Source organism: Pleurodeles waltl, chromosome 7 (assembly GCF_031143425.1).
Source record: "Pleurodeles waltl isolate 20211129_DDA chromosome 7, aPleWal1.hap1.20221129, whole genome shotgun sequence".
Lineage (NCBI taxonomy): Eukaryota > Metazoa > Chordata > Amphibia > Caudata > Salamandridae > Pleurodeles > Pleurodeles waltl.
This window is the reverse complement of record NC_090446.1, coordinates 380108977-380181065: the sequence shown is the minus strand read 5'-3', so window position 1 is coordinate 380181065 and position 72089 is coordinate 380108977.

Genomic DNA, 72089 nt, shown 5'->3' with positions numbered 1-72089 from the left:
CTCATCGAAAAGCGCTTCGACGCCTCGTCAGGGGTAGTAAGCGTTATATAAATACGATTACAATACAATACAATATAGAGCAGTGGACTATTTTGATATACATTCTATTTTGTCCTGTCATATCTGAGTCACACTGACTCATCACTCATGGATTGGATCTTGCTACTAGCTGCCAAGCTCATTCTTATTGTTAACAATGGAAAAGACGACAAAAGCCTCTCCAGTTCATACCTGATGAGGATGGACTTGATATATGCATGGTGCAGACACTACCACACTGAATCATTCTGACATTGCTAATAGTAAGAGCTCTCTTTAGAATATGCTGAGCGCAAACCTATAGAAGTTCGTCTTGTCTTTTGGTTTGCCATAGTTGAAGCATTAAGTTTCCATAGTGGTTACTAAGGATTCCTTAATGATTTCATATACAAGTAGATGCAATCTTATAGGCAACCAAATCTAGGACTTTAGGTCTCATTTGACTTCGTACACAACCAGATTCAGATTTTTAGTTCAATCAGAAGGCACTTGCATTTATTGAGTACTGACAGTATTCCCCCATCCCATGAGGCTCTCACGACCAGGTTTGAGGGGAAATTAGTGATGAAATGTCCATAAGAAACATGGAGCATGAATATTGCAAGCAGGTTCCCAAGAGTCATATTTAGAGCCATAACCTTTCCAGGACATTAAAAACCAAAGGTGCCCGTCTTTCATCTTGAAATCCAATATGCATTGGACTCTATTTTTCCAATGGTCTTCCACCCAGATTTGTGGTGGATGTTTGAATCGAGCCTTAAATCCAGGCTTTAGCAAAGCCGCGTAGAACACCAGATGGATTGTCAAGGTGGGAGGGAGTCATAGCTTTTAAGTACGAGGAGAAACCTCACAAAGAACCAGAAAAGAACCAAATAACTTTTGATTGTATATACTTTTGGCTCTGAAATGTATATTTTTTGTGGAATGGCACATCTTGCCTCCTGGAAGATCTGTAGGTCCTGGTTTGTGGTGAAGATCAGCAAATCGTTTGTACAACTTTTTCTGCTGATCCCAGGTGTTTGAAGAACTGTATGCCAATACTTTGGATTTGTTTGACATGTTTGTACACTCTTGGAATTTCATGCACATCGGTATGGGAATGGGCAAAACCCAAGGAATGGAATCCATAGGTGGTATAAAATTGATGAAGATTTTTCAGTAGATCTGTGAATCAAGGTATTGTGGTCTAGGTTGGCCTACCAAAGTAAGTTGACCCAAGATTCTGAAGCTTTGTTAGCATAACAACGAGGCTGTGCTTTAAGGTTTGGTTTAGTTACTCAGACTGTCCTTCTGATTGTAGATGATAACTGGTACACACACTGGACGAAATTTCAAAGGCTTGCCAGACTTTCCCTAATAGGGTCATAAACTGTGATCCTCTATCAGAAGGAAATGTGTTGGGTACAGCAGGTAGCTTGATCACATTAGTTAGGAGAACCTGTGGGAATTGACCAGAAGTTTGTAATTGTTTACAGTGAATGAAATGCCCTTACTTGGTTAAGCTATCAAAGACCACTAGAATTATTGTGCAACCTTGGTTCTTAGGGATTCCAGTAATAAAATCTAAAATGATGTTCCTAGGGAGTCATTGGATCTAGCAAAGGTTGTAACAGCCCTTTACTTCCAGAATGGTCAGATTTGACCCGTGAAGAATTGTCACACCTTTTGATCCATGCTTGGAAATATTTTCAAAATAAAAGCCACCAAGATTTTCGTTCAAGAAGTTCTATAGTTGTAGTGCATGATACCATTAATAAGCCTATTTTAATAATTCTCTTGAGGGTAAAAAAGGCTTGAACCATGAAAATGTAAACCTTTCCTCAAGGTTCAACAAGGGTCTAAGGAAATCCAGGCTTACACTTGGAAAGTTGAAAAGTAGTTCTAATAAATTCCATAAAACTCTTCCGCTTGATGATAAAGACTACCTTTGGAGGGTCAATGATTCCATGCATAGGCTTTTCCACCATCAGAATTGTGGAGTCTTGACAAGTTGAGGCATGAGCCTCTCGGCTATCATTCCCTGGTTTAAAAGTTATTTTGAAGTAAAAGTCAGCAAAGAATTGCATCCAAATTAAGTTCACGAGGAGAAATTTGTTGCACTGACTTCATAAATTAAAGATTTCTATGATCTGAATCCACAGTCACTGTGTACTTGGCCCAACCACTGTCTCTAATACTGTCTCTAATCTTCAAAGGATCCCTTGATTGACAAAAGTTCCTTTTCGGCAATAGTGTAGTAGTGTAGTTAACCTTTGCTTCCATCAATTTCCTAGACATAAAGGCTACAGGATTAAGTTAGCCATTTGTCATATCCAGCTGAGACAAAATGGCACCAATGGCCACATCAGAAACATCAGCTTCTATGATGATTGGTTCTTTTGTGTTAGGATGAGCAAGCACTGAAGTGAGAAAAAAGCTTGTTTCAGAAAAAGTAAATGCTCCTTCAGCATTCTTAGTCCATTTCAAGGCAAAAAAATTCTTAATAAGCAGTTAATTGGTGCTGTGACGTGAAAAAAATGGTCAATTACTGTTCTGTAATACTTTGGAAACCCTAAGAAACATTGTACATCTTGAACATTTCTAGGAGTTGGCCATTCCTGTACCAACTTTACTTTTCTTTCTGCCATTGTCAAGCCTGATGGGGTAGGATCACCCCTAGAAACTCAACTTCAGTAACATGGAATTCACACTTGCATAGTTTGCATGGTGTTTCATAGGAACATTAACACAGTGGAGACATTAATACAGTGGAGACCTTCTTAACATGCATAGTCTCAGAATAGATCAAAATGTCATCAAAATACACTACAGAGTGATTCAAGTACTCCTTCGAGACATAGTTTAGGCAACACTGAAACATAGTCCAAAAGCATAACAGTGTGCCTAACAGTGTATTTGAATAATCAAGTCAGCGTCTTGAAGGTAGTACCCCATTCACCTCCTTCCAGCATCCTAATCAGTTTCGTATGCCCCAAGCAGATCTTTCTTTGTATAAATCTGAGCCTTTTTTCTCTGATCCAGTAATACGGGAATGAGTGGCAGATATCTCTTTTTAACTGTGTTCTTGATGAAGACCATGTAATCTATGTAAGAATGTAGTTCACCATTGGTCTTTGGGATAAAAAAACAAAGGTGAGGCAGAAAGAGAACAGGTTGATCTGAGTCACCCTTTAGCAAAGTACTTATAAAGGTACTCTATCAAGTTTTCTTCTTGGGCAATACTTATTTTGTGCAACTAATGACAATGGTACCAGAGATGAGGTCTGTTTAACAATCGTAGGGCCTATGCAGTGAGAGTTCCTCTGCTTGCTTTTAACTGAAGATGTCACTAAAGTGTTTATACATTTCTGGAAGAGGAATTTCCTTCTCTGCATCTGTGGCTAACCATACTGTAATTGTCAAGGCTTTTTCATGTGTGGAGTAATGATGCTAGCGCTGTTCTCTGCATTGTGAGGATTACAATTGAATGCTTTTGTCTTTCCAGCCTATGAATGGATTATGTCAAATTAACCATGGCATTCTCAAAATGAAGCCTTACTGAGGGGCATATATAATGTTAAATTGGATTTTCTCTACATGACTTTGTTGTTCATGATTGAATTCTAGCTTCAAGGGAATAGTATGTTTGGTTATGGGCCCTGAGGACAATGTCTTCCTATCAGTGACTTGTACGGCCTTTGGTGTTGTCTTTTTGATCTTGGGAATTACTAACCTTTTGACCATACCATAATAAACAAGATTTCCAGTGACTCCTGACTTAAACCTGGCCTCGGATTGATGTTGGATCTTGTAAGCCTCTCAGATCATTCCAAGGTTCACATGATTAGAAACCTTATTCTTGAATCTGGAATGAACAGAGGGGACTAATCAAGAGCTCTGGCCTGTGCTTGATAGTTTTCTGTTACTTCATCAGAAATAAAAGCTACTTTCTAACAATACTAGTTGAAGATTTTCTTTTGGCTTTAGTGGACCATTCTTTCAGGAAATGTCCTTTCTTCCCCCACTAAAGTCATTTCTCTTTTTGTCGGCATACGTCTTTCTGTTTTTTGGAAAGAAGTGACCTAATTGGTTGTACTTCCATAGGTTTTATTTCTGAATGTAAATTTGAATTGCAAATTTTTGTTTTGTTGAAAGGAGGGTATGGTCTTTCACTTTTTATGTCATCAGTCCTTTCTGATAATTTGTTATCGAGACCTAAGGTTAAGTTTAGCAAATCAGTGCACATTTTGGGCTGTGTATTTATTTGGACCAGAATATCTTTTAAGTCATCTTTCAGATCTTGATAAAACAAGGTCACCATTTTCTGTTCTAACCATGAAATTTCAGTTTCCAATTTTCTAAATGTTTTAAAGTAAGGAGGAAAAAAAGAAAGAAACTAAGGGTCTGATTTAGATCTTGAAGGACAAGTAACTCTGCCACAACAGTGACAGATATCCTGTTTGCCTAAATATAAACCCCATAGGATATAATGGGTTTTATATTTAAGTGAACATGATATCCGTCACTATTGTGACGGGATAACTCATCTGCCAAGATTGAAATCAGGCCCTAAATCTTTTTTCTCCTGTTTTAATTCTAGTAGTTCCCTATCTGCAGAAAGGGGTGCAACACTTCTATCAAAGACCCACTCAAATAATTTCTAAACTCATCCCAGTCAGTTAGGATAGGCTATTGATTCTTCATCAATAGAACTGCCCAAGAAGCTGCATCACTAATTAGGTATGAGATGGTAATGGCCACACGAGCATGATCATTAGAAAAATATACATAATCTGAGTCAGAAAGATTTGAACCTTATTAGGGTCCCCTGAATAGAATTCTGGTGCAGCTAACGGAATGGGTGCTGGGAACATCACAAACATTTAAGGAGTAGCCCACTTGGGGTACCAGCTGTCTATGTTGGCCCTGTTGTGGAGCTTTCAGAAGGTACATCAAATGGGTTACCCTGCATTTTTCTACTGTCTCTTTAAGTGCAGCAATTTCTGCCGCGGATGCAGCCAACTCCTGCTGAACCAAGATTAAGGTTCCTAAAATGTCATCAAAAGAGGCCACCTTTAGCATGCACAGAGCTAAAATGTGTGGATGCACTATTATGTCAGCGTCTCCAGTCCTTGGGATCAGTGTGATGCCTAAAAGGTCCACCTCCCAGCAGAAGCAATTCTGCTTGTATTATTGACACAGAAGTTTGCATGCGGAACAGCAGGAAAGTAGATCTGCAATAAAAAGGAGAGATGGATCAGTACTTTGATTTATTGAGAACCTTGCTTGTAACATTTATTAACTTTTTAGAGGTTCCATAGTTATGCCTGAAAGAAAAAGATTTTGGGGGTCATTATGACCCTGGAGGAAGGCGGAGAAGCAGCGGTAAGACCGCCAACAGGCTGGCGGTCTTTTTTTTGGTATTATGACCATGGCGGTTACCGCCATGGTCATCAGCCGGTTCTCCGTTCCGCCCGCCAAGGCGGAGATAACCGCCAGGCTGGAGACCTGGGTCTCCAGCCCGGCGGCCGTCACTATACCGGCGGCGGTATTTTGACCCGGCTGACCGCCATGGATTTCATGCGGTTTGAAACCGCCATGAAATCCATGGAGGTAAGCACTATCAGTGCCAGGGAATTCCTTCCCTGGCACTGATAGGGGTCTCCCCCACGCCCGCCCCCACCCTGACTCCCTCCCCTACACCCCCCACCACCCCTGCCACCCCCCAAAGGTGGCAGGGCCCCCCTCCCCACCCCGACCCCCAACATCACATAACTCACACGACATGCATGCAGGCACCACCAACACACACATGCACACACACCGACATGCATGCCAACATCCACACACACAGACACGCACACCCACATACAAACATACACGCACACATCCATACAGACATACCCACAGACATACACGCACTCATTCCCAAAACACGCAACACCCCCGCAAGCAGACACGCACTCACACACGCCCTCTACATACACAGACGCACACTCCCATGCACCCACACAACACCCCTCCCTTAACGGACGATCGACTTACCTGTTCCGTCGATCCTCCAGGAGGGGACGGGAGCCATGGGGGCTGCTCTGCCGCCACCACACCGCCAACAGAACACCGCCACGCCGAATCACAGGACGTGATTCGGTGGGCAGTGTTCTGTTGGCGTGGCGGTGGAGGTGGAGCAACATCCACTTCCCCGCCGCCCGCCAGTATGGCTGTTGGCGGCTCTCCATCGGAAAAAGGACGGAGAGCAGCCAACAGTCATAATACGCCGAACGGCAAACCACCACTACTGGCGGTCTTCCGCACGGCAGTCCCTCAGCGGTCTCGTAAAAAGACCGCCGAGGTTGTTATGACCACCTTTGTCTTTTTTCTCACATCTACTACTTCTCTACCTCAGATGATTAATTGAGAATATTATGAGACTTTGTTTACATAGGAATCATGCCCACACTGTATCCATCATAACTTTAATTACAGCTTAAAATGCCAGAATTCTAAACAGTATTTTCTTTCTCTTTCCATCATGACTGTTTAACTTATTTAAATTCTTACGTCAGAGTCTTTGTTCAAAACAGAAAATTTACAAAGTTCAAAACTTACTTACTTCAGGAGTTTAGTAGCTCCTAGTGAAAGGTCTTTTTCCAATTTGAAAAAATGATCTTGCGTTGTGTGTAAACTGTAGTGCCCTGCTGGACACACATGTGGCCTTCTGCACACACTAGTTTGCCAGTCACTCCCAGAGGGCTGAATCTTAACTCCCACCCCACACCCATTCACCACAGGCTTAACCAGTCAGATGAACCTGCAAATAAAAGAACCGAAATGCATATGCTCACAGCTGGTTGAGTACAATTACCATCCGCATATGTGTCATTATCGTCCAGCATTTGGCCCAGGACCCATGACATAGCAGGAACAAGGGAGTGCCAACAATAAAGCTTCAAAAGTCTTATTACTGTGTTAAGTTCTGTTACCAAATACTACCACAACAATTCCTATAGTATTTATGCTGTTTATTTACAGTAAAGTTCACAGACCACCAACCCATACTGAATGCTCGATCAACTGATCAATTCCATCCTTCAATTGATGCCAGTAGGCAGTGCATTGTGATGTTATCATTGACATAGGCAAAGTTCTAGTTGTCTAGGTAATTAATGACCAGACTAGTTCCGAATGAAGAATGATGCATCAAACCAATGCATCAGTCTAAATGAGAACACATCTTTGCCCCATACAATATTTATAGAAATGGAAAATATGAGGATTCCATGGGAAATCATGATGGTTAAACTGGATACAAAATATATATTCAACCAACAAGACAATTGAAAGAATAACATATTAGAGAAATTAGATTAGTTATAAATAATGGAGGCCTAATTGACAACGTAATCATTGAAGCAGGCAGGTCTGATTCTTGCCCTCTTAACAGAATTATCATCAACTGGCTTTTCACAGGTATCATCAACAGGCTTCTTGCAGGCTCTTTCCTGTTCAACACTTGAGTCCTTCTTCTTAGAGTATTCACAATTCAATTTAGGCCTGTCAACCTCAATTTTTGTCAACCATGACATGTTCCATACATCCCCCAAATCCAACATTACCACATTCTTACATACTTCTGAAATAATGAAATGTCCCATAAATTTAGAACATCCTTTTCTCAGAATCACAGGTTTCCTCACCAGCACTCCAGTTTTGTTTAGATAATTGATGTTTGCTATCATTTGAGTTGTATACATTTCTTGGTGAGAAGTTCTATGAGAATTTAGATCTTCCTCAGATGGAGCTACTTCTTTCCACCCACCATTTAAATTCAACCATGCTGGGTTAAGTTTATTGCATGGTTTCCTATCTCTTACTGCAGAAAAGGGAGACACAGAAGTGACACTATTTGGTGTATTGCAATGAGCCCACCATGTTTCTCTGAAAACATTTGTCAGGGAATTTTTGTTAGTAAGACTCTTGGTGAATAACTGTTTACTATCTTGTTCATACTCTCTGCTAAACCACTGGGTTGCAGTGAGTACAAAGCTGTTTAAATATGTACTATAGACAATTCTTTGAGAAAAATTGTATCACATTGTCTATGATTATACACTTGGGAACACCTTCCCAAGAAAAGTCTTTAGTGAGAAATGCAATCACCATTCTTGTGTTGACAGAAGCTACACACTTAGGCCCTCATTCCAACCTTGGCTGTGGGTGATAAAGTGGCGGTAATACCACCAACAGGCTGTCAGTAAGTACCACCAAATTATGACCATGGTGGTGATATCTTCCATAGAGAGCCAATGTACCACACCGACCACCAGGGCGGAAACAACAGTCACCATGGCAGTAGCTGCCTACAGCAAGATGGGAGACAAAGTACCGCCTCCCATATTTTGACACCTTTTCCGTGGCGGTACCAACATCATCAAAAGCCTGGCGGAAACAGCGCACAAAGTCAAAGGACTCACCATTGGAGACACAGGGAAGAACCACACCGCCATGGAACCCGAACTGCAAGTCTTCCAGATGATCTTCTACGTTATGCTCCACCTGGAACACCAACGCTGGCGAAGAGGACAATGGTGAGTACAGCCGTCTGTGGAGCCTGGGGAGGCTCCTGGTCAGCCCTTGCACTCTGTGATGGCTGCACTGTGGTGGTGGTTAGGGGAGGCTCCTGGTGAGCCCCTGCACTCTCTGGTGGCTGTACTGTGGTGGTGTTTAGGGAGGCTCCTGGTCAGCCCTTGCACTCTGTGATGGCTGCACTGTGGTGGTTGGGTGAGGCTCCTGGTCAGCCCCTGCACTCTGTGATGGCTGCTCAACCATGGCTGGCGGTGGGGGCCCTGTGACAGCTGCTGGTGGTGGCAGTGTTTGGCTGACAGCTTTCACTGGCGTAGATTGCCTCCTCTCCTCCTGGTCATGGATTGGGGATCCCTTACCCTTCCTGGCAGGGGTGGATGGGCCCTTCCCCCCTCTGCCTGTTGGTGCAGGCTTCTCCCTCTTCTTTCCAGCTGGTGCAGGCTCCTTTCCCTTCTTTCCAGCTGATGCAGGCTCCTTCACCTTCTTTGCAGCTGGTGCAGGCTCCTTCCCTTTCTTCACAGCTGGTGCCGGATTCTTCCCTTTCATCCCAGGTTATGCTGCCTCCTTCCCCTTCAGTGTTGTTGGTCTGGTATCCCTACCACCATGAGCAGGTGGTGCTACCACTGTCCCGTGGACTGTTTGGCTGAGGTACTGGACTGGGTCCTTGCTACCCTGCCCATTCGTGCAGGACGGGGGTAGGGTTAGGGAAGAGGTCGGTTGTGGAATTGAAAAGCTTTTCAGGGACGTTTGGGCAGGAAGAGGGAGAAGTAATGGAAATTGAGGATGAGGGAGTGGTCGTCGGAAGTGTATGTCTGCTGGATTAGGGTGCAGGTGCATGGGCTGTACACTGTTGTGAGGTGGATGGCTGTTGGATGTCTGAGTGCTGGCGTTTGTGTCCTTTAGGAGGGGGGGACAGACACGGTGGGAGAGGACACAGGGGACTTGTGCATGGATGTTGTGGAGGTGTCTGCCAGCGAGGTGTGTGTTCTGCTTGCTGTGGTGATGATGTTGGTAGTAGATATTGATGTAGCGCATGTAGGTGTGAGTGCAGATGTACCTGGGTGAGAGGTGGAAGAGGAGGAGGAGGGGGAGACAGTGGAGACAGTGGATGTTGTCGTTTCTGCAACTGAATGATGTTTGTCTGAGTGCCTGTGGGATGAAGTGTGGTGCTTGTCTTTGCCTGTGCCACTCTTGGGTGTTGTCTTGTGTGCATGCTCGTCTGTATGTGTGTTTGGGATGGATTGGGGTTGAGGAGAATGGGACTGGGAAGTGGAAGTTGGAGGGGGATGGCTGAAACAGGGACAATGGCTGCCATCAGAGAGGAAACCAGAGCCTGAATCGATCTCTGTTGGACCGCCAATCCACTGTGAATGCCCTCCAGGAATGCATTGCATTGCTGCATCTGGGATGCAAGCCCCTGGATGGCATTCACAATGGTTGATTGCCCTACAGAGAGGGATCTCAGGAGGTCAATAGCTTCCTCACTCAGAGCAGCAGGGCTCACTGGGGCAGGACCTGAGGTGCCTGGGTCGAAGGAGATGCCCACTCTCCTGGGTGAGCGGGCACGGGCAACTCGCTGAGGGGCTACTGGGACGGCGGTGCTGCTATGGAGGTGGTGGCTTTACCTGCAGCTGGGATGGTCACAGAGGTGTCCGCCACCACCAGGGAGCTCCCATCGGAGGAGGTATCTGAGTCTGTGTTGTCCCCTCCAGTCTCCCCTGTGGTGCTCTCCTTGCCCTCCATCACACTGGTGCCCTTAGCGTCGGTGGACTCTGCCTCCAGTGTCCTGTGGAATGCAGCTCCCTCTGTCGCCGGCACCTCTGCTCCTCTGCCAGATGATGCTAATGCACATAAGAAGAGGATGATGAAAAAAGAAAGAGTGGGAGAGAGTGAAAGGATACACAGGGCCAGTGACTGCACCAACACCACTGTTAACGTACACAGCACCCTCACACACAGGGAACAGGTCTACGCACTATGTATGGCACTACATGTGAAATGTCTAGTCAGCAAGGAATGAGGAGAGAAACACACCGCCAATTGCAGCACAACTGGGACCCACGCAGCCCTGCCCAGAAGTGAATAGTAACAAGCTAGGTAAGCAGTATTCTACATTCAAACCCTTAGTCACAAGCGGACCTACGCTGCTATGTCTGCCCTGTCCAAAGGGGCACCCAAGGACACACAGCCACCAAAGGACACACAGCCACCACCCAGATACCAGTTGATCTGGAGGACATACAGCAGTCGGTACTGGGGTAGGACCCCATCCACCAGTTGCTCCAACTCCTCAGAAGTAAAGGCTGGAGCCCTTTCCCCAGTCACATGGGCCATGGTAGGTTCCGGACAAAGGTCACAGCAGCACATGCAGTGTAGGTCCTCTCCTATGAAAGGTCAGGAAACAAGTGAGGAATCAGATGGAAAATGGCAGTCACGTCCGTGGCAGTGCATACCGTCACTTCCGGCATAAATCCCCATTGTCCACTGTACCCCATAGGGCCCAATATTAACCAATGAGGAATTGCACAACGATTCACGACCGCCTACCGCCATTGCTCACAACGTCGGCAGCAGTGCCTCACTTCCACCTGTCCCTCCACACAGGACAGGCGGTCACCATTTCAGGGAGGGTGAACAGGCATATCGATAATTGCTGCATCACAGGATCAATAGGCACATACTTTATAAATTACACTGACCCGTAACATGTTTGCTCGATGTGGACTGCTGTTGTGGCTCCATTGTTCAGTTTGTGACAGCCTACTCACTCTTGTGTCTCTTAGATACCTACCACTGCGGATGAAAAGGAGATGGAGACATACCCCGTGTACAGACCCCTGGTGGACTTGGCTATGCTGGAGGACAGGCACATAATACTCACCTGTAGACTGGACAGGGCCACAATCACAGAGCTGTGGAAAATGACCTGATATCAGCTATCCGTCATCCCACTGGGATCCCCCTCTTGTGCAAGTTCGATCAGTACTCCATTTCCTGGCAACTGGTTCTTTTCAAGTGACAGTGGGCTTGGCAGCAGGAATATCACAGCCAATGTTCTCAATTGTGCAAGCAAGAGTCTTGTCTGCCCTGATAAAGCACATGTGCAGCTACATTGCTTTCCCCCAGGTTGAGGATTTGGCCACTGTGAAGGCTGTTTTTTTTTGCAATGGGACATATCCCCAATATAATCGGGGCAATTGATGAAACACATATTGCATTTGTACCCCCCTGTCAGAATGAACAGGTGTTCAGGAATCGTAAGAGTTTCCACTCCATGAATGTGCAGATGGTGTGCTTGGCGGACCATTACATCCTCCACGTCAATGCTAAGTATCATGGGATGGTGCATGATGCCTTTGTCCTAAGGAATAGCAGCATCCCAAATGTGATGTTCCAACTACAGAGGCACAGGGTGTGGCTAATAGGTGAGCCCTGATTCCCACCCAGTATATGTTGGTGTATGCCTATGGTGTTGGCTATATAGGATAGTGTGTGGCTAAATGTTGTCCCTCAATATTACCCAAACCTATCATGGCTGCTGACCCCTGTGAGGTGTTCCAGGACAAGGGCTGAAGAACGTTATAATGAGGCACAAGTGCAAACCAGAAGGATCATTGAAAGGACCTGTGGCCTCCTGAAGGCCAGGTTCAGTTACCTCCTTCTGACAGGTGGATCCCTGTGCTACTCACCCAAGAAGGTCTACCAGGTAGTAGTGGCATGCTGTATGTTGCAGAACCTGGCCCTCAAACACCATGCGCCTTTTCTGTAGGAGGCAGAGACTGGAAATGCCCCTGTGGCAGCAGTGTACTCTGAGGACAGTGAGGATGAAGAGGCAGAGGATGAGGATGTTGACAACAGAACATCAGTGATACGTCAGTACTTCTAATGACACACAGGTGAGATGGTGCAACTTCACATTTCTGTGAGTAGTGGTATATTCTATGTGGCATTGGCATTCTGGCATTGCCCACTTCTTTGCCCTACTCACTGTTACCTATGGATATTCATTTTGCAGATGTTGGTGATATGATAACATTCTCCTGGTGCAATCACAACAGCCAGCTACTGGTCATTAATTCTATGCTCATACTACTTACAGTTCATTTGCAATGGTTGTAGTTGTTTCAGCCAATCCAAATTTGCAATACATTAAATACTAGTAGTCAGAGTTAACCAAGGGTGTTTATTGTTGTGCTAAAATATAGAGAGGAAAGTACAATGGAATGGGGTGATGATGGAGGAAAGTCCAGGGTATTGTTCCAGTCTGTTTGTTGCACAGAGGCATTGTCCATGGAGACATAGGAAGGGGAGCAATGGCAATAAAAGGTGGACAAGGTGACTGAGTGGGACAGAGGGGGGACAATCAAGAGAGTCTCATTTCCTGGCGGTGGTCTTGGCAAGTGTCTCTGGCTTCTGTCTAGTTCACAGGGAATGTTTGCGGGGTGGTTCACCTTCTGCAGGGGAGGGGTGCCGGTGGCCTGTTGGTCCTGTGGCGGGGCCTTCTGGCCACTAGTGGAAGTGGAGGGCTGTTCAGATGACTGGCTAGTGGCAGGGGCTCGCTGGTGTGCTGTTGCCTCCCTCATGATGTTGGTCATGTCTGCCAGCACCCCTGCTATGGAGATCAGGGTGTTGTTAATGGCCTGCAAGTCCTCCCTGATCCCCTGATACAGTCCCTCCTGCAGCCGCCAGTTCTCCTGCATGTTGTCTAGGATCTGGCCCATTGTGTCCTGGGAATGTTAAAAGGTTCCCAGGATCGCGGAGAGTGCCTCCTGGAGAGTCGGTTCCCTGCTGCTGTCCTCCCCCTGGTGTACACCAGTCCTCCCAGTGTCTCGGTTGGCCTGTGCCTTTGTCCCCTAACCAGTGTGCTCACTGCCACCGACCCACCCCAGGTCCCTGATTGTCTTCTGTGCGAGGTGTGGCCTGGGGTCCCTGTACAGGTGGGCACACTACTGATTGACGTGTCCTGGGGACAGAGGTGTGGGTACGCAGGGTGGGTGCTATGGTATTGGATCCTGATGGGGGAGGCCCGGTGGTGGTCTGTTAGTGGGCTTGGGTGACCGGCTGTCCAGTGGTCCCTGATGGGCCAGGTAGATCATTCAGATCCTGAAGTCCAGAGTTACTGTCATCAATGTGGGCCTCTTCTGTTGGGGGACTGGATAGTGGTGGCACCTCCTCTCCAGTGACATTGGCTGGGGTACCTGTGGGGATGTAAATGATGCATTATGCTTCAGGTGTCTGACATTTGTACCTGTGTAGATTCCCCTCTATGGTTGTTGTTCCCCTGCCAGATTTTGCTTGTGTATGTTTGTGTATTGTGGTTATGTTAGTTTCCCTATGCTCTGCATGCTTTGGTGAGGAGTGTCCATGCAGGACTGGGAGGGGTGTCCATGCATTGGTACAGCATGCAGGGCTTGGCATTGGGATTAGTGAGATGTGATGGTGGAGTGTGTGGGATGTGGTGGAGTGATGGGAGTGAGGGTATGTGATGGCATGCAGGTATGGGGGGTGATAATTGTTAAAAGTAAACTTACCAGTGTCCAATCCTCCTCCAAATCCTGCGAGTCCCTCAGGATGCAGTAATGTCAAGACTTGCTCCTCCCATGCTGTGGGTTGTGGGGGAGGAGGTGGGTCTCCACCGCCAGTCCTCTGTATGACGAGCTGGTGTCTTGCTGCAATGGAACGTACCTTCCCTCGTAGGTCGTTCCACCTCTTGCTGATGTCGTCCCTTGTGCTTTGATGCTGTCCCACAGCGTTGACCCTGTCCATGATTCTCCGCCATAGCTCCATCTTCCTTTCTTTTGATATCTGCTGCACCTGTGCTCCAAAGAGCTGTGGCTCTAAACTGATGATTTCCTCCACCATGACGCTTAACTCCTCCTCAGTGAAACGGGTGTGCCTTTGTGGTGCCATGGTGTTGTGTGATGTGTGTTGGTGAGGGTCTGTTGGGTAATGTGGTTGGGTGTGTGATATGGAATGCGTGAGGCGTGTATGGGTGTGAGTGGTGTATGTGTCTAGTTGTCTCTGTGCTCTTCTCAGTCTCGTGGTGGCAATAATTGTTGATAAAGGGTTGTGGGTAATGTGGGTGGGTGCTTTATAGTGGTGTGGGTGTGTGGTGTGTGTATGGGTGTCACATGTTTGTTGTTTGAATTGGCCAATGTAGTGTTGTTTTGTATGTGGGTGTCCATTGTGAGCGCAGTGGTATGTACCGCGAATGGTTTACCGCCATTGAATGTCCGCCGTGGTGATTTGTGGGTCATAATGTGATGGGCGTTGTTCTGTTGGTGTAACGGTGTGGGTTTTGGGACCGCCACTTTATGACTGACCTTTGGTCTGGTGGATTTGTGTATGTGGCTGTATCCTGTCGGATTGGTGTGAGGGTGTCATAATATGGTGAAAGGATATTCACCAGCGTGGAGGTAAGTTGGTGGCCATCAGAACAGCGGTGAGTGGCATTTACCACCAATGTCATAATGAGGGCCTTAGTGAGTATCCCTTTAGAAGTGTGGTCAACTAACAACAAGAAATACCACTCATCACACACCAGCAATTCAAAAGGTCCTGCCATATCTATTCTTAGCTTGGTCCAGTGATGTCTACAGGAGATAAGGGAACTGTTTGGGTCTTCCTGCATTTGTCATTGTTTGCATACTGCCAACAATCCTTCACAACTTCCTCAACCTGGCGATCCATACCTGGCCACCAATACCACTATTGGAATCTAGCCTTAGTCAAATTCCTTCCCAGGTGTCCTACATGTGCTAAATTTATGAGTTGGTGGTAACACTCAGACATTTTTCCTCCAAAACGCAGAGCTCATCTTTCACATTTAAAAATCCCTTAAAACAACAGAAAATATCTTTATTCTATCGCCATCCATTGATTATGTGCCCCTTCATTATCACAAAATCATTATCTTTAGATTTGGCTTCAGCCCAATCTGGGTCATTAACAGCCGTCTCACATACCCAGCCAACCAAAGAACTGTCATAAAAACCTACTTCTTGATCCATCAGTAACCTTGACAAACAGTCTGCCACACTCTTCTTAGGTCCTGGAACATACTCTATATTGAAATTAAATGCTGATAACCCTTCCATTCATTGTCTGATCCTGGGGACAAATTCTCCACTTCTCTACATGTGAAAACCTGAGACAGAGGTCGGTGATCAGACTTGATTACAAAAGCTGTGTCCCGCAAATGATCTTAAAATGATGAATAGCCCAATACATGGCTAACACTTCCTGCTCGATCACCAAGTATTTCTCTTCAGCACCTCCTAATGATCGAGAAGCAAATGCCACCACCTTCAATTCACCATCCACCATTTGGGACAACACCATACCCAACCTACGAATGCTGGCTTTAGCTGATAAGACTGTTCTCTTATAAACATCAAAATGTCCCAGAGTAGGTAACTTTCCTATGCTGTTCTTAATTTCACAAAGTGTTGCTCCACATTCTTCCATCCACTCAAATCTGGAATTCTTCTTTAGCAACAATCTCAAAGGTTGGGCTAAGCTAGTAAAATTTGGACTTAATTTAGAAAAAAATTCTGCTAACCCCAGGAAAGAATGCACTTGATATTTGTTCTCTGAAGAAGGTGCCTGCACAATACTGTTGGCCAAATCTAGCTTTGGACTCACCTGAGATTGTGTGACCTAATAGGTTACTGAAGTCACACAAAACTTGCACTCCTCTTTCTTTATGATTAATCCTCCCATTTGCAAACAGCTTAATACTTGAGACAATTTCTCATATTGCTCTTGTTGATTTTTCCCATACACTAAAATATCATCTTGAAAAAACAATACTTTTTGAAGGCCTTCCAGAACTTTCTTGATTACCCTTTGGAAACATGCAGATGCCAGCCCAAAAGGCATGTGAATAAACCTACAGGGACCTAAAGGGGCTATGAAGGATGTTGAGAGTTTGGAATCAGGATGGAGTAAAACCTTGTAGTGAGCCAAGGATAAATCAATAAAACTAAAAACATTTGCATCTCTTATCAAGGCTAATCTTTCTTAAATATTAGCTAGAGGCTACCTGTCTACCCAATGTGCTTGTTTATACTGCATAAGTCCACACGCATTCTTATGTCTTTCCCACCATCCTTCGGGGCCAAAACCAATAGAGCCAACCATTCTGACCATTCTATCTCCTCAATCATGCCAAATCCTAACAGTTTTTTCAATTCTCATTCAAGTGAATGCATCATCACATGAGGAATATTTCTCACTCTGCCCACAAATGATACAACTTCTTTTTTTCAGAACAATTTAATGTCCAAAATTCTTCAACAAGCCTAAGTCACTACCAAAAACCTTAGGAAATTCAGAATATACATCATCAGATAATTCTTCCCTTGAGGGAAACAGTACTTTTTCTGGTGTATTAGGATTTAACATTTTTCACATGTTCCTTTGATGTCTTCACCCTAACAGATTGTCTCCTCTCTTGGCCACATATTCTTTTCCTACTGTTTCCAGATCAGCAAATTCAATTTTCATTACTACATAGCCCAAGGCATACATTTTCACTCCTCCATATCCCACCGGGTAATGTCAGGTGGAAGTAGTTTTTGTCCAAACCAAATATCATGCTCCAATGCTTGTCACCCACCATAGAATATTGTGACCCTGATTCAGCTAATAGTGACAACTTTTTCCACCAACTATAATCTCACATTCTGGCATTTCCAGTGGATTTCCATCCACTAATCCATTGTTCCTCACACTCAACAAAACTTTTCTCCCTCTTCTACACAATGTACCCCTTGAGCTTTAGCCCCTCAACACACATGAGCATGATGTCCTTATTTCCACATTTTATTTACATCTAGCAAATCTTGCAAAGCATCCTAGACTATTTGAAAGATGTCCTTCAATGTCAGACCTAAAGCATTTCATGCCACCATTCGTGCTGGAATTGGTGTTTTCACCATTGTTGAAATGTTTTTTAGGAAACTCACACACAGTAAAGGCAAGCGTTGTGATGTTTCTGTTGTATTCCATGCATTCCAAACACAGAACACTCAGAGCACTGCCTCTTTGCATTTCATTTTGTCATCAGTCTGCCTTAAACATCTCCACAACAACAACTCAGCACTCAAATAACAGCGGTCACCCGTCCCTTGGCAATAACGTTACCTCAATTGATCTTCATCATAATTATGCATACATGTACATTTTCCACAGTAGTTGTGCTCCTCAAGCAGTGTCAATAAATCTTGTCCTGCTGATAGTGCTCTTACGGCAAGCAGTAATTAAGCATAGAAATCCACACGGGTTGTCGGGAAGTTAGCGGTCACGTGCCTGTCCCCGCAAGCCCTCGTCACCAATTGTTAAGATCTGTGTCCAAATAATACCACAACAATTCCTATGGTATTTATACTGTTTATTTACAGTACATTTCACAGACCACCAAACTCTAATGGCAGCTAGATCAACTGATCAGTTCAAACCTTTACTTGATGCCAGTATGCAGTGCATTGTGATGTAGTCATTGACATAGGTAAAGTTCTAGTTGCCTAGGGATTCAATAACCCGGAGTTGTTCCAAATACAGAATGATGCATCAAACCAATGCATCAGTCTAAATTACAACATATTACTAGTTAACTTTGACATAAAACAAAAAAAGAACAAAAAAGAGCACAGCTGAATTCTTTACCTGGAGACCAACCTGGTCTCACTGTTCAACCGCTCGACTTTCTCCAAAAATGATTCTCCAGAGCAAATAAAGGAGATGCCCTGGGTCTTACTTCTCTTCAAAAAATCTACAGGATAACGCCCAGCTCAAGATGGGGCTCCTTTCTAAGTGAACCCTGCCCAGGTGGTCAAGTTTAGGATTCTGGGATATGTAGTCCATGAGTGATAGCAATATGTGTTGTGCAGTTTATTGTAGGTTGCGAACAATACAGTTCGAAAGCTAGTCCCATAATAAAGGCACACCTTGCATTTTGTCTTGTCTTTAGGTTTGCCATAGTTCAAGGTCTAGGCCTCCATAGTGGTTGACAAGCACTCCTAAATGATTTCATATACAACCATATGCAGTTTCATAGGCAACCAAATCCAGGATGGTAAGTCCAATTCTAATTCATACACAAGTAGATTCAGCTTTTTAATTCAACCTGAAGGTGCTAGCATTTAGTGAGTCCTGACAGCTATTGACTATAGTTGAATCTTTGTAAAGTGGTGAACATCAGTTCAATGCTACTACTGACCTCTAGAGAAAACAGCAAGGGACTTGAGAGCCAAAGAAACTGATAGAATTGAACAGGATGAGAAGTGTTCCCATATGTTCTGCATTCCTCATTCATTGCCTGTGGTTGCAGGTCTTCAAGAGTTGTTTTATGTTGAAGTAGTTGGACCTGGCACTCACGCTATGATTGGATTCATTCCAGAAACGGTGGCTCTGTTTGCCCAGTGATCTGCCTTCATGAATGTGCACTGCGGGAGCAGGTACACTTTGACAAACAAAGGCTGTTGGCAGGAGAGTAGTTGGAAGCTAGATCATACAAGTAGCAAGAGACACTGATGTATAAAGTACCATGTTTGCCAACATCTCTATGTCACTTCATGTCTTAGCATAGCAATGCCACGCCACTCCACCATATTAAAAACACATAACTAAATTTAATGCATATTACCCAACACCTGCCAGATAAGTCTGTCTGAAACCAAAACCATACCGAACCCTGTATTTCAAGGACATTCATGATCCTTTTGCAGTTGGAGTGCTTTATGATGTGGTCATTGTATAAATTACATAATACATTACATTCCAAAATAGTAGCAATCTGCAGGTTGCAAAGAGTTTTGAATTTGATCAGTGACTTCACTACGAGGCAGAGGATTTTTCTTCAAAACGTTGAAAGCAACCTTTTAAAAAATAACATTTCTCCATTGAATAAAAAAAAAAAAATGAAAACTAACTACTCCGTAAAATGTTTGCTGCCAAAATATATTGAAATTGGGACATTATGAAAGGGGTTAAGAGCTTGGGGATAAGGGTATATGATTATAGATTTGGTGATAGGGAATATCAATGTAGAGCATATAGTATGTGTTTGGGATATCAGGTTTAAGGTATAGGCAATAAGGGGTTAAATGTTAATTGTTCTGAACTAATCGTTAGGGGTATAGAGTTGAGGATTTGGAGAATTGAGGGTAAGGTTTGAGGAATAAGATTAAAGATTTGTGGTACACAGTTAAAGGTTTCTGGAATAGCACTGAGGATCTGGGGTACAGGTTTAATGTTTAAGGGTTTGGGGTAGAAGGATTAAGGTATATAGGGATACAGATATAGGTCTAAGTTTACTGAGAATAAGGGTGTGTGCTTTAGAGTGTAGGAAAAAGGGTTGTGGTATATGGATCAAAGCTTGGGGAGAGGGTTAAGGGTACAGGGGTTAAAAGTATGGAGTCAAGATTTAGGATATAGGGTAAATGGTTAGCAGTAAAGGATTAGGTTGTGGTTTATCACTAACATTTTGGGATACAAGATTAAGAGTAATATGTTTAAGTTATAAGGGTGATCAGTATTGGTAAAAGGTACAGTGGTTCAGGCCATTGGTTTTGCGGTATGAGGATAGGCGTTAAAGTTATATTGAACAGGAATAGGGCTTGAGGTGTGAGGTTAAGATTTAAGGATTTAAGATATAGTGGTTAAGGAAATATGAGTACAGAGTAAACTTGTATGTTTGCATTTTTAGTATATCCATATGAGAAAAAAAACATAATATTCCTTTTCATAGTTACACTTCACTTAGAGCCTGAATTAGATGTTGGTGGTTTTACCACTAAGCAGAGTTGGAGGTGGGCCTGAAAAGATTGTCACATCGGCTGTCTCCCGCCCACCACATTTAGATGTATTGCAACTAAGTGTACTCTGTCACGTCAGCTGCACCCTGCAGCCGAGGCGGCAGACTCCAATGCAGACGATTAGTACTTCATCACTGTCTCGATGGCAGCATACAGTCAAGCCTATTTAGATCACATAGTAGTGCTGGCGGTGTGTCAGCAGCGGGCCCATGACAGTGGGAGTCCGTGGTGGGACTCGCTCAGTATAGTACCATGGGGGAACCATTGGTTGAATGCTAGTAGCCCACATCTGTTGCAAATTGGACAATTGTGAACACCTGCAAAACACACTATAAAACTCACTCCATTTCAGACCATGAACGTTTGCCATTCCACTGCAGAAGATCAGAAAGCCAGCCAAATCTACAACAAAGGAGACAGTTTTTGTGACTCTGATTACCTCTCCGCCTGCGTCCTTTTTGTCAAATTTAATATTTGCTGTACCCTTCTTTTTTTAGCATAGTTGTATTTAAGAAAAATTTCACAATGTCAAGGAGAAGAAATCCCCATTTCACAGAGGAAAAATTGTCTGTCATGGTCAGTTAAATCATTAGAATAGAGCCACTATTGTTCGGAGCACAAGTCCAAAATACTACAGTTTCCCAGAAAAGGCAAATGTGGTCCAGAATATTTGACAGAGTGAATGCAGTAGCTAACAACGTGAGCACACAGGAGGAGATTAGGAATAGGTGAAATGACCAGCAGGAGAAGGTTCGTTCACTGGCCTCTAAGCGTGACCTGTAGAGGCAGAGGACTGGTGGTGGTTCTCCTCTCCCTCATTAAAGCTCTTTCCCTAGGAGGAGAAGGTCTAGCAAATCCTCCATCCTGAAGGCTTGACTGGAATCCCTGGTGGAGTGCAGACTGGTAAGTCAGACCGGTGTATGTCTTCTTAACCACTAATGGAGTCGTGCCTTTAAGGTAGACTGTTAGAATGCTGCAACAACCTTAGCAAAACAGATGTAGCTATTTGTGACTAAACAAAATATGTTTTGTCATACAAGTTGCCAGCAGCATGTGTGTGGTTCTCACCCTAACAGAATGCTAAATGACTAGCCAGATTGTGTGCAGTTCCCCATAGATCACCCCTTGCATGGGCTGTGCCCATTACTGACAATCAATGTAGGTTGTTGTCATACCCGGAACAAGGTCCAAAACTACAAGGAGAGTACGGTGTTCCAAAGTTGCATTGTCTCCCAGTCACATGACAGTCATATGTGTATAACATTTGCAAATGTGTTTTCATATCTAATGTAGTCATTGAAAGTGATATGTGGAAGATACTTTTTAAACAAGCATTGTCCATGGCGTCAACAGAAGATTACACCTACCACGGTGCTCTATTCCTGGATCTGACAATCAAAAGTATAATGTTACAACACTGTCAACTGCTTTAATAGACACACACATCTCAAAAACTGATGCATTTGTCAGTCACCATGTAATGCTTAGGAATTAAATATCACCTCTTGTGCATCTCAACCATGTAGATACTTGCTATAGCTACATTGAATTGTTGAAAATAGTTAGGTAATTAATTGTTTTCTGAATTCAAGACATATGAAGAATTGTAGTGGCATGCAGCACAAAGTTAGAAGCCACACACAAGTACAATTTCACTGTTTCTATGATGCTCAATTGCAGTATCATGTGCGTTATGAGCCATTGTGTATCCAATATTTTGTAGCCTGTTGGGCCTTGAAAGGGTTCAGGACTCCAATGTACCCACCACTGGTTGGCCCCAATGTCTGCCACATGTAAGCCACAAATCTGAACTTTCACTTTTACATTTGAGGACATTTCTATGAGGTCAGGACTGGAGTTTCCATCTGTGTAAATCAGGCTGCATGGGTTAAACAGTGAAAATCACACAAAGGCCTAATCAGTCAATCTCTCAGTTTTTAGGTTTTAGGTTGGTCCTCATGTAGATAAAGACACATGAAATATACAAACAACATTTAATTCACATATCCTCTGTATCATTCACAGGTCCAACCACCCGAACTAGAGTACTACCAGCTGGCAGCCGGGAGACCTCCACAGTAGCCCATGAGCAAGCCTTTAGTGATGACCCCAGTTCTGCAAGTCAAGATGAAGAGGAGCAAGGTGGCCCATCTAGTTTGTCTTTCTACACTGATCCAGTAAGTCAGACCCAGCCCACAGCAACATCTCCCACCACTGCTGCAAGAGCACCTCAGCAGGAGGACACCTCCACTACAAGTGCACCAAAACTCAGCACGTCCTGTGCCCCCCAGTCCTGGCTACTGTTGAGCCACCAAGAACTCTGGCAACATATCTGAAAGGAACCTGTCTCAATGGCACAAGCTAGTGCTGTTAGTGGTCATGGAAAGGAATCTGTGGGATAGCCAAGGAAGACTACTGGGGTTTTGGTGAGCCAGACCACCCTTGACTAAGTCCAACAGGCCCAAGACGTGGTGAGCCAGGTCCTAGTTGAGATCAGGAAGCTGAATCAGGTGGACAGGTAGAACAATGCGGATCTCCAGCACATCAATTCCACTTTGGGCTCCTTGACTCGGTGATGTATGACATCCACCTGCTCCTGGGCAGGGCTCTTCCTGGTCCAACTGCTCCTGTCTATGGTCCCTCAGCATCTGGCAGACTATAGCTCTGCCAGCCACAACCAGTGAGGCCCTTCCATAGGAAGAGCTTGAGCCTACCACCCCAGTCCCTGCATCCGTGTCCCCGTTTCTCCCCAGAGGGGTCAATCATCTGGACCAGTAGCAGAGGATGGCAAGACCAACACCACGCCTCCAAGAAATGCCATACCTAATCTCCCCCTATGAGTATACCATTCACCCTGTGGACTGTTCCATGGACACATTTACCTTTTCTGAGGACTGTAGTATTTTGGACATTGGACTCAAAAATTTATTTGGTTCTCCTACCATGCTTCCATCCACCATGACAGGCCCTTTGTTGTTAAAAAATGAATTATTTGATTTGCTTCACACATATTTTTGTTTCTACACAGTAAATTTATGGGGCACTGAGTACAAGAGTCTTGTTTAATTATTTGTGGCCTTTCCATTGTCATTTCCATATACCAACATCGGGCCTTATTCACAAAGGTAAACTTAGACGTTTGTTCTAAGTTTAGACCAAAAGTCAAATTTTACGACGTTTTGGTATTCACAAAGGTAAGTTATGGGTAGTATCTTTTGTTTGCACTCAGGTGGAATCTCCGGAAAGGGTCGGAACACCTGCGGCTGTTGCCTCTTACCCATGGCTGGGTTCAGGTATCTGTATGTATGGAAAGGAAAATGTCACATGAAATGGTGACACCATACTACTAATGTCAAAGCACATCTGACTACTGGGTAAAAGTACAAATTTCATTACATGATACATGTAGACACTAAAATCAAATATATGGCCCCAAATATGTAAGTAATACACATTTATGTTTTTTTCATCACTATGTGCAAATAATACATTTGACCTATATTATTTGCATCTATATAATTGTTTTATTTTTTTAAATACCACTGACGGGGGGTAATAGTACCCCTGTGGCACTATCATTGACAAACATAATCACGGTACACATTTTTATATGTTATACCTTGCCCAGCAAAGTGTCATTTGTATTTGACTGTTAGAAATGCACTTACCCCCATTTTGAGTGCTGGTGATGCATAAACAAACGTAAAATGTGCAGATAAACACCCTAAAATGGCAGCTTCTCCTCAGGACATTGCATAGCTGATAGCTGACAGCAGACGTTGACCATGTAGTAGGTGGAAACCTCCATGAGGGTCCCTCCCATAGGCTAATGTGTGTTGTGGCTACGCACAAAAGCTAATCGCTGTGTCTGCCTCCATCACAGACCATGTCTACCGTGTACTTGTGCACTGTGTTGTATGAAAAAAAGTCACTTGCCTCTTAACACTGCAGCCATCAAGACCTCACTGATTTTTGCTGCTGCTACTGACCTTTGGGAGCCAGGATGCTAGGCAACGCAGGTGACAGGGTCCCTGCCTTCTCCCCTGAGGTGCTGGAGATCCTTACCAGGAAGTTTTGTCCCTGCACAGCCACCTCTATGGGACCCCAGAAGAACAGGTACAGGTCTGATTGGGGAATATCTGTCTGAATAACCTCTTCCTTTGTGGTTCACAGGATATTTGGTTCCCTTTTTGTAACATGATTGTTGTTGTGCTTTAGTTGAAAGAATGATGTATCTGAGACTGATTTTTATGACCAATGTATGAGTGTTCTGTGAATGACAATGTTCAGCCACCTAACAGTAGAAGCTGCAATATGTGGCTATGTATCACACAAATCCTAGTTCCTTACACAAACTGATGGCCACTGACTAACAATGGCCAGTAGACAGTGTGCCGGTTGTATGACCGACACCATACAGCCAATGATGAAACAACAGTGATTATGTTTGAAAAATGTGGGGGTCTAGAATTGTATGATGCTGTACTGCCACATGGGAGTCCAGTACATATTGTTGATCATTTAGCTTTGTATGATTTCAACATGTCATGAAGCCACATATAGTTAGACTTATTTTAGGTGTAGCAAGTTCAGATGACAGTGGCTCACCATCATTAATCCCTGCCTCTCCCATAAGAATCCACACATTTCCAAACAACCTATAAATCTCTGCTCTCATTGACACATAGCAACCCTCCTCTAGTGCCTTCAGTCAGAGTATGTGATGTAGGACATGGATTCTGACTCTTTGGAGTTTAGGCAGGGAGTCAATTTAGCATTTGAGTATGATTATGTGCAAAGATTGTACAGGTGGTTTGGCTTACCATGGCTCACAATGATTGTGAGTGATAAGGGGTGACTCTCACAACAGAATTTGTTGTATACTTCTAATCAAGATGATGCTGTAGGCCTGAGTAGGTAAAATGAGTATCTAGTAAGTATTGATTTTACCCATGAGATCACTGCAAATCAGTATTTCTACTCTACCTATGACTGTTTTGTTTATGTACATAATCATTGGGAATATATGATGTCAATGGAGTGTCCCCTACATTGACATTGACTTTTAGGTCATCTATACTGGATATCATCAGCAGGATATCTGGAAGGCCATGGGGAAGAAAGTGTGGACCCGAGGGATTCACAAGCGGCGTAGCCTGCACTGTCGGAAGAGGTGGGAGGACCTGAGTCAGGAAACTAGAAAATCTGCAGATAGCCAAGTCAGCAAGTCCTCCTAGCAATCCAGGCGTTTGTGCCGCACCCCAATCTCCCGAATGGCCTGCATCCTTGTGGTGGCTTCCCGGAGCTGGATAGCCAGTTAAGGACCAAACAGCAGCAAGAAGAGGGTAAGTGATTGTATTGAGACATTTTTGTGGTTCAACCTCCTAACTTTCCAGACATGTTTTATGCCAACAACTGCAAGGAAGGCACACATCCAAAGCCCATGATGGTATCTGGAGATGTAAGTTTGTCTGTATGTGATACTGTGTATGTTGTGTTGCTTTGTGCTGTCTCATGCCACTAAATTCCTCATCCCAAGGCAATTTCTGTTGTGGGCAGACAAATGGCTGCATGCACACAAGAGAATGCCAGCATTTACACAATGACATGAGTGACAGTTTAAATAAATATGCACCAGCTCATGATTGGGTTAGATGTGATGGTATGTCACACATGTGTGTAGTGGATGTAGGCTTCCTTTCTGGTGACTGTGGCAAACTGCACAATTGTGAAGCAGCTGACATTTCTGTCTTTACATTGGTAAGTTGGTGCTATGACAATGTGAGAATATGGATATGCACTGACAGTTTTGATATTCTGTGTACAGTGACATCCTACCTTACCTGACATAATTTGACAGCAGTTTCCCCGGCAAAATTATGATACTTTATGTTAACAGTCACTGGTGGACCTGAGTCCTTAGCCCATCACAATTGTGCATGTGAATAGCAACATTAATTTCTTTACAGAAAATGTCTTGTAAGCAACAGACAGGAATGTGTCCACATTGGTGAGACATTTGTGCATCCCACAGACAACATTTAGGTGTCCTTACCCCTGCCCAGAGGGTAATTTGGTGATGATGAGCAATGTGATCTTGAAAGGGACATTTTCATGTAGGCAGGCAAATTCCATCCAAAGATGTTAGCCTTTGGGACAAGGGAATCAATATTATCTCTGTACTGCAGTGGTTCAGAGATGTGGCCAGGCCTATGTGTTCACTCATGCTCTTGGAGCCCTATATTACCAAGTGAATTACTACAAGTGTATAAGTGACAAAGGCATTCATGATATGGGAGCAGATATGGAGGACAACTAAACTTGTTGCAAATGTTTTGTGATGAACATTGATGTCCAATTGTGTTCTCACAGATACACTATAATTGTTGTATCTTGTTTTCAGCACTAACTGGGCAAGGCAAAGGTGACAATGTCGACATCGGCGGGGATGAAGCTGGCCACGGGGGATCAGGTGCTGAGACCACTGACACAGAGGGACCCAGTGGCACGGAGGGTGAGGGAACTGCCAAGGGGGCCAGGAGTGACTCAACCTCTTTCTCAGAGGCCTCCAATAAAGATCTGTCCCTAGTGGGGGCAAACCCAGGAAGACCCATCAGCCTGGTGATGGGTCATCAGGATGCAAATGTCACACCCAAGCTCCTTTTGTGTGCGGCTGTCTAGAGCAAATGCATAAAGCCCAGATATCATCCACCCCGGACGTGTATTCAGAGACAGGAAGAGGCACAGAATGCTTAAAGTAAGAAAATGCCAACTTTCTTAAAAGGGCTTCTTGAAGACCCACAATTTTAAACCAAACCTCACCATAAGTTTAGATTTTAAATTGTGCCCAGAGACACCAAACTCCAAATTTCTAACTTTACCCAATTGGATGTTACACTTAAAGGTTGCTTCAAGGTAACCCCAAATGTTAACGTATGGGTGAGATAGACCCTGCAGTAGTGAAAAACGAATATAATAGTTTTTCGCTACCTGGACATGTTAAACTTAAAAGCACATGTCCAACTTTTTAAATACACTGCACCTTCCCTGAGGGACAACTAGGGCCTACCTTAGGGATGACTTATATGAACTAAAAAGAAAGGGTTGGGCCTGGCAAGTGGATGTACTTGCCAGGTCGAAATACAGTTTAGCACTGCCCACACAGGCTCTGCAGTGGCAGGTCTGAGACATAGTTAAGGGCTACTGTAGTGGGTGACACGATCAGTACTGCAGGTCCACTAGAAGTATTTAATTTACAGGCCCTGGGCACATACAGTGCACTTTACTAGTGACTGACAAGTAAATTAGGTATGCCAGTTGTGGATAAGCCATTGTTACCCTGTTTAGAGTACAGAGCACCTGCACTTTAGCACTGGTCATCAGTGGTAAAGTGCACAGAATCCCAATGCCAGCAAAAAGTTAGTCAATTAAGTCAGGGAAACCGAAAGTCAGGGGGTTAAAGGTTTGGGAACCCCATGGAAAGGATTCCAGGTCTAACACATCTTTTTCAGGGCTTGTAGGCTCATGATCAGGGGCTCTTCTTTTGTGCAAGATAATCCTACTAGGACTCTACTACTGAGTGGGCAGTGTTACCAAAACACAGTGTTACCAAATGTTCCCTGCATGGATCAAAGCAGAATAGTCAATCAATAGGTTTGCAATCCATATGTCTTACATGTGACTTTTTTCCAAAACTCAAATATTATACTCATTAGTGACATCACATCAGTGATACATTCATTTTATTCAACCCATGACAACAACGATGCTTCCTGAATGTGCCACAGAAAGTCAAAAGCTCTCTTTATGTGAAGAACTTTTCTCTCATGTTATTGGCTATTTGGGCACCTTTAGAGCAGCTACTGAGTTAGATAATGTTCTGCTTTCCTTCCCTTATCTCATAACGAGCTTACAGAACCTCTCTGGAATGCACTTCTGAAATTAAAGAAGACATTTATTGTTATTATTTCTTCACCGGAAGGTTCTTGAGAGACGAAATTAGTAGATTGGAATCACACATTCAAAACTAGTCGCAGCAATGAAAGCAAAATATATCAAAGTACTTCTCAGTTGCAATGTACACAGCAAATATATGTGATTATATTATAGCATAACTTCAAAGCAAAGCATAAAATCAAAATTCATCACTGTATGGGCAAGGCTATAGGGCCTTTATTCAGCTTCATCTTTCTGGGGTCTGCAAGTTGGTCAACTGCGAGAAAGAGATTTTCTACCCAAACGGGAGACAGGCAACTGACGTCTACGTTCCTGTCTGAAGTCAAGCAGATTCAATCTACCCCTGCTGTAGCCCAGAGTCATCCTTAAAAGCAAACTCAGTGTGAGAACCGAAGAACCCTGGAGAGTGGCCAATTCTCCCGAGCTCCTCGTTCTCAGACTGGATTGCGAGGTAAACACAAAATCTACGTGCTCTTATCAGCTAAGGTCTGGTGTGAAGAAAACAGCTTGGTCCATCTTGTGGGAAAACACAGCTTGGAAAAACACAGCTCATCTGCAATGTCTCAACTGCAATGTCTAACCCCAAATTAAAGCCAATAGGCAGCTAACCTAGATATAAAATGTAATGTCTAATGTCATGTCAAAGCCAAAAGGCAGCTAAACTGAATACAGAATGTAATGTCTAATGCCATGTCAAAGCCAATAGGCAGCTAAACTGAATACAGAATGTAATGTCTAATGCCATGTCAAAGTCAATAGGCAGTTAAACTGAATACAAAATGTAATGGCTAACGCCATGTCAAAGCCAATAGGCAGCTAAACTGAACGAAACATATAATGTTCTATTGGTGAACATTGAGCAACTAATATGCGCAGTGGTGAAACACAAAGTCATTAGTCAAACACAATTAATAGCATCACAGATAACTTCTAAGCAACTGTCATTGTTAGGATAATTCTGATTAACATTCTTTTATCTACCTTTAAATATTCTCATATGCTTTTAACCAGCTGACAATATTTCCACTTGATTTTTTTTCCATCTAAGTTGATGAAACAATTGATACCCACTGTAGGAACAAATGTAATGAATGTCCTAAACTGACCTCTGATGTAATGGAGGTCTAAATATAGCATAAATCAGCTGTAATCATATTCTTGATTAAAAAGTCTACCTGGGAGCATGCTGATCTGAGAAATGTCTATTTCATCTATTAAATACATTTTATCGACTAAACTACTTTGAGAACTGTTGAGTGTCAGCTACATAGTTACATAGGTGGTAGACAATTTGCCATTTGATTCTTTTCAGTCTAGGTTTTGTGTTTGAGCTCTGAACTTGTGGTATTATCAGTTTTACATCACTAAAGAATGGAAGTGGCTGGCAGAAGTGTTGATGCACTGATTTTGATAGTTCTGTTGATGGCTTCTGACACTGTTGACTATCACCTCCATATTCAACAATGCTTATCATATGTCATCCAGGAAAGTATGTTGGAATGGATTAAATGTTTTGTCTCTGATAGAGAGCAGACATTGGTGCTGTCTTTGTGTGTATCCCATAATCTGCAATATCACCTCTTTTATTTAACTATTATAGGAAGCCACTGCCAGAGCTAATCCATGGTTATGATAAATGTTTTTATATGTACATGGGTGTCACTCTGATAATTAGTCTCAAAGATACTGGCAAGTGGTCACTGACTACAAATCCTAGCACCATGTTTAAGTTGTGTGCATCCATGACCTGATAATTAGTGTTGATGAACTTACTAATGCTCAATATGAAAAAAGTTGACGTGTCCTTGACTAATCTGGGATTCCAAATTATTGCATACAGCAAAGAAACCTCTCCTCAACCTGCTCAAGGCAGTACATAATCTTGAATAGACAACTGGCCATACGCTGTCCTTGAAAACACAAGGCAGGAAAGTGCTCAGCCTTTACTTTTTACCATCTGCAACTGTTAGATATAATCTTTGTCTGGATCCTATCCATTGAATTCCATTTCTCAGTGCATCAAATATGGGAATAATAATTCTCAACACGCTTGTTTCATTGCTAGCTATATGCCCAGAATGCTACTGTTTAATAGCTTATGGTCTTGCAGAAGTCTTATCAATTCTTCTGTGTGCTATTTGGACAGATTGACGGCATATCACTAAGAATTTTTCTTTAAGTCCAGGGTAATTGCTCAGACAACCATATATGCTAAAGGCTCCAAGCTGTTGAGGTGTTAAATTATGGTGGCATGTTCTTAGATGCAAGCTTCAATGACTGTTGGTCTGTTTGGTGGGTGAGAGTGGCATTTGTCCTGAGTATGTGTGTATGTGTCAATGTGTCTGCTGTGGCATGTGCTGCTGTGGTATCTGTAGGTGTGTGGGAGCATGCATGTTTGGGGATGGGTGTAATGATTGGTGCTGCATCTGTGGTGTGTGTTGGGGATGTGGTGGTTGCAATGACTGGGGGTGTAGTGGTTGTGTCTGTGAATGTTGATGTAGTAGTGGGTGTCATGTGTGGGTATGTGTGTGTGTGGTTCTGTAGTGGTAGGTGTAGTGTCTGGGGGTGGGACTGTGTGGTGGTGGTATGTATTTTGGCTGCCTGTATCTGTCTGTGGTTATATTTCTTGATGTATTTGTGTTGGGATGTGCTGCATGCGGCTGTTGTGGGTGTGTGCATATGTTTGTGTTTGCTTTGGACAGGGCTGGGTTGAGGGATTTGGGATGTGGGTGGGGTAGGAGTTGGGCCATTGGGTTGGGGCGGGTGGGAAACTGCAGCCAATAAGGAGGCCAGACCCTGAAATATCCGCTGTAGGCCAGAGAGGGCACAGTGAATGCAATGCAGGTAAGCCAGCATCTGTGTGTTCTGGCCAACCAGCTCCTAGATGGCATTTAAAAGTGACTTACAGCGATCATTCTTAATTGATCTACTGCGTCCTTAGTGAGTGCTGCCTGGGACAATGGGGCAGGGAGAGAGGATGTGCATTTGCTCTAGACAGCCACATACCAAGGGAGCTTGGGTGTGACATTTGCATCCTGATGACCCATCAGCAGGCTGATGGGTCTTCCTGGGCTAGATGGGAGGAAGGAGTTGACATGGCTGAATAGGGTTGTGCGTCTCCCTACACAAAGGGCTGCCTACCCCCCTGTAGAGTGCCTGAAGCCAGAAAAGAAAGAACAATGATATGGTGCACTTCAAGGCCTCTCTTTGAAGTCTCACCCACTTAAAAGGCTCAATTTGGTAAAAGTAATGGACCCCCAAACCCCACCAAAGGAGAACTCTACTGGAATCAAGGACAGGAAGAAGTATTGCTTTGCTACCAGGAGGGACTGCCTCTCTGCTAACTGCATTGCTGTGTTGGCCTACTGATTGCTGTGTGCTGTGCAGTGCTGTAGGTGGGACTGCCATTCTGCTAGTGGCTATGCTGTGTTGGCATACTGACCGCTGATTCTTGGTTGGAGTGAGGCAAACTGGACTTGTTCCCTACATCCTAAAACCCAAGTTCCCCAAGAACTTGTTTGCTTGGCCCCTGTTCAGGAAAACTCAGGACCATCAAAGATTTCATTTGCACAAACAACCGCTGCTAGACTGCAAATTTGGAATCCAACTTTGTCCTACTTGCCTGCAACCAGTCCTTGGGCTTCACAGAGTGTCGATAGCCACTTTTGGGCACGCACATGCATCAGCTTGGTGTGCCAATCAAGAACTGCCATGTCTGCCTGCTCGAGCGCAGACCTTCATGTTTATCAACTTTGCTGAAGCCGCAGCACCCTGAGGGCAGTCCAGCATAACCCAGCACACTCTGCATGCATCAAAGAAAGACAGCTGTCTGCCATCCATGACCTCATTTATCGCATCACATCTAGACAGGGGAGACTCCAGCAACACAGGTCCCAATCATGGCCAACAGCACAGCTTCAAACCCCCAAGAAAGGTACTGCACACTCTGGGACGTACAAGGTTCCCACTGCAAATCAGAGATCTTGCGGACAGCCCTGAATGAAGTGAGGAGACCAGTATCCCTCAAACTTGATATTGTATTTCTAACTTTAATAACTTTAGAAGCACTACCTCGTGCTGATTTGGGGAGAAAGTCAGTTTTGGATCCACAGCGGGGTTTACTGTCATTTCCCCAGTGTAACTGTGAGGAACCTATGGAAAGCACAAGGGCTCTTTCAGCACTATACACTCTTGAAGTATCCATAACTGGAGAAACACTAATGTTTTTTTCTTGTTTTAAAGAGTAAAAGAGATACTATTTTTCTAAACTGGTGTGGAGTCTTTTTGTGTTGTTTTCACTGTTACTGTGCTTAAAGGTTGCACAAATACTTTACACATTGCCTGTTAGGTTAAGCCTGATTGCTCCATGCCAAGCTACCAGAGGGTGAGCACAGGTTAATTTAGGCTGTGTGTCTGACTTACCCTGACTTGGACTGTGGTCCTTACTTGGACAGGGTATATACCTCTGCTAACTAGACACCCACTTTCTAACATTGGTGATCAGCGGTGAGGATAGGACTTGTGTTTGTACAGTACCTTACAGTAATTTGGTGTACACTATTACTCATATCCAGAACAACTCGAATCAATTATCTTTTGGCATTTTCTCCGTGCTCTTTTTTAATTGGTATTTTTCATTTTTCAGCTCTCCCTTGTTGGCACTTTTGCTTTTGCTTCTAAATCTTGTCTCTGATTGGAGTTCCCATAACTCCATCTTCACCTGCATACCTGGAGTATGAATTGTTCAAATTGGAGAAGCATACAGTGCAACAACTCAAGGAGTTTTTCCAAGGAGTTTGGGGTTTCTACTCAAGGCTTCACTAAGAAGGTGGAGCTGCAAAAGGTGCTAAAGGCCTGGTTGGAATCAAGGGATGCCTCACATCAGACCCCAGAGGAGAGGATGATGAAATAGAGGATGCTGATGAGCTGGACCAGGATTCAGTGGAGAGTCTGGGACTGTCTGTAGGACAGGGGGTAACCAGCTTGCAAGGAGAAATGGTCTCCACAGAGCAGGAACCAGTGTGTTCTCTAAAGGCCTGACCCCAGTGGAGCTGGAGGACAGGAGGAATGAGAGAAAATGTAAATTGGAGCTGGCTAAGCTCAGATTGGAGAGGGAGAAGGCCTTGGAGAAAAGGAACAGGCTTTGGAGGAGAAAAGTGACAGTGGAAGAGGAGAACATGATGTTGACTAAGGAACTGAGCTTGAGAGAGCTGGACATCAAGGTCAGACAATTGGAGTCCAGCAGTGATGGTGGCAGCAATTCTTCTGTGCCTTTTGACCAATGGATCTACACACCCAAGGGCCTGGTGTCTGATTTTGTGATGGGAGATGACATAGACATATGATTTGATGCCTATGAAATTGCTCTGCAAATGCACAATGCTCCTGAGGCAGATTAAGGAGCTAGTTTGTAGAGACCTATCCCTAGTGAGGAGAGGGACACTCTACTTGCCCTAGAAGAGAGCGACAGGAGGAGGTATCCCTCCTTGAAAAAAATCCTAATCGGAAAGTTGGGTTTGATCCCAAGAGAAATATAGACAGAAATTCAAGGATGGCCAGAAGATTAAATACAAAGCTGGGTGGATTTAGTGAATTCTTTTTGCAAGGGACTGGATGGTTGGGTGAAGGTCAGTCAGTAAAGGATTACCACGGGTTTGCTCAATCTTTGTTTTCCAGATCTGCACGAATACCTTGCTGACAGTAAGCTCACTGACCCCAGAGAGCTTACTAAGGAGGCAAGTCACTGGGTTAGCAAACAGGTCCCTAAGAAGGTATCTGGAGGAATCACACGAACGGTGGACAGGGTCCTCACCAGAGGAAGGAGGGGGGGAGGGACAAAAAAGTAGGGAGTTCTCTAAAGGGGCTCAAACTAGTTCTGTGGTCCATGGTTCCCACCCTCCCTCTGAGAAAAAGAAGGAATGGTTCCCGGGGAACACGTCTGCAGGGAAGACTCCTGTGAAGTCCTATGAGTGTCAGCAGGAAGAGCACTACAAGGGAGATGCTAATGGGCATATTTATACTCTGCACTGAATTAGTGTAATTTTTTTTACTCTTATTCGGTGCAAAACTAACTCCATATTTATACTTTGGTGCTAGACCCGTCTAGCGCCAAATTTATGGAGTTAAAGTCATTTTTTGGAAGTGGAGACCTACCTTACCTTAATGAGATGCAAGGTAGGCGATCCTGTGCAAAAAATGTCTCCATGGCCTTAACACTATGTTTAGGGGCATATTTATGCTCTGCAGCATATTTATACTCTGTTTGCACCGAATTAGCGTAATTGTTTTAACTCTAATTCAGTGCAAAACTAACTCCATATTTATACTTTGGTGCTAGACCCGTCTAGCACCAAGGCCCTGATTTATACTTTTTCTGCGCCGCATTAACGTCATTTTTTGATGCAAAATGTGGCACAAACTTACAAAATATTGGCCCTTAATTATACTTTTTACTGCAAAACTGCATTAACTCAGTTTTGCACCAAATGTTTAGCACCGGCTTGCACCATTTCTGTGCACCAGCTGGGCGCCATATTTATGGAATGGTGCAAGCCGGCGCAAAGGGAAGGCTAGAGTAAAAAAAAAAGACTTTAGTTGGGCGGGGCTGGCAGCATAGAAGAGGATTTAGCACTAAAAAATGACTTTAGGCAGGTTGGAGTAAAAGAAAATGACTCTAACCAGATTAGCGTCATTTTATGGTGCTAAACCTACCATGCCACATGACTCCTACCTTAGAAAAGGCAGGAGTCACGCGCACCACCCCAATGGCCAGCACAGAGGACAAGGGTCCCCTGGGTATGGCCATTGCACCCTGTGCCATGTATGGGGGCCCATTTCAGGGCCCCCCATGGCACTTTCAAAAATAAAATGCAATCTCACCTGTACTTACCTGGGATGGGGTCCCCCATCCTCCGCAGTCCCTCTGGTGTGGGTGGGAGTGCCCCTGGAGCCTGGGGAGGGCACCTGTGGGCTTATTCCATGGTGTTCCACCATGGAAATAGGCCCACAGGTCCCCTATTGCCTGCCCTGACCCAGACTTTAAACTATGGGCCAAAGCAAGCTTTGCGCCATTTTTGACCCCTCCTCCCTCCCTTGCACCATTTTTGCATGGGAGTATAAATATGGCATTAAGGCCATAGAGTCATTTTTTGCACGGGAATGCCTACCTTGCATCTCATTAAGGCAAGGTAGGTTTCCACTTCCCAAAAATTACTTTAACTCCATAACTTTGGCACTAGACGGGTCTAGCACGAAATTTTAAAAATGGAGTTAGTTTTGCACTGAATTAGAGTTAAAAAAAATTATGCTAATTCAGTGCAAACAGAGTATAAATATGCCCTTTAGCATCAAAAAATGATGCTAATCTTGTTAGAGTCATTTATTTTGACTCTAACCTGCCTAACGTCATTTATTTTTACGCTAGTCTACCCTTTGCACCAGCTTGCACCATTCCATAAATATCGTACCCAGCTGGTGCTAAAAAATGGTGCAAGCCTGTGCAAAACTTTTTGGTGCAAAACTGCGTTAGTGCAGTTTTGCACCAAAAAGTATAAATAAGGCCCTAAGGCACATATTTGTACTTTTTGACGCAAAACTGCACCGGTGCAGTTTTGCGTCAAAAAGATTACCGCCGGCTAACGCCATTTCGGTGCGCCGTTCGGTGTCAAATTTATACTTTGACACACGGCGGCACAAACCACAGGTGTAAGTCATTTGTTTTTACGCACACCACAGCGTGAAGTCGTAAAGCAAAACGACGTTAACGCGGCGGAAATGACTGTGGGTCAATTTACGACACTGCAAACCGGATATGCGGCGTTTTTTGACGCAATAGTGTCAAAATTCACTGCAAACACAGCCATTTCAGCAGAGGAGAGCCAAAATGGATCCCAGATACCTGTACAGACGCCAGGAAGATGACAACAGACCAGGAACCAGCCAGGAGGACCCACACAAGAACCAGGACAGTTTTAAGAAGAGGAGAAAGTGTTGCTTCAGTGCAGAGGAACAGGAAATTCTGGTGAAAGAGGTGACAGAACACCAGCACCAACTGTTTGTCACCTCAAAGTTGCCAATCAGTAGGAGAGAGGCAATATGGCAACCAATTGTTGACAAGATTAACAGTGTGGCAGAAGTACGCAGGTCATTTTGCCATTTTAATGTAATGTTACATTTGTGACACAACTGAGATAGGCTGATTGCACCCACTTTGGTCTTGACAGTGTGGGTCACATGTGAGACATACTGCTGCGGACCATGATCTACTACGTCCTTAACAGGATTTTCACTCTTGGCTGACGCACTAGATGGCCATATGTGTGGCCTACATATATGTATTGCACAAATTGGGCATGTTTGGCATCAAGAGAGGATAGCAAGGTGACGCACATAAGTTCAATACCTCAATGCCTATGGCTCAAAGTGTGTGCATTGACTACTGATGTAGTTGTTGACCACGTGTGTGTGCATCACAAGATGCATTAGTGAAAATATGCTTGTATGAATGTGAAGTCAATGTGTCCAAACCTTAGATGCAAGTCAGTGTGGAAATGAGAGAGGACATTTGTTAGTCATACATGTAGCAATATATGTTGTGTGCACTTCCAAGATTTTGGGTGACATAGACACCACAAATGACAAAGCATGCACCGTATAGATGGCAGACGCTTGTTCATGTCAATGGTCCAAAAGATGCCCATCCCATGTCCTGGAAATTTGGAAACTGCTTCCTAGGCACTTGTTGGTGAACCCACTGTGAGTCAGGCACATGTACAGACTAAGTGGGTTCCATGTTATTGGCACAGACAGCCAAAGGTGACCCACAACTGTAATATCACACCACAGTTGTGGTCATATGACTGAGCCACAACTCTCCTGTGGCAGTGGTAGACCAGCAGACGAGGCAGCACGTGGCCACATATTTCCAGTGATCAATTGCACTGAGGTGTCTGGTTCATGTGTGTGGTACAATGTTGATCCTGTATATTTTTAGGGTTATGTTGTCACAGTTATGTCCAGGTCTCTCATGAGTCAGTGGCGGCTATTCCTGTATCTACTGAGTATCCTTCTGAGATCAATGGAAGTAAAGTCGATGAGGACATGAGAACCTGCATGGGGATGGTCCCACCCTGTCACTGCAGACGTGTTATGAGACTGTCAACAGGTCAACCTTGGTGTGCTGAGTGAGATGACATCTCAGGAGTCATGTTCCGGCAGGTGTCATTACAACATTTGTACACAGGTTGGCATGTAAAGTTCCAACTGCATCTGGGAACATCAAAGCCTCTGTGTTGATTAATCTTGCAGCTATTCAGCACGCACAGCCCATCAATATGTTGTGAGCAATGTGATTCAGCTTGTGAACTGTCAGGGTCCTAACCTGTGTGGACTTTTCATGCACATTATCAGAGGTAGCTGGTTCTGCTGGAGGCACGATGCCTATTCCCTGCATACGGCCCTGGTACACTGTCACACTTTGTCCTTCATACATACATGAGACCCAGACAGGGGATATGCCATGATTTTGGTATTCCAAGACAATTTTTACAAATATGGTACAATTAAAAAGCAGATGATGCTATACTATGTATTTGGGTATGCATTGAGGAAGCACCTGACAAAATACCCCCTGAGGAATGTGAGGTTTGGTAAAGCACGTGTGGTACATATGTAGCCACAAGGAACCTTTAGGGTGAAGCACAGACAGGTGCCAGTCTGGCTGACAGGATGCAGGGTCAGTCAGGATCCAGCAATTTCACATGGTAAATACTCAATGGTCTGACTAAGACTGGTCGGAGGAAGAACAAGACAGTTGATATGGGAAACTATGTTTGTACTGTGTTTTGGAAGGTGACACATAAACCCAAGGGCTGTGTTACACAGCTTAATTACTAGCAATGCATAACAGTGTATGTGCCAAAATGGCAACTTCTATGCTGTTCCAAGCATCTGCAGGGGCAGTGCATGTTCAAATGCGTGGTGTGCATGGAGGTGATCACAGGTGTGTGCTGCATCAGTTTATCACAAGTCCTGTAGGTGAGATTCCAGTTCAAATGGCCAACAGTACCTTTCACACGGGAAGCAATCTACAAGTGATAACAAGGCTTAGAAACTACAAGCCAGTGTAATTATTGACCTGACGTCCATGCAGTCAGATGTACTATGACAATGGCATACCATAGGAAAGGGTGTAGCACACTGGATTACTATTGTTAACTTTGTGTGTAGAGGAGGGAATATCGGGGTACACATATTACCATTCCAGGGACCTCTTCAGACAGGTGGGTTGAGACCAGGAGCATGGGTGTGTCAGGAGTTAGGAAATGGGCTGACATGTACATGGAATGTCATGTGCGCAATGCTTGTCATAGGTGTGGCACTTGTGCTGTCTATGTTCTGCTTCTATGGAACTCTAGTCACAGATAGTCCTTGCAAAGATAGGTGCGGTACGACTTACTGCTGTCAAGGGTCTGGACATACATTCCTGTTACCAATGCAATACCACATCCACTGCCTCATGTATGAGGCATTTTTTTCACTTATAGACTGATGGTGTCTTAGTTGTGTGGCATATGCTGCTATGAACCATGTTGCCAACATGTATGTGTAAAATAGGTGTGGTCCTCTGCTATTGCCCTTCAAAGGTGAAATGTACAGGATATATGTCATTGACAGTGTGTGTGTATGTGACTGTTGTATAATACGCATCACAATTGCTTTGGAAATTTCTATGTCCTGATCGGTATATCAGCAATGCTCCATGAGGCTACACTGTTATTCTGATGGTTAGAGATAAAGGTGAGCAAAAATGATTAGCCAGACCATGATATGGTGATTATTATCAGTGTTTATTTACATTAGTTAATAGAGTGGTGATGGTGAGTTGTTTTAAAATAAATTGTTCAGAATATGTTGGCGCCTACGCAATCCAGCAGCTGTGTTTTGTTGTTCCCCTCATGTTGCAGGCCAGCATCCTCCTCTTCCTACTCTTCAGGCATTTGTGGCTCTGGTTCTAAGAGGGGAATGTTCCGTTGTATGCAAATGTTGTACAGGATGGCACATGTTAAAATCATCTTACAGACCATTTCTGGTGAATATAGGAGGCTGCCACCAGTGATGTCGAGGCACCTGAATCTCGACTTGAGGATGCCGAAGGTCCTCTCCACTATGGTGCGTGTCCTCCTATTTGCCTCATTGTAGACACGCTCTGCTTCACTGCTTGGGTTGCCAAATGGTGTCATAATCCATGGCTGTATCCCATACCCCTGATCAGCTGAAAAAGAAAATGAATGGGATCATGTTGATGTAGCTTACCCCAATATTATCCCCTTGCATGGCAGTAGTTGTCTTGTGTTGTCTGTGACTCTTTTGTGTTATTTTGTTCCTTCCTAGGCTTGTAGGATGTACCCTCTGCATTGTGTTGTTTCCTTGGCTGAACGAGTGTTTGCCTGCTGACCGGTTGTCAGCAGTATGTTTGGGTATTTGCAGTACAGTGTGCACTTACTAGCATTGTGACGTGTGATACAGGTGACCCTGTGTCTTCACTGGGGGTGAGATGATAGTTCCATACACAGATTCAAATTGACAGTGGTGGTAACACGTTGGCATCTATGTACCCTGGACATCCCATACCTTTAGACATATGCAATGGATTAATTTAAACATCCGTGAGACGCTTACATTTTGCAAGGTGACAATTAGCCAAACCTCTCCACACGTTGTGATCATTGAAGTCTTAACATTTGACTGTACACTAATTTCAGATGTGTGACATGTTCACTGCAGACCTATCAAACATGGCTTGCGATGTCATGACCTCAGTGTGTTCCTGTCCACATGTTGCTGTTGTAGTGTATGTGTTGTGTGTCTTAGAGGGTTGCTGTTCAGTGTGTGTATATAAGTAGGTTTTTGTACTTACCAACAAGTAGTCCATTGCCATATTGTCCATCCTGGAAGTGTTGATTGATGGTAGAGTGACGGAAGATGAATGAGTCATGGACACTCCCAGGATATGTTGCCACGATGTTGGTGAACAATCCTTGGTGATCCACAATGACCTGCACATTGATGGAGTGTGTGTGCTTCCTGTTGCTGTAGAGGTGTTCAGTTGCAGCAGGTGGCACAAGGCATACATGTGTCCAGTCGATTGCACCAAGGACGTGTGGGAATCCATTAATGAGGTAAAACCCCTGTTTTGTCTCCTGCTGCATCTGCAGTGTATTTGGGAAGCAGATGTAGCAGGGTGTGAGTCCAATGATGGCATGCAGTACTTTGAGCAAGAAGGCAGAGAATGATGGCTGTGATATTCCGGCAACCAGGGCGCCAGTGCTTTGAAGGGAGCCACTTGCCAACATGTGAAGTACAGCTAGCAGCTTGGTTTCAGTTGGGATGGTGTGGGGTGTCAGCAAGGTGGGTGCCAACTGTGGCTCTATATTGCGCAGCAGCTGCTGAATGGCCTGCCAGTTCAACCTGTACCACTGGATGATATCATGTTCCCTGAGGCCATGAATGGATGTTCTGGTGCGGAATATCCTCTCCTGCCTTCTGCTTTGCCTTTGGGGTCCCTGCTGGTGTTGTGGTAGCTGCTGTTGTTGTTGCTGGGCTCTGCGTCTGTGTGCACGCTGGATGAGAAGCACCTCCATGTCTCCCTTTTGCTGCGGTGCTGTTGCTTCTGTGTGTTCTGATTAAATACAGGTGTGTTTACCCCATTTTAATGCCTGCCCTGACCCAGGTGTTAATTTTTTACGCAAACCGGGCTGTGCGTCATTTTCTGACTCTGCCTCCGGGCCGTGCAGCATTTTTGCCCGGAAGCATAAATACAACGCACGCCCGTTTAAGTCATTTTTTGGACGGGAATGCCTACCTTTCATATCATTAACGCAAGGCGGTTTCCCGCATCCAGAAAATGACGCACACAGTGGGATTTTGACGTCTGCGGGCTCGGGTATCAAAGTTTAAATATGGGGCAAGTTTTGCGCCGAATGTGCGTCAAACTTTTTGACGCACATTAGGCGCAGACGGAGTATAACTATGCATCCAAGTGTCCCAAGTGGGCACAGTCCTCCACAGGTGGACAGTCACCAAGCCTGGCTAGTGTAGTGCTTGGGGAGGAGAGTACCCCAAATAGCTCTGGAGGGGAGTCTAGAATTGACTCTAGTGTCCCTGGGTGATGGAGAGACGGTGCAGAGAACTGACACACCTGACAATACTGGGAAGGATAGTCAGGGGGTGTCCTTCAATAGGCAGAGGGTAGAGGCTCTGAGAGACACAGGAGGTATCATGACAACTGTCAGGTATATTCTGGTGTCTTCTAAGCATGTAGTCCACAGCACATTCCACCAGGTTGTTGCTGCTGACAACCATGAGAGCCACTACCCAGTGACCCTGTTTCCCTTTGAGTGGGGGGCCCAGGTCTGCTGAAAGTTCCTGTGAGCTCATCCATTGCTGCCTATTGCCCACTGAGAAATGACATGAAGCACACCACCTGGAAGGAGATAGAGCTCAGGTCACACTTGTAGATAATGAGGTTGTCTGAGTGGGTGTGCCTAAACACATGTTTTCCAGACCTGCACCAGTACCTTGTTGACAGTAAGTTCACTGACCCCAGAGAGTTTGCTAATGAGGCAGAACACTGGGTTAGCAACCTGGTCCTTAAGAAGGTCCCAAAAGGGTGGCACAGAGGACCGTGGTCCAGGAGGAGGCTGACCCTGAGGTGGATGCCCCGGTACATACAGGGCAAGAGCTAGCTGAACTGGGGAACCTACCTGAGCTGACCAACTGGCAGCAGGAAGAAGGTCCCACTAGGGAGGAGTTCTGCCACGAACAGAAAGATAGCCCTCCTCCTTTTCTTCTTCAGAAGCAGACCGAGGACCAGGCAGCTGGTGTTGCCTCTGGCTCTCACCTGCTTTATTGGGAGAATGATGGTGTGTTGATGGTTCCCTAGTGCTTCAGGACCTTTCTACTGGGTCTGGCTCATGACGTGCCACTGGAAGGGCATTTGGGGCATGAGCTTTGGCAGACTTGTTACCCACTTTTGTTGACCTCAAATGAGGAAGGCCTCAGCTGGGTAGTGTAGGTCCTGTCCTAACTGATAGGCAAGTGGCAAGTCAGGGGGAAGTGCAAGGTCCTCTGAAACCTTTTCCTGTCATTGGCACCCCTTTTAAGTTGGCAGGCATCATCATTGTACAGCCTCTGCATCCCAGGACAGCCATGGGCAACAGATTTGTTATTGTCTTGATGGACCATGCCACCCGCTACTCTGAGGTAATCCCTCTGAGGACAGTGACTGTGCCCATCATGGCCAGCGCACTGATGGGGAGCTTTACTTGTGTGGGTTTTCCCAAGGAGGTGGTATCTGACTGGGGCATCAACTTCCTGTCCAACTACATGAAGGCCATGTGGAAGGAGTGTGGAGTGACCTATAAGTTCCCCACTTCTTACCACCCCCAAACCAATGCGTTCGTTGAGAGGTTCATCTGTATCCTTAAAGGCATGATTATAAGTCTACCCGAACCAGTGAGGCAAATGTTGGACATCATCCATTATGCCTTTTGCTCACCTTCAGGGAGGTTCCACAGAAGGGGGTTGCTTTCAGCCCTTTTGAACTTCTATACGGACACCCTGTGAAAGGACCTCTAACTTTGGTTAAGGAAGGCTAGGAACAAGCTCCCAAGAAGCTACCCAAGGAAATAATTATCTACATGCTGGCGTTGAACATCCAGATTTTCTGCTTCTGGAAGCTCACACAGCAGCACATATAACCTAGCCAGGAGGACATGAAACTATGGTACGACTAGATACTACTTTAGTTGAGTTTCAGCCCTGTCAAAAAGTGTGGTCAATGGAGCCAATTGAGTCCCATGCCCTGCAAGACCATTTTTCTGGGCCTTATGAGGTGAAGGACTGCAAAAGTGATGTCACCTTTAGGTGTCCTGCATGTGAACCACTTCAAGTCCCACTTTAGGTTTCAGAATACCATGTTCTTGGTTACTGATGATTGGTTGGAAGAGTAGAGTGAACCTGTCCCTGACCTCCGATCTTTCAAGGAGCAGGATGGGTGGGTGGTTTTGCATAGGTTCTCATTATCCTAATGAGACTACTGGATTTGGGTGGCAGAATCACCTGAACTATGGGGTACTAAGTACAATCGCACACCATGTGATATCTGTCACCCCAATCTGGGTTTTCTGACCAAATAGCAGTGCTTCACCTCCACCCGAGAGCGGGGATGATTGTGGCAATGGAGTGCATGACAGAGAGGACTACTCAGGGGAATCGTGGTCAATCAGATCCCACCCTTTTCTCTCAGTTACATTACTCTCACACAGGCAAAGACAAACAGAGGCAGAGTGTAGTTCAATAAGGTTTATTAAAGTAACTGCATCTTAGATAAAATGGCATGTATTGCAATAACTAGGATGATAAAGCATGCTAGGATCAAAATTGTGACAAGAATTGTGAAACACAAAAATAGTCCCACCATACTGTCACTAGGAGTAATATAAATATATATTTCCTACCTAAACTATGTTAGAGCACAGCATGATAAGCCCTAATCTGCCATTCAGGTTTACCCCCTGGGAAGACGGCATCCCCCATACCTGAACAAGGAAGCCTGTTGTCTATAATGACACCATTCTCATATAGGCCAGGGATTCAGCTGTCTACGCAAGCAGCTACAGCAAAGACGCTCATCAGTCAGCATGCAGTTGTGGTCATCTGGCTGAAATCTCACTCTAACGTGTATGAGACAGAGAAGTGTTTTTATAGTAAAACAGTTGACGTTCTAAGAAAAGGTCCCCAAGTAAGAATATGTATGTTTCTGTGAATATCGGAGACATAGCGTACCACTTTTGCCGGCAACCCTATCTGACTGCAGCCTTGAGGAAAGCACATAGTGAAATTAATACTATGCTAAGAATGTAATGTTTTCTTAAGTGAAAGAACAACCAGATAGAGAAAATAAAACAATACCACAAATGTGGCTAATGGTAGAAAAACAAGGTGATGGCAAATAAAACGTAACTGGGATAAAGTGTACAATGGCACTCTAGTTTGCTAAAATTATGTGCCTAAAACATGGTTAAATAGCTATGCAACAGTAGGGGGTGTCAGTCCCTCCCCCACTCTGACCCTGCATTAACAGAGAGACTGTCCACATTGCTAGAGCAGTTTGCCTCTTTTTTCTCCCTTACCCCAGGACTCACTAGATGGTGTACCCATGATACTAATACTGGGGACAGCACATCTGTAAAGAACAAAGTTTACAGGCTATCTAATAAGTTGTGGGCTAGGATCAAGGAGGATGGAGGCAAGATGTTAGCGTTAGGGGTTATTTAACTCTCAAACAGCCCATGGTCGAGCTCAATGGTGTTGTTCCCAACGCTGCCCTGCGTGGTGTCACACCTGAGTTTAGGTTCTGTCTAGATTACTATCAATGTGGTCACCAATACTAATGTATAACCCATCGCCCGAGCTGATTAGCTCATAGACCAGCTTGGAGCTGCCAATTTCCTCAACACATATGACCTAAAGTCTGGGTACTAGCAAATTGCCCTGACCAAGGGGGCTAAAGAGAGGTCAGCGTTCTCCACACCAGAAGGGCAATTCTAATTCAGAGTAATGCCTTTTGGTTTGAAGAATGCTCCTGCCACCTTCCAGAGGCTGGTCAGTCAGGTCCTGGCGTGGTAGGAGAACTTCAATGCCTCCTACTCAGACAACTTTGCATTCTTCAGCTCTAGCTAACAGGACCTCTTCAACCACCTCCAGGAAGTGCTTCAGGACCTGCAGAACTCAGGACTGACTATCAAGACCAGTAAGTGCCAGATAGGGCAGAGTTATATGGTATACTTGAGACACCAAGTAGGGGATGGCAAGGTGCAGCCCTTGTAACCCAAAATTGAAACCATTCTGGCTTGAGAATACGCCAAGACGCAGACAGACTTTAGAGCCTTCCTATGCCTCGCTGGATATTACAGGAGACTCATCAATGGATATGGCAACATTGTTGCCCCTTGACTGAGCTGACTTCCAAGAAGCAGCCATGTGAGGTGATCTTGAAAGAGGCGTGCCAGGAAGCTTTTGACACCCTGAAGGAAGCCATGTACACGGGAGCCATGCTCAAGGTCCCCAATTTCTCCAAAGAGTTTGTTGTGCAGACAGACACCTCAGAGCATGGCATAGAGGCTGTTCTTTCATGGCTAAATGAAGAGGGACTGGCTCAGCCTATAGCCTTCATCAGTGGGAGGCTACTTCCCAGGGAACAGAGGTGGGGTGAGATAGAAAGGAAAGCCTTTGCTGTGGTCTGGGCCCTGAAGAAGCTAAGGCCATACCTGCTTGTCAATCATTTCTGGCCTCAGACAGACTCCTCAGATGGTTAATGCACATGAGGGTATGAATCCCAAACTGTTGAGGTAGTCCATTTATGTACAGGGGATAGTCTTTACGGTGGAGTACCATCCTGCTGATGGTCTCTCCAGGTTCTTCCGCCTGAAGAGAACTCCCAAGGGGTCGGAAGCTGTCCCCACTTTCAGCTGGCGGGAAATGGGTTAGATTTGGCATCCTTGGTATAGTTTTCCCTAACTTTTTGCCCTTTGACCTCCCATTTGCCTTACTTCAATTTTGCTGGCTTTAGAATTCCATGCACTTTACCACTGCTGACCAGTGTGAAAGTGCAGGTACTCTGTACTCTAAACATGGTAACAATAGCTTATCCACAATTGAGGTAATTCCCTAGTAAAACACACTGTATGTGCCCAGAGCCTATACATTGATTGCTACTAGTGGGCCTGCAGTATTGATTGTTCCACCCACTACCTTAGCCCTTCAGATATGTCTCAGGCCTGCCACTGCTGAGCCTGTGTGTACAGTTTTAAACTGCCATTTAAACCTATCAAATATACTCACTTGCCAGGCCCAAACCTTCCTTTTTAGTACATATAGGTCACCCCCTAAGGAAGACCATGCTTAGCCCCAAGGGCAAGGGCAGGGTGCAGTGTATTTGAAAAGTTAGACTTTTAAGTTTAACATGTCCAGGTAGTGTAAAACTATAAAATTAGTTTTTCACCACTTTAAGGCATATGTCTCTCATAGGTTAACATTGGGGTTACCTTGAAGCAACCTTTAAGTTTAACTTCCAATTGGGTAAAGATTGAAATTTGGAGTTTGGTGTCTCTGGACTCACAATTTAAAATCACAACTTATGGTAAAGTTGGATTTTAAATTGTAAGTCTGATAATTAGGCCTGATAGGTAAACTCCACTCTGCGGGAGATCACAAAGTTTTGCTTACTCCATGCTCTGCTGAGAGCGTGAAGTTTGGCCAAAACTCTGCCTGCGCCACGTGTTAGAGTTTACGGCTCTCAGTGTCACTCACCATCATCCAATGGTCACTGTACATCATACCGTGTGAGACTCCCCATATGACATGGTAGCGTTGTCACTCCATCCAATGAAATCAACCATTGCATGATGAGTGCTGATTGATATAATGCTTGTTGAATTGCAACAGAATTCACCCATTGATTGGCCTCAGGTCCAATTGTGGGTCAGTGAGTAGGTGTTTTGTCTACAGGAGTTCACTCGGCCACTGCTGGAAGTTTGATCAGCAGCAGGAGCGGATGCCAGGGAGGCCGAAGGCAGCTGCCACGATGGCCTGATACAATCAACCCTGGAAGAAGGAGTCAAGTCACCACAGCCAACACCAGTATGGCTGACACCCAGCAGCAGCCTGAGGCTCTGAGGATCAAGTCCGGCCTGACTCCGGCGGCCCCTGCAGGGGACATGAAGGTAATTGGTGAGAATAGTGGTGGGACATATCAAGGGGTTCATGTGGGTACATATGCTGCGAGAGAACAGCTTTACAAAATGAAGTGTTGGATGCGCTTTAGGTCACCAGATATGCTAGCGTAGATGCTGTTTATTACCTGTTAACCTATTCTGTTGTCTTATTTAAGGAAACAATGCATATGTCTAGGCTTCTTTCACTGAAGATGAGCAAGGAGTATAATTAATGTTTTGGGATGCTTCACCGTGATTTGAAAGTCTTGAATGGGTACCGCATGCCCTTCAGTACCCCATTCACCTTCAAAGAGGGGCTCTCATACCAATAATCTGCTATGGCCTTGATTCTAGTCAGCAGATTCTATTATACACCTTTAAGCAAAAAGGAAAAGTTCTGATGAAGGCTGTAAAAAACATATGAGGCTTATTGCTTCTTGACATATTCTTTAGTACTTTCTGGGGATTCCTGCATGAGCCGCAGTGGCAGCCGATAGATTGAAGATTGTGTCCGGAAAAAAAGAGAAAATTAAATGCATCCTCTGGATCAGCCAGCAGGAACAGGCACATGCATTCATTACCCAGAGCCCTGGATGCTCTACAGTGAGACCTGGGAGGCTTGTTTCATTCGAGGTTCAATGTGGTGCTGCTCTTGGCTCACAGTGATTCCCAGCCGCTGCTCCCTCTGCTACTGGTATTCCACAGTGAGCAATATCGATTGCAAAGGCAGCGTCATTCTGCCATACGTGGAACTCCGTGGAATTTCACTGAGTTTTAAGATAACTCAGTGGTATTCAGCAGAGTAGAACTCCGCAAGTTCCGACAACCTGTTCTGAAAATGCCACTTTTAGAAAGTTGTCATTTTCTTACTTTAACCATTCTGTGTCTCTGCCTGTCACTGAATACACACCTGGGGCAGAAGACAACTGGGCTTTGTGCATTCACTCTAGACAGTCAAACACATGGGGAGCTTGGATATGACATTTGCATCCTGACAGACCATCACCAGGCTCATGGGTCTTCCTAGGCTAGATGGGAGGGTGGAACTGACACTATATGAATAGGGTCGTGCCTCTCCTCACACAGAGGGCTGAATAACCCCCTGAAGAGTGTCTGGAGCCAGGAAAGAAAGGGTGGGGACTTGTGCACTTCAAAGGACTCTCTTTGAAGTCTCCCCCTCGTTAAAGGCTTAATTGGGTATGAGTAATGGAACCCAAACCCCTCCAAAGAACAACTCTACTGGAACCAAGAACATCTTGCCAGGAAGAAGGACTGCTGTGCTGCCAGGAGGGACTGCCACTCTGCTAACTGCATTCCTGTGTTGGCCCACAGCTTGCTGTGTGCTGGGCTGTAGGAGGTGCTGCCACTGTGGTTCAAGCCATGCTGTTTTGGCCTGCTGCTTCTTGCTTTGATTGAGACAGACTGGATCTGTTCTCCACATTCTTAAACCTGAGTTTTCCAAGGGCATGTTGACTTGCTACCTGTTCAGGAAATCTCAGGGCCATCAATGAGTTAATTTGCACAAACGACTACTGCTAGACTCTGCTAATCCGGAGTCTGACTCCACCTAACTTGCCCGCAACCAGTCTAGGCATTTGCAGAGTGACGACAGCAGTCACTTTTGGTACCCATACACAACAGCACAGTGTGCCGATCAAGAACCAACACCTCTGCCTCCTTTAGTGCAGACCATGATGTTTGTAGACTTTGCCCAAGCTGCAGCACCTCAGGTCAGTCCAGCAGGACCTGGTGCTCTCTGCAAGTATTAAGGAAAGACGGGTGTCAGACCCACATGACCCCAATAATCGCATCATAATGAGAAAGGCAACACTCCAGAAAACAAGTGTCCCAATCCCGTGGCTGGCAGCACCACTGCAAACCCCTGAGAAAGGTACTATGCACTATGGGACTTACGAGGTTCTCACTGTCCACCAGCGCTCTCACCAGTGGCCCCAAATGGAGTGTGAAGATCAGTCTCCCACAAACCTAACATTGCATTTCCAACTTTAATAACTTTAAAAGTAATGCCTCAAGCTGACTTGGGGATCTCTCTCATTTCCCCAGTGTAACTTTAAAATACCTATGGAAAGTGCACGGGCTCTTTCAGCACCTCACATTCTTGAAGTATTCGCAACTGGAGAAACTTTAATTGGATTCTCATTGTTTTTATCTTGTTTTAAAGAGTAAAATAGATCCTATTTTTCTAAACTGGTGTGGAGTCTTTCTTGTGGTGTTTTCACTGTGTTAAGTGTTACACGAATACTTTATATATTGCCTCTTAGGTTCAGCCTGAGTTCTCTGTTCAAAGCTATGAATGAGTAAGCACAGGTTAGTGCAGGTTGTGTATCATACTCCAAATCCGATTGTGTCCCTACTTGGACAGGGTGCATACCTCTGGCAACAAGATACCCAATTTTAAACAAGTTCTATGTCAGTATGTTGAAATATAAACTACAGAAAGATTGTGCTACTAAAAATCATATTATTCTAATTCCACATCTATGTACCTGGAAAATATATAGATCGTCAAGGGACATATATGATGAGTGAAGTAAAGAAAATCTCTGGGTAGTTATAGTGAGGTCTGCATTTCCATAGGACATGCCCTTTTTGGTTTGCTAATAACTTTGCCACTGTTTGACGAATCTTCTTGAAACCTTCCAAAAAGGTGGTTTTGTTTCCTCAGCTCTTTCATTAAAAGTTTTGGGTTGATCGGTACATTGGGCGCCAAGAAAAAGGGAGGCACCAAAATGGAAAATCTCTATGCAGTTTCCATAGACTTTTGGAACATGACACCTCATAAGCTGCTCAATGGCATTACACCAAATTTGTCAGAAAGCTAGATCTTGGTCCAGCGAGTGTGTTTTTGTGACTAGGTGTAAATCAGTTCAGTAATTTTTGAGACATTAAGATATTAAAATATTTGCATATCTGGATGGTAAGTTTGAAGGATTCTTACGAGTTCTTCAAGCACAACTGCAAAAGAACAGAGTATTCTGAGTGGCAGATGGGCTTTTTCCTGTGGCCATCTCAGTCCTGTGAAAGTGAAGGACAAGTGGGTGCAATCACTTTGATTGGCTGACAGCAACATGAACAAAAATGTTGTGGTCCTGAAAGTATGTAAAAGAAAAAATATATAAGGGGGCAGGATAGGGATACCCTGCCTCCTATTCCTTCAGGGTGAGTCCCCTCAGGACCAAAATGTAAAAAAATAATAATAATAAGTTGTTCCAGTGGGATTGTTGTGAAAAATTACGCCAGCAGAGGGTCAGGGCCTGGGGGTCAATATATCATTGTTTGGGGAGGGACTGTGCGCGACTCTCTCCATAAGTCAATTTGGGGGCCAGTCATGTAAATCAAAGGGGATGGGGAGACACAGCCACTTCCGCAAGGTGATTACTGTCCCAGAGACCCCATCTCTGAAAGAGGAGGGACTCATGGACTCTCACCCCGAGTCTCATAAGGCCCTGAAGACCCAATCCTCTCAGGCCCAGAAAAAATATTCACGGGTAGAGAATCACACGGCTCCCCTCCTTGACCCACTTAAGGCCCAGCAGAGTCCATTTCCGTGGTCAATTATTTTTTAAAAAAGGGGAGGGGTGCACAGACCCTCTCCCTGAGCCTGGAAAGGCCCCCATCACCTGGGTCCACTATTTTCAAAGGGAAAGAGGTGTTCACTCACCCTCCCTGAGCCAGCAAAGGCAGCAGGGACCCCATCACCTGGGCAGGCTCACTCACTGTGTGCCAGGGGGCCCATCCTTGGGACACTGTTGCTCTGCATGGTAAAGCACGGGTCCAGAAAGCGTATTTGATCCCACTCTGCGGGAGCTTCAAAAATGCTCCCGCTAGGTAGAAGTACACATTTGTTTCCCAGCCCACTCTCTCGAGGGCCATCTCCTGCTACACCCAGGATGAGTGTATGTAGGGAGCCAGCAGGACCACTGGGTCCCTGGACCTTACCCCATGGCCCCAAGAGTTGTTAGATGTGAGTGCCCCGGTTTGGCACCATGTCAGGCCCTGGGGGAAGGAACCCCTGGGGCCGTAATGGCTTATTCCCCCTTTCCCATAAAATAACACATGCCCAGGGGACGCACTCTCGCCATGCTAATTAACCCACATATTACATTACTGATGACATAATCTATGATATAACTAATAACATTACTGCAACATCTAAAAATTACATCATCGAGGACTGTGCATTTCAGGGGCGAGTTAAATTATTTTAAGGCATGAGTTATGGTAACTAGAAATAAAGATAACTGGTGAGTTTAAGTGTTTTTTTAGTTTAAAACTTCATGTCCTCACTGAAATTTTCTCCTAACTGTAACATTACCTTTGTTTCTTCAGTGAATTTCTAAGGTTTTATTAATGTAAAGTAAGATAAAATTACAATTCGCCAGCATAACGTTACTTTAAATATTGGTTTAAATATATATTCTGAATTTATTTGCGCAAAAACATTCAGCAGTTATAGAGTTATTCCAAGTAACTATAACTCGCGCCCTAAGCTAACTATAACTCTTGCCCCCTCCATACACAGTTTTTTTTCAATAATTTGACTGCTGTTTCATTGATATTTTTAAAGACATTCTGAAAGTTGCCATGAATGCTGTAATATCAAGGGTACTTAGCAGTGCATGGCAAGGGCACGAGTTATAGTTACTTGAAATAACTCTACTATAACTGCTGTATTTCTATGGTTGTTGCAAGTAAATTCAGAACCTAACTATAACGTCCTTGTAACCTTTGTTTTTTAAGTGAGTTTCTATGGGGTTTTTTCATTCTATTTCCTAACTATAACGTCCCTGTAACCTTTGTTTTTTTTAGTGAATATATTGACTTAATCAACAATTATTCAAATTGTTGGAGACAACGTTTATTGGTTCAACTCCATTGAGTGGTGTGCCAGAGTAATTGGACATTTTGGCTGTGGCGAGGGTTTATTCTGACAGTGTATTGATCTGTGAAACTTCATGGACCATTCCCCTCTTGTCATGCACGTAATAGTGGGCATATGAAATGAAGAGGACCCTGTTAACTGTGGCATCAGTGTGATATGTTATGGGTAAGTACTTGCGCTAATATAGATCTGTGTGAAGCATGATGAACTATATGAGTTAATTGAAATGATGTGGGGAATAAAAAGTACAGCTTAAGGACTGCCATTTGGCATTATTAAGAGCCAGACACAATGATATGGCTGCCACGGATGCTGAATAATAAATAGAACATCAGTTATCCTCTTTTGTGCGCTACTAGTAATTGTCCAATGGGAATGTGACCATTTAATTTAAAAGCACAACTGTGACACGAGATGTTATTTTGCGAGTATTGAAAAAGGTGAAAGCCCGAAACATGTTTAAAATCACAGAGATGTCAGCCTGTTAGTAAATATATATATATATATATATATATGTTACCAGTATTTTAAAACAACTGCATCTAGCATAGTCTACAGTGAGACAGTGATGAGAGAGGGATTTTGGTCAGCTCACTACAGCTCATGGCTTTCCTGGGCTTTTCAATGCCTGCCATTAATAAAAATGCACTGTCCATAAAAGGCATGAGATTTTGTGGATGGTTTAATTGCCCCATTTTTGTTCCTATTAGGTGTTAGCGATAAGCTCAAGTCCTTTATTATACTACAGAACTACATGATTTATACATTGTAATTCAGAATCTTTCATATATTTATTATGGTCATCTAGTGACATTTGCATTACTTGTTTTCATTTCTTTGCTTAGGAAGTGCATCCTTTTTGTCTTTAATTTCAGCTAAGCATATACACTAATAACCCTTTTACGTTACTTTGTTTCACTTTGCCCTCATGATCACACGTTTTGTGATTTACTGCTTTTAATTCTGTAAATAAACACTGAAACGCTTTTATAAACATGCATCATGTATACTGGCCCATTGTCAGAAATGCCTACTAAATAAAAAAAATAAGTAAACAGACACACTGCCAAGAGATAATCAGGATTTAAACATTCAGCCTACTGAGTGACAGTCCCAGAGCATTACCAGTAGGCCAGATGTCACTCTGTTCTGCTGTGCATCAACATATAACTATAACATTCGCACAAAACATCTTGCTTGTGTCTCGCTTTGAAGTCATTCTATGGAGAGACCATTGCTGTTGTTACTGCTATGGTCTCTCTATAGAATGACTTCAAATCGGCACACAAGCAAGATGCTTGGTGACAGCACATGACTTCCGTGGGTGCCTGAAAGCCCCCGTGGTCCTAGCCTGCTCCCCACGTCCTGCTGGACCCGGCATTGCTCCACAAGCAGGGGGCTTTTGTAAATAGTAGCTCATTGCTTGCGGGTGTAATGTTTTCATCTCTTTCCCTGCATCCACATTTGCATGCAGTGAAAGAGATGAAAACTCCACTTTCAGCAAGCAGGTGTTGTTGACAGCTCCCGTTTGCTGAAAGCAGAGTTATGTTTGCTTTTACTTGGTGGAAACTGTCAGCTCCCATCAAGCAAAAACAAACAGCTTCCTCCTAAGGGTGGGCACCTCTATAGGTAAAAGGAGCTGGCCCTGGCATGTGGCGGTCCCAAGGGCCATGCATGGCTTCACGAGGGGAGTGTGCAGCCCCCCTCCTTTATTCAATTTGGCCCCGGGGCTGTGGTGGTTCTCATGGCCCGGGGTTCATGATGGATCCCCTCTTTATTAAATATTGTAGGCCTAGGGAGGTGGCGGTCGCAGGGGCTTGGGAGGGCTGTACGCCCCTCCATGTAATTCAGTACATTGGCCCCAGGGAGGTGGTTGTCCCTGGGGACCGAGGGGGCTCTGAGCTCCCCCCACTCTCAAATAATTGTTGAACTGGGAAGATGGTTGTCCCCAGGGCCTGGGGGGGGGTCCCCACATGAATGATCTATTATTTGCCATGGGGAGGTGGTGGTCTCCAGGACGTGGGAAGGTCATGCATCCTCCCCACACAATTTAGGCCCAAATTACGACCCTGGTGGTCTTGAGACTGCCAGGGTCGCGCTGTCAGTCAGACCACCCCCAATGTGGTGGTCCAGCCTCCAACATTACAACCATGGCAAACGTGCCACGGTTGGATCACTGCCACTGCCACTTTTCTGCCGGCTGAAGGCCTGGCAATGCTGGCGGTCTCAATCCACCAGGGCAGCGCTGCAAGCATTTCTGCCTTGGGGATTATGACCCTTCTCTCCGTCAGCGTTTACATGGCCGTTGCCCCGCCATGTAAATGCTGGTGAAGACAGGGTGCAGGGGGCCGCATGGGGGACCCTGCACTGCCAATGCACTTGCCATGGGCAGCGCAGGGGCCCCCATGGCTGGCCCGTTGCGCTTTTCACTGTCTGCTTTGCAAGAATCTCTTCATGTTGGCAGCGGGAAGGGAACCACACTGGCGGTAACCCGACCATGGGAGTTTGGCGGGCGGCCTTTTCCGCCACAAAACTCAAAATAAGGGGCTTTAAGTTTAAAGGAGGTACATTTATTTATAAGTTTGACTCAGGGAGGTGGTGATCTGTGGGCCCCCCACATACTTTATATGCAAAGCCAACGGGAAGTGGCAGTATCCGGGGGTTCAGTAAGGCATAGAAGGGGGGCCATTGCACCCCCTTCTTCAAATAGTATGACCCCAGGACCTTGCCCAACTGGGGGCAAAAATAAAAGCAAGTGTGGCAGACTGGCTTTGCTTTTTTACAGTGAAATGAGAAAATAGTCACAATTTTCATCGCAATTTTCTTTTAAAAAAAATGCTTTTCGGACCTGGGGTGGGGAGACTTTTCTTTTAAATTTATGTTTGAGACTCAGTTGGAGTGTTGGCAGGCAATCAGATCCCTGCACAAGATCAGAAGTATTTGCAAAGTATACACAAATTTGGTTTTCTTTTAATTTCTCCTAATCTAATGAACACATTTACACCACATTAAAAAAATGCTCATCTGCAGTTTTAAAGCTACCTTTCTGACAAATTTGGTGAAATTCTGGTCCGCCGTTCGGGCTGCAGGCGTGTCTAACGAGTCTGTGGGAATTCACATGGGAAAAGCACTTGTTTTTTACCACCCTCTTTCTCGGCCCCCGCTTGACTGATCACCCAGCTCTTTTCATGCACAAGATTCTAGAAGGCACTGTTTCCAGAAAATTTTGTGAAGATTTGTCATACAGTTTAAAAGATATAGGCAAGACAAAAAAAGCTTTTTCTATGGAAACTAGGGCTGACCATCTGTAGGTATATATATATATATATATTCATACATACAGATATACATATATATATATGTATATATACATATATATAAATGGAAAAAGAACAAGTGATGGACGCAAGGGAGAACAATGTCAAACATTCACCCCCAGTACAGAGATCTGGCCCTAAATCCATAGATTTTTTGCTGCCCATGCCATTCCAGTTTGGACCCAGCCATGACGGGTGATACCCTGAAACCGGTCCCAGGATGCTTGTTTCCAGTCCAGGGAGGACCTGGCTTGGCAGTTCGGGCTGGACTGTTCCCATGAGGAACAGGGTCAAGACTGATTTGCAATGGCTGGGTCCAAACTGGGGTGGCATGGTGAGCAAAAGAACGATGGATTAGCCCCCAAATCAGTGACTGGGGGTCAGTGTTTGCATTGTTGCGCACTCCATCCATCATCCTTTTGTGTTGCTAAAGTTGCCCTAAGTGGGAAGGGTATGCCCAGACGTGGGTTCCTTGCTCACTGTGCCACTGGATTCAAGCTAGCCTGGCCGATGAAGGATGATATTCTAAAACCGGTACCAGATGCTTGTTTCCGGTCCAGGGAGGAACTGGCATGGCAGTCCAAGCTGGACTGTCCCCATGAGGAACAGGGTCAAGACTTATTTGCATGTGGCTGGGTCCAATCTGGGCTGGTGAGCAAAAGAACAGTGGATTAAACCCCGATCTGTGACTGGGGGTGAGTGTTTTTATTGTTCAGCACTCCGTCCATCATTCTTTTGTGTTGCTAAAGTTGCCTTAAGTGGGAAGGGTATGCCCAGACGTGGGTCCCTTGCTCACTGTGCCACTGCATTCTAGCTACCCTGGATAATGAAGGGTGATACCCTGAAACCTGTCCAAGGATGCTTGTTTCCGGTCCACGGAGGACCGGGCTTGGCAGTTCGGGCTGGACTGCTCCTATGAGGAACAGGGTCAAAAATGATTTGCATATGGCTGGGTCCAAACTGGGGTGGCATGGTGAGCAAAAGAACGATGGATTAAACCCAGATCTGTGACTGGGGGTGAGTGTTTGCATTGTTCAGCACTCCGTCCATCATCCTTTTGTGTTGCTAAAGTTGCCCTAAGTGGGAAGGATATGCCCAGACGTGAGTCCCTTGCTTACTCTGCCACTGGATTCAAGCTACCCTGGCTGATGAAGGGTGATATCCTGAAACCTGTCCCGGGATGCTTGTTTTAGGTCCAGGGAGGACCTGGCTTGGCAGTTCAGGCTGGACTGTTCCTATGAGGAACAGGGTAAAAACTGATTTGCATATGGCTGGGTCCAAACTGGGGTGGCATGGTGAGCAAAAGAACAATGGACTAAACCCAGATCTGTGACTGGGGGCGAGTGTTTGCATTGTACAGCACTCCGTCCATCATACTTTTGTGTTGCTAAAGTTGCCCTAAGTGGGAAGGGTATGCCCAGATGTGGGTCCCTTGCTCACTGTGCCACTGGATTCAAGCTAGCCTGGCTGATGAAGGGTGATACCCTGAAACCAGACCCAGGATGCTTGTTTCCGGTCCAGGGAGGACTTGGCTTGTCAGCTCGAGCTGGACTGTTCCCATGAGGAACAGGGTCAAGACTGATTTGCATATGGCTGAGTCCAAAGCGGCATGGTGAACAAAAGAACAATGGATTAAACCCAGATCTGTGACTGGGGGTGAGTGTTTGCATTGTTCAGCACTCCGTCCATCATCCTTTTGTATTACTTATATATATATATATATATATATATATATATATATATATATATATATATATATGTAACTGCATGGTGGGCCGCATGGCCCCTGCTGCCCCCCCTGCAGCCCTGGGAATGCCATCTACCCAGTGCAAAATATATTTGGGGGCTCCACCTCATTGGGGTTCTAATACGTTAATGTAGTGACTCCATTGCGGACCTCCAGCCCCGGGGACCACCACCTCCCCGGGGCTAAGTTAAAAAAATGGAGGTGGCTGTGTGGTCCCCTTCCTGGAACCATAGATGGCCCTAGGGACCACTGGCCCCCTTTCTGGAGCCCTAGATATCCCTGGGGACCACCACCCTGCCAAGGACAGCTCCTCCTAACTTCCAAGGTGATCACCCTCAGGAGGTAGCTGTTTGCTTTTGCCTGGTGGGAGCTGAAAGCTCCCACCAAGCAAAAGCAAACATAGCTCCGCAGGCAAGTAGGAGCTGTCCAACAGCTGAAAACATTGCTCCTTGAGGCTCCCTGTAGTCCTCATGACTATTTGAAGGGTGCCCTGATGAAGCCAGGGCACCCTTAAATATGTGGCCTAGACCCGGGGACCAAAAATGACCAAGGGAGGGAAGGCCACGCCCCCTCCCTTTTTAAATTATGTTTTTTGGCCCAGGAAAGGTGGTGGTCCCTGGAAACTGAGGAAGTCCATGTCGCCCCCTTTTAAAAAAAATGTAGAAGTAGCCCTTGGGAGGTGGTGGTCCCCGGGCCGAGGGAGGGGTCCTCACGACCTGCCCCATTATTTTTAAAATGTAGCCCCGGGGAAGGGGTGTCCCCAGGGCACAGGGTGTCTGTGCAGCCACCCTATATATTTTTCCACGTTGTCCCAGGAGGTGGTAGTCCCCAGGATCTGGAGGGTCCACACGACCTCCCCACATAGTTTTTAAAATGTAGCCCCAGGGAGCACCCTGGGTTGGATTAAGTTATAGTAATTAACATTACTTGAACATAGAAATTCACTAAAAAAACAAAGGTTAGAGGGACGTTCTATTTAGTAAATATAATTTAAAAAGCTATATAAATTCCCTTAAGAAATCATGGGTTACAGGGAATTTATAGTTAGGTTCTGAATTTGAACTGCTGAATTTCTATGGTTTTGTGTGAGTAAATTCAGAACCTAACTGTAACATCCCTTAACTTTGAGCATTGAGTGAATATATATATATATATATATATATATATATATATATATATATATATATACATATATATTTATACATATATATACATATAGGTATATATATATTTTTTTTTTTTAAAGAGAAACGCTGCACTCCCGGAGATTACATCAGCTGAATATTTATTCCAATCAGTAAAGCATTTTGACACCACAACGCGTTTCGACATCCGTCTTTATCAAGTAGTTTACGCCATCAAGAGTAACAGGCGGCATGCTGGTACTTATAGTTCTCCCTATTGGCTGCAGCTGAAACGTTGGCAAGGGGATTGCGGTTACACACAAAATTTATATCACCAAAGTCCGCATGGTAGCTTAATCAAAAAAACGAACGTGCAGCAATAGAAATTCTTTAGGAGAGGGTGTTCTGGAACGCTGTCATAACTATTTGGCAAAAAGAACAAAGTGATTTCATCAGGTGGATTTCTATTGCTGCACGTTCGTTTTTTTGATTAAGCTACCATGCGGACTTTGGTGATATAAATTTTGTTAACACACATAATTTGAACGTGAGACTACCCTGGTGACTTTTTTATTTCAAGTAAATTACTCACATGAGTTAAATTAATGAAATGATGGTGTAACCGCAATCCCCTTGCCAACGTTTCAGCTGCAGCCAATAGGGAGAACTATAAGTACCAGCATGCCGCCTGTTACTCTTGATGGCGGAAACTACTTGATAAAGACGGATGTCGAAACGCGTTGTGGTGCCAAAATGCTTTACTGATTGGAATAAATATTCAGCTGATGTAATCTCCGGGAGTGCAGCGTTTCTCTTTCAACTTTATATTAGGGGCTTGGTCCTTTGCCCCAACGCAGCACCGGCAGTTAGGCACATTGCTGTCAGGACCGACCTTTGGAGTTTGATATATATATATATATATATATATATATATATATATATATATAGATACATTTATATATCTACATATAACCCTACTGGCGGTCACCAATAGGTAGTTATAATTTGGACCTTATTTCCCTAGGGAAAGCGTTTTTTGACTAACCTATATCTTTGGCACCGTTTGAAGAATCTTCACGAAATGTTCTCAAAAAGTGTTGGGGTGATTCGTGCTGCACACTGAAAGCTTTGGGGTGATCCGTCAAGCGGGAGCCGAGAAAAAAGGGGCTCAAAACATGTTGCGTTTCCCATGTTAATTTCCATAGGATTCTTTAGACATGACTACAGGCCAAACCACTGGACGGAATTACAGTAAAAGTGGCAGAAAGCTAGCTGTTGGTACTGAGATTGCGTTTTCGTTTATATGGAGTAAATCCCTTCACTATTTTTTGAGAAATTTAGGGAAATTCAAATTTGTTCAACTCTGGCCGCAAAGTATTTGTGAGCAAAGATGCGCTCGTTCAGGAAAATGCACAGCTCTGATTGGCTGCCAACACTTCAAACCAGGAAATGTTGGCAGCCATTTTGAGACTCAGCTTGAGCAAAGACCCATTAAAAAAGTGACAATAAAATAAAAGGGGCCGGGTCAGGGACACCCTGACCCCTTGTAGGAAAGTGCCATCTTGCCTCGCATTTTACCCCCATTTTTACTGTATGTATGTTTGTTTTTGCCTATGTGTCCCAGGGTTCCTGCTAGCCAGGACCCCAGTGCTCATAAAGTATGCCCTGTATGTGTTCCCTGTGTGGTGCCTAACTATATCACTGAGGCTCTGCTAACCAGAACCTCAGTGTTTATGCTCTCTCTGCTTTTAAAATTGTCACTGCAGGCTAGTGACTAATTTTAACAATTCTCATTGGCACACTGGAACACCCTTATAATTCCCTTGTATATGGTACCTAGGTACCCAGGGTATTGGGGTTCCAGGAGATCCCTATGGGCTGCAGCACTTCTTTTGCCACCCATAGGGAGCTCAGACAATTCTTACACAGGACTGCCACTGCAGCCTGAGTGAAATAACGTCCACATTACTTCACAGCCATTTCACACTGCACTTAAGTAACTTATAAGTCACCTATATGTCTAACCCTCACTTGGTGAAGGTTAGGTGCAAAGTTACTTAGGGGCATATTTATACTCCGTTTGCGCCGAATTAGCGTCGTTTTTTTCGACGCAAATTCGGCGCAAAACTAACGCCATATTTACACTTTGGCGTTAGACGCGTCTAGCGCCAAAGTATGAGGAAAGAGCGTCATTTTTTTGCGTGAACGCCTTCCTTGCGTTAATGAGATGCAAGGTAGGCGTTCCCGTCCAAAAAAATTACTGCGACACAAATGCGTCGTATTTATACTCCCGGGCAAAAATCACGCCCGGGAGTAGGCGGGGCAAAAAACCCCGCATTTGCGCCTCTTTTTAACGCCTGGGTCAGGGCAGAGGTTAAGGGACCTGTGGGCTCAAAATGAGCCCACAGCTGCCCTCCCATGCCCCCAGGGACCACCCCTGCCACCCTTGCCCACCCCAGGAGGACACCCAAGGATGGAGGGACCCATCCCAGGGACATTCAGGTAAGTTCAGGTAAGTATAAATGTTTATTTTTTTTATATTTTTTTTTGGCATAGGGGGGCCTGATTTGTGCCCCCCTACATGCCTCAATGCCCAATGACCATGCCCAGGGGACATAAGTCCCCTGGGCATGGCCATTGGGCAAGGGGGCATGACTCCTGTCTTTACTAAGACAGGAGTCATGTAAATGGCGTCTGGGCGTCGTTAAAAATGGCGCAAATCGGGTGGAGGCGATTTTTTTGCGTCAACCTGACTTGCACCATTTTTAAGACGCCCTAACGCCATTTTCCCCAACGCCGGCGCTGCCTGGTGTACGTGGTTTTTTTCCACGCACACCAGGCAGCGCCGGTCTGCTAGCGCCGGCTAACGCCATTCAATAAATACGGCGCCCGCATGGTGCTTCAGAATGGCGTTAGCCGGCGCTAAACTTTTTGACGCTAAACTGCGTTAGCGCAGTTTAGCGTCAAAAAGTATAAATACGGGCCTTAGTGTGTGGGCACCCTGGCACTAGCCAAGGTGCCCCCACATTGTTCTGGACAATTTCCCCAGAATTTGTGACTGTGGGGACACCATTACACACGTGCACTACATATAGGGCAACACCTATATGTAGCGTCACCATGGTAACTCCGAACATGGCCATGTAACATGTCTAGGATCATGGAATTGTCACCCCAATACCATTTTGGTATTGGGGGGACAATTCCATGCATCCCCGGGTCTCCAGCACAGAGCCAGGGTACTGCCGAACTAACTTTCCGGGTACTCCACTGCAGCTACTGCTGCTGCCAACCCCTCAGACAGGTTTCTGCCTCCCTGGGGCCTGGGCAGCCTGGTCCCAGGAAGGCAGAACAAAGGATTTCCTCTGAGAGAGGGTGTTACACCCTCTCTCTTTGGAAATAGGTGTGAAGGGCTGGGGAGGAGTAGCCTTCCCCAGCCTCAGGAAATGCTTTGATGGGCACAGATGGTGCTCTCTCTGCATAAGCCAGTCTACACCGGTTCAGGGACCCCCCAGCCCTGCTCTGGTGTGAAACTGGACAAAGGAAAGGGGAGTGACTACTCCCCTGACCAGCACCTCCTAGGGGAGGTGCCCAGAGCTCCTCCAGTGTGTCCCAGACCTCTGCCATCTTGGATGCAGAGGTGTGAGGGCACAATGGACAGCTCTGAGTGGCCAGTGCCAGCAGGTGACGTCAGAGACCCCTCCTGATAGGTGCTTACCTTTCTCAGTAGCCAATCCTCCTCTGTGGGCTATTTAGGGTCTCTCCTGTGGGCATCTCACCAGATAACGAATGCAAGAGCTCACCAGAGTTCCTCTGCACTTCCCTCTTCGACTTCTTCCAAGGATCGACCGCTGACTGCTTCAGGACACCTGCATAACCTCAACAAAGTAGCAAGAAGACTACCAGCAACATTGTAGTGCCTCATCCTGCCGGCTTTTCTTGACTGTTTCCTGGTGGTGCATGCTCTGAGGGCTGTCTGCCTTCACCCTGCACTGGAAGCCAAGAAGAAATCTCCTGTGGGTCAATGGCATCTTCCACCTGCTAACGCAGGCACCAAACTGCTGCATCACCAGTCCTCTGGGTCACCTCTCATCCTGACGACCATGGTCCCTGGAACACAGTAGCTGGGTCCAAGTGTCTTCGACAGTCCATTGGCCCTTCTGTCCAAATTTGGTGGAGGTAAGTCCTTGCCTACCCATACCAGACAATAATCCTGTGTACTGCATGAACTGCAGCTGCTTGGGCTTCTGTGCACTTTTGCAAGACTTCCTTTGTGCACATCCTAGCCCAGGTCCCCAGCACTCTGTCCTACATTGCCCAACTTGCTGAGTTGGACTCCGACGTCGTGGGACCCTCCTTTGTGACTCTGAGTCGACCATTGTCCTCAGATCTTCTAAGTGCCTGTTCAGGTGCTTCTGTGGGTGCTGCCTGCTTTTGCGTGGGCTCTCTGAGTTGCTGTGCGCCCCCTCTGTCTCCTCCTCCAAGGGGCGACCTCCTGGTCCTTCCTGGGCCCTAGCAGCACCCAAAATCCTTAACTGTGACTCTTGCAGTTAGCAAGGCTTGTTTGAGTCTTTCTGTGTGGAAACAACTCTGCATCCTCCTGCATGCCGTGGGACATCTTCTGACCAAAGGAAAAGTTCCTGGCACCTTCTGTTGTTGCAGAATCTTTGGCTTCTTCCACCCGGATGTAGCCCTTTTGCACCTTCATCCAGGGTTTAGTGGGCTCCTGCCCCCCTGGACATTTGCGTGACTCTTGGACTTGGTCCACTTCCTTTACAGGTCCTCAGGTCCAGCAATCCGTCTTCAGTGTTTTTCAGTCATTTGTTGTCCTTGCAGAATCCCCTACCTCGACATTACTGTCTTTCTGGGGTAGTAGGGTAACTTTACTCCTACTTTTCAGGGTATTTAGGTGGGGTTTCTTGGACACCCTTAGGGGGTCATTCCGACCGCCAGGGCCGGGGACCGCGGAAGCACCGCCAACAGGCTGGCGGTGCTTCCAGGGCCATTCTGACCGCGGCGGTAAAGCCGCGGTCAGAAAAGGACAACCAGCGGTTTCCCGCCGGTTTTCCCCTGGCCCAAGGAATCCGCCATGGCGGCGCTGCTTGAGCACCGCCATGGGGATTCCGACCCCCTTCCCTGAAACGTTGGCAAGGGGATTGCGGTTACACACAAAATTTATATCACCAAAGTCCGCATGGTAGCTTAATCAAAAAAACGAACGTGCAGCAATAGAAATTCTTTAGGAGAGGGTGTTCTGGAACGCTGTCATAACTATTTGGCAAAAAGAACAAAGTGATTTCATCAGGTGGATTTCTATTGCTGCACGTTCGTTTTTTTGATTAAGCTACCATGCGGACTTTGGTGATATAAATTTTGTTAACACACATAATTTGAACGTGAGACTACCCTGGTGACTTTTTTATTTCAAGTAAATTACTCACATGAGTTAAATTAATGAAATGATGGTGTAACCGCAATCCCCTTGCCAACGTTTCAGCTGCAGCCAATAGGGAGAACTATAAGTACCAGCATGCCGCCTGTTACTCTTGATGGCGGAAACTACTTGATAAAGACGGATGTCGAAACGCGTTGTGGTGCCAAAATGCTTTACTGATTGGAATAAATATTCAGCTGATGTAATCTCCGGGAGTGCAGCGTTTCTCTTTCAACTTTATATTAGGGGCTTGGTCCTTTGCCCCAACGCAGCACCGGCAGTTAGGCACATTGCTGTCAGGACCGACCTTTGGAGTTTGATATATATATATATATATATATATATATATATATATATATATATATATATAGATACATTTATATATCTACATATAACCCTACTGGCGGTCACCAATAGGTAGTTATAATTTGGACCTTATTTCCCTAGGGAAAGCGTTTTTTGACTAACCTATATCTTTGGCACCGTTTGAAGAATCTTCACGAAATGTTCTCAAAAAGTGTTGGGGTGATTCGTGCTGCACACTGAAAGCTTTGGGGTGATCCGTCAAGCGGGAGCCGAGAAAAAAGGGGCTCAAAACATGTTGCGTTTCCCATGTTAATTTCCATAGGATTCTTTAGACATGACTACAGGCCAAACCACTGGACGGAATTACAGTAAAAGTGGCAGAAAGCTAGCTGTTGGTACTGAGATTGCGTTTTCGTTTATATGGAGTAAATCCCTTCACTATTTTTTGAGAAATTTAGGGAAATTCAAATTTGTTCAACTCTGGCCGCAAAGTATTTGTGAGCAAAGATGCGCTCGTTCAGGAAAATGCACAGCTCTGATTGGCTGCCAACACTTCAAACCAGGAAATGTTGGCAGCCATTTTGAGACTCAGCTTGAGCAAAGACCCATTAAAAAAGTGACAATAAAATAAAAGGGGCCGGGTCAGGGACACCCTGACCCCTTGTAGGAAAGTGCCATCTTGCCTCGCATTTTACCCCCATTTTTACTGTATGTATGTTTGTTTTTGCCTATGTGTCCCAGGGTTCCTGCTAGCCAGGACCCCAGTGCTCATAAAGTATGCCCTGTATGTGTTCCCTGTGTGGTGCCTAACTATATCACTGAGGCTCTGCTAACCAGAACCTCAGTGTTTATGCTCTCTCTGCTTTTAAAATTGTCACTGCAGGCTAGTGACTAATTTTAACAATTCTCATTGGCACACTGGAACACCCTTATAATTCCCTTGTATATGGTACCTAGGTACCCAGGGTATTGGGGTTCCAGGAGATCCCTATGGGCTGCAGCACTTCTTTTGCCACCCATAGGGAGCTCAGACAATTCTTACACAGGACTGCCACTGCAGCCTGAGTGAAATAACGTCCACATTACTTCACAGCCATTTCACACTGCACTTAAGTAACTTATAAGTCACCTATATGTCTAACCCTCACTTGGTGAAGGTTAGGTGCAAAGTTACTTAGGGGCATATTTATACTCCGTTTGCGCCGAATTAGCGTCGTTTTTTTCGACGCAAATTCGGCGCAAAACTAACACCATATTTACACTTTGGCGTTAGACGCGTCTAGCGCCAAAGTATGAGGAAAGAGCGTCATTTTTTTGCGTGAACGCCTTCCTTGCGTTAATGAGATGCAAGGTAGGCGTTCCCGTCCAAAAAAATTACTGCGACACAAATGCGTCGTATTTATACTCCCGGGCAAAAATCACGCCCGGGAGTAGGCGGGGCAAAAAACCCCGCATTTGCGCCTCTTTTTAACGCCTGGGTCAGGGCAGAGGTTAAGGGACCTGTGGGCTCAAAATGAGCCCACAGCTGCCCTCCCATGCCCCCAGGGACCACCCCTGCCACCCTTGCCCACCCCAGGAGGACACCCAAGGATGGAGGGACCCATCCCAGGGACATTCAGGTAAGTTCAGGTAAGTATAAATGTTTATTTTTTTTATATTTTTTTTGGGCATAGGGGGGCCTGATTTGTGCCCCCCTACATGCCTCAATGCCCAATGACCATGCCCAGGGGACATAAGTCCCCTGGGCATGGCCATTGGGCAAGGGGGCATGACTCCTGTCTTTACTAAGACAGGAGTCATGTAAATGGCGTCTGGGCGTCGTTAAAAATGGCGCAAATCGGGTGGAGGCGATTTTTTTGCGTCAACCTGACTTGCACCATTTTTAAGACGCCCTAACGCCATTTTCCCCAACGCCGGCGCTGCCTGGTGTACGTGGTTTTTTTCCACGCACACCAGGCAGCGCCGGTCTGCTAGCGCCGGCTAACGCCATTCAATAAATACGGCGCCCGCATGGTGCTTCAGAATGGCGTTAGCCGGCGCTAAACTTTTTGACGCTAAACTGCGTTAGCGCAGTTTAGCGTCAAAAAGTATAAATACGGGCCTTAGTGTGTGGGCACCCTGGCACTAGCCAAGGTGCCCCCACATTGTTCTGGACAATTTCCCCAGAATTTGTGACTGTGGGGACACCATTACACACGTGCACTACATATAGGGCAACACCTATATGTAGCGTCACCATGGTAACTCCGAACATGGCCATGTAACATGTCTAGGATCATGGAATTGTCACCCCAATACCATTTTGGTATTGGGGGGACAATTCCATGCATCCCCGGGTCTCCAGCACAGAGCCAGGGTACTGCCGAACTAACTTTCCGGGTACTCCACTGCAGCTACTGCTGCTGCCAACCCCTCAGACAGGTTTCTGCCTCCCTGGGGCCTGGGCAGCCTGGTCCCAGGAAGGCAGAACAAAGGATTTCCTCTGAGAGAGGGTGTTACACCCTCTCTCTTTGGAAATAGGTGTGAAGGGCTGGGGAGGAGTAGCCTTCCCCAGCCTCAGGAAATGCTTTGATGGGCACAGATGGTGCTCTCTCTGCATAAGCCAGTCTACACCGGTTCAGGGACCCCCCAGCCCTGCTCTGGTGTGAAACTGGACAAAGGAAAGGGGAGTGACTACTCCCCTGACCAGCACCTCCTAGGGGAGGTGCCCAGAGCTCCTCCAGTGTGTCCCAGACCTCTGCCATCTTGGTAAATACCGCCAGGAACAGGATGGCGGGAATGGGTGTCGTGGGGCCCCTGGGGGCCCCTGCAGTGCCCATGCCACTGGCATGGGCACTGCAGGGGCCCCCTAACAGGGCCCCATTAGGATTTTCAGTGTCTGCAAAGCAGAAACTGAAAATCGCGACGGGTGCCACTGCACCCGTCGCACACCAGCAACTCCGCCGGCTCCATTCGGATCCGGCTTCATCGTTGCTGGGGCTTTCCCGCTGGGCGGGCGGGCGGCCTTTTGGCGGTCGTCTGCCTGCCCAGCGGGAAAGTCAAGATGACCGCCGCGGTCATTTGACCGCAGTACGGTCTTTTGTCGGTTCCCGCCAGGCGGGCGGCTTCCGCCGCCCGCCGGGGTCGGAATGACCCCCTTAGTGTTTTCTCACACTCCCAGTGACCCTTCACACACTACACTAGGCCTGGGGTCCATTTGTGGTTCGCATTACACTTTTGGAGTATATGGTTTGTGTTGCCCCTAGGCCTATTTCTCCCTGTTGCATTCTATTGTGATTCTACATTGTTTGCACTATTTTTCTAACTGTTACTTACCTGATTTAGTTTTTTGCGCATATAATTTGTATATATTACTTACCTCCTAAGGGAGTATATCCTCTGAGATACTTTTGGCATATTGTCACTGTTGCGTAGGCTCTCATGATCTTAATGAGACTACTGGATTTTGAGCAACAAGATCGTCCACGATGTGGGGGACTGAGTCTGGCCCACGGTAGATGACGCTTGTCACTCCAAATCCAGGTTTTGCTCCGGCTAACTAGCAGTGCCTCATCTCTCCCAAATGGTAGAGACAATTGGGCAGCCGAGCTCATGTCATCTCAGTACTTCTCAGGGAAGCCGTGCTCACTCAGGTCACAACGGGTTCTCTCATACACAGTGCCGTCTCATATATAAATGACAATAGAAGCAGTCTAAGTTTTAAAGATTGGTTTAATAAAGCAACTGCATTTTGGATATCAAAGCGTGAGCTGCAATAACCATAACTACACAACACAATAACATTAAATTAGTAACAATGAGAGTGAAGCACAAGAATAAGGCTATCAAAGTGCTGCTAGATTATTCTCTCTCTAAGCTAAATTTCGAGCACAGCATGTTAAGATCTAAGCCTGCCTTTCAGGTTCCCCCAGGAGGACATCAACCCTCATACCTGAGCAAAGGCCTGTAATCTGCATCAGCATCTGCAACGGGGAATTCAGCATACAGTTGTGGTTCCCTGGCTGGAATATCCCTCTTGATATGTACTAGGACTGGAAAGTATTTTTATAACTAACACGCAGATGTTCGAAGAAAATGTCTCTACGTAAGGATGTGTATTTTCTAGGAATGCTGAAGACTAAACTTCTACAACGGTTACCGGCAATGTACCAGACTGTAGCCTTGACTGAAGCACAGGGCGATCAAGAATGCATTATTTGAGAACACAGTGCTGAACTAAGCTAAACAGTGTGATAGAAGAAATTAAAACAAGACCGTAAAAACTGGTTATTGTAAAATAACAGTGCGAAGCTGAATAAAATATATCTAGGGCAAAGTGCACAGCGGCCTAGTATGTTAAACTAAAGTGCATGAAGCTATACTAAAAATGGCTACACAACAACACTAAAATAAAGTACTTTTTTTTTTAGTAACTCTAAGTATTGTGTTTTCTTATGATATAGTGCTATATGATATAAGTGGTATAGTAGGAGCTTTGCATATCTCCTAGTTCAGCCTAAGCTGCTCTGCTATAGCTACCTCTATCAGCCTAAGCTGCTAGAACACCTCTATTCTACTAATAAGGGATAACTGGACCTGGCACAAGGTGTAAGTACCACAAGGTACCCACTGTAAGCCAGGCCAGCCACCTACACCCCTTAGTACTGGTGGGAGGGTCCCAGATGAACCCCCCCCCCCCCCCCGGAGCAAAACAACGTTTTTTTAAATTCTTTTCTGCTGCAAGTTCGCAAGATTCAAAAATTTGCGGCAGGGGCCTGCCAGCTCCCCCCCCCCATAGCTCCAGGAACCACCACCTCCCTGGAGCCTTCATTTTTTTTATATATGCGAGGTGGGCCCGTGGCCCCCGTGTTCTCCTGGGGACTGCCACCTCCCCATGGCTTCAATTTGTATATATGGGCGACCAGCCACCCGGGCCTTCTATTGTATGATAACAGGGGGCTGCCCCCCCAAGGATTGCTGAAAGTACAGGTGGGGACAACCCCTCCGGGGCTTCTAATTAAATACTTGCAGGGGCTCCGGTGCCCTGGGGCAAAGTTTAAAAAAAGAAAGGGGGTCCCTATAGGACCTCCACATCCCAGGGATCGCCACCCCCAGGGCTATGTCCTGTTGGGGAGGGGCACTGCAGCCAAGCCAAATCACAACAAATACTCTGCTGTTTGACAGCAGAACGTTTAAAACAGGTCCCGTTGTAAAACAGCAGATCTTTCATCTCTGCTCCCTGCCTGCATGCAGGGGGCAGAGATTAAATGCTTCAGCAAGCAGAGAGCTCCTGTCAAAGCAGCTCTGTGCTTGTTGAAGCAATGGCACTTCAAGGGAATGCTTAAGGCTTCCCCTGCTGTGTCAAGTAGCCCATAAAGGGCATTTTATTTTATTTGTATGTTTTAAATGTAAATGAAACATATATATAGGAACGGCAGGGGAGCCCTTAAGGCTTTCCTCATGATGCCAGGTTGCCCATAAACGGCTTTTGACTGATTTTTATAATTTAAATAAATGATATTAAAGCCCATAAATGGCTAGGACAGACTTTCACACTGAGCTATGGGGATTTGAGTCCAGCTGAAAAAATAAATGATTATATTTAAAAAGTATACATTTTTGTTATTTTAAATTGGAGACTTAATTCATTCCAAGTATATCAGACATCAAAGCCTTAAAATTTCTATATACTCAGACACTCACACACCCACTCACAGACCCACTCAGACGTTCACACACCCACTCAGAACCTCATGCACTCACTCACAGCCTCGGTCAGACCCTCCTTCACTCATTCACCCACTCAAACATCACACATCCACTCACACACCCACTGACACCCTGATGCACCCACTCACTGAGCCACGCACATACTGATGCCCCACTAAAACACTGATACACGCACTCTCACACCCAGACAGACACTCTGACAGCCACTCTTTCCCCCACATAAGCCTTTCACACCGATTTTAACATTCACAGAGGCCGTGGCTAACTTCCAATGTGCATGTGCAAAGGGCAGTGCCCAACATCGGGTTGGGTGGTTACGAGGGGTTGGCCGCAGGGACTGGTTGCAGGTCAGTCCTTGCGGGGAAGCCCCCTACTGCTTACAGGAGAAGGCAGTGCACAGTGCAAGGTTGGGTGCTTATAGAGGATTTGCTTCAGGGCCAGCCACAGGCCAGGCCATGTGGCCAACCGCCGCCTGTGGCAGTGATTGGATTCACGTATAGCAAATAAAATTACTATACGTTAAAAAAAACATAGAAATTCACTAAAATATACAAAAGTTACAGAGATGATATAGTTAGGTTCTGAATTTACTCATACAAAACCATAGAAATTCAGCAGTTGTAGCTAGAGTTCTAACAAGTAGCTAAAACTTGCGCCCTAAGGTAACTATAACTTGTGCCTTCGCAATGCACAGCTAATTACTTCATGCATTATACCATTGATGACACATTCTATGCCACCTTTCATACTCTCAATGCAACATTTACAATAAACTTATTTATGAGACAACTATACATGGCGAGGTTGAGAGTTACAGTTATCTTAGGGTGCAAGTTTTAATTACTTGAAAGAACTCTAACTATAACTGCTAAATTTCTATGGCTTTGCATGTGTATATTCAGAGCCTGTAACCTTTGTTTTTTCTCGGTGTATATATATGTGTATATATATATATATATATATATATATATATATATATATATATATATATGTATATATATATATATATATATAACGTTCAACACTCCCTTCCATATCAGGAGAACCAGGACACCTCCAATATGAAAATTCAATTTATTTCAGCACAGAAATCCAACGCGTTTCGGCAACAGCCTTACTCATGGATGAGTAAGGCTGTTGCCGAAACGCGTTGGATTTCTGTGCTGAAATAAATTGAATTTTCATATTGGAGGTGTCCTGGTTCTCCTGATATGGAAGGGAGTGTTGAACGTTATATTAGGGCCTCTCGGAGCCCACCCAGGACCGCTGTGTGGAGCACCTGCATTCCGGGACCTGTGTACGAAATATATATATATATATATATTTTTTATGAGACAATGTTTTGTTCACTATATTCTGGAGTTGACATTAATGTGGAATATCCTGAAACTGCAGAACAAGCAAGTGAATTGTGACGATAGACACAGGTTATGCTTGTTCCGGTGATTCAATTATTGAACTCCCTCCAGCAAAGACAAAAGCCATTCAAGACATGGGACCACAGAAGAACAGCAATAACTTTCCTTACCCTGATGTGAAGACTAAAGAATATAAGTAATACCTACACACAATAAGGAGAATGAATTCCAATTACATGCAATCATGTCTACCAACAAGTTCCACCAGAGTGACCACTTCCCTGAAGGATATCGTGATCACTGCTTCCATTTCTGGGCATTAATGTGATAGACTAGTACGTTAGGGGTATTGTAGACTTGTAATTCTGCTTGTATTGAATTAATTAAACTAACTCACCTGAAAACACTTTTGTAGATAAAAAGTTCAGGACTGAAGTTCAGGCCTGTAGACAATGGTCACTTCAAATGCCCATGCAACACCTCATAGCGCCAAAGTCCCAAGAGAGACCCTTGCAACCACAAGCCTGACAAACACCTCCCAATCAAAATCTACTAAGAATGAAAATCTACCCCAACTAGTTCTACATTCATAAATAAAACAAACAAAACAACACATCCAACCCTGCAGATTAATGCATCAGACCATCCCCTTGTATTACCTTCCTGTCTATTTCACCTTGCATGCCTTTGCATTATTAAAACAAAAAATAGCTAACCCCTGGCTTTCTAATTGCCAATTCATCTCTATAACAATAACCCCTAGAGAAAGACATAAGCATGCCCAGAACACAGGACAAATATCTGTACACCAGTCCAAAAGCATAATGTTTCTGCTCCACATGTTTATGAAGGGCTCCAGTATGAATACTTAAACTACTAAATAAACACGGTATTAACCACTAACACTGGGCCTCCAGAGTAACTTACTACTTGTTGGTAGAAGCACTTCAACGCCTTGCCAATGTTAGCAGGTAATATATAAATGCAATTGCAATATAATTATAATATACAATTAAATTATGTTATTTATACTATACAT